The sequence below is a fragment of the Eublepharis macularius genome, chromosome 13 (genome assembly GCF_028583425.1).
Source record: "Eublepharis macularius isolate TG4126 chromosome 13, MPM_Emac_v1.0, whole genome shotgun sequence".
NCBI classification, from domain to species: domain Eukaryota; kingdom Metazoa; phylum Chordata; class Lepidosauria; order Squamata; family Eublepharidae; genus Eublepharis; species Eublepharis macularius.
The window spans coordinates 20,559,086-20,630,934 of NC_072802.1; the positions used below are offsets into that span (position 1 = coordinate 20,559,086).

The following is a 71,849-nucleotide window of genomic DNA, read 5'->3' on the forward strand; positions in this document are numbered from 1 at the left end:
GTCTTTTGTGAACGTCTAGAAGGCTGGAGTAGCAAGGAAGTAGTCAACTGAACCCCTTGCAGTGTGCCTTAAAATGTATAGTGTTTATCCAGCAAAATGTCTTTTCTTTGCCTCTCCAGGCGCAAACTGTACATGCCGTCAAAATGCTGTGCTATTTTTAAAAAACGTGCCTGCTTTTCAGAGGAACAGCCCCAGACATGTGCTTGTGTGTGTGTGCGGGCATGTGTGCGAAAGAGAGAGAGCGTGTGCATGTGTGTGTGTGTGGCACGGAACAGGTTTAGGTACAAAACAGTCTGGCGATTTTAAAATCGCCTACCTACGACTTCTGGTTGCCTCTGCGTCATCGTGCCGTTGAAAGACGCAAAGCCTTCTTCTGAAGATGGTCGCTATTCCAGTTGTCAGCGTTTATCCACTGTGAACTTAGTGCCACAGACCTGTGAACTACAAAATTCTGATATTGTCTTCTGCTGCCTCAAAACAGAACTGCATTTTAAAAGAAAACAGAACTGAAAACTGTTGCTTTCCATGACACACCAACACCATATTGGTTAGATACCTAATTTATTATTACTCAAAAAGTGTTTCATGGAATAGAAGAACCAAAGTATTCAGGGCAGTAGTGAATCAGGATGGGTAGTGGTTTTCCAGAGGTGGGGGGTTTGAGGCCTGCCGGAGCATTGTCGAGAGTATTGATGTGGCTTGCTAGCAGTAAGCAGAGATGGCCCAAGACTTTTGGTACCCAAGCTAAAAAACCTAAAAATCCCAACCTTCACCCCTGATAAAAAAATATAAACTAATTGACAGTTTGCTATCTTTTCTTCTCTGAGGTAGGCCACCTCACAGTTTAAAAATGCAAAGGGAAGAGGAATTTAAGCTCAGCAAAAGCAAGTCCCAAAAATACTGTTCTTTTAATACTATTCTTTTCATATCAAGTTTTGAAATGACTGCTGTATATTTCTTTAGGTAAAGAGACTGCTGATGCACATTTAGCAGTGCTCACACAGCAGTCCCACACGATTATACAGAACTGAGTGGAGTGTATAGCAGTAGTGCTTGATGGCCTGCGCCCATGTGATTTAACTTTGGCCTTATGCACACCAGTGGAAAACTGAGGAAACTCAGTGAGCAGTGGGATAACAGCATCATGCCTCATCCTTCTCCCATTGGTTTGCTGCAACAACATAATAGTGCATATGTGCACAGATTCTTACATGCATGTACCAAACAATGGCTCAGTCTGTCTCTTCACAATCAAATGACAAAGATTGCATGTATTAGACATGTGCATATAGTCTTCTACACGTAGATGTTACATGAAACAGACAGAGAAGAAGCCAGAGAGGCTGGGCAGGTGTGCACCACAGCAGGGCATATGGGTGTGATGGGCGAGCTGACTTTGTTGAATGTATGCACGGAGCATACGATTGGCTGCATCAGTGCACATGTCGTTTCGCATAAGCTTGCTGCCTAAGTGTAAGTGTTGATAGTAAACCTCTGTTCTCCATTAACTCCTTGAATACAGTTCCCATTCATAATAACATATGTAGTTTGGAGTTCATGACCCAGAGAAACTTTCCATACAGCAAGTGTGTTTCCAAGACTGCTGTTAGACAATACTCACACAAGGCATATGAATATTTTTAAAGCCTTCATTTGCAACTGGCCTCTTCACTCACATATGTAGATCACTTGACTTCTCAGCACTTGAATGTGTCAACTAATGTCGTTGGAAAATAGTCATAAAAGTTCTGTCTGTGGTCTGTGGCCCTGGAGGCTCATTCGCACATGCAGGTCATGAAGGAATGCATGGATGGGCCAGCTCTTAATTTCACTGGCTTCAGTCAAAACTAGTTTCTTATAAATATGTTTAGGATGAAAAAATTTAAGCAAATGGAGAGGCAATCAAATTTTAAATTAGCCGAACACAGGAAGACAGCAGCCCCCTAAAAAGAGAAAGCCATCGTCTGAGGGCACAGAATTTATGGGGATTAAGAGCTGATCAAGAATCGTCCCTGAAATACAGTCAGTGCTTCTCAAGCACTGTTGTTCTGTTGCCGCTGTAATAATGTTGCCGTTTATTGAAGCTCAGTGGACAAGATACTTTTTAAAAAGTAAGATGACCCTCAAACACCCGTCTGCTGCAATTGCCCTGCTAGCACTAGTACTGCTGGCTTTTTTCAATGGGGCCTTCCCTCCCCAAAGGTCTTTGTATTATGGAGCTGTTGCACTTTGGTGATATTTGTATTTGGGAGGAATATGAACCTAAAATGCATATAAACCTTCATTCATAACACTGCCCTTAAAGTCCTTCCTCAAGGCGCGTGTGCCGATCTTCTGCTAATAACCAGGGCACTGAAGATACAGCCTGAGGAACAACGGAGTGAAGGCTAAATATTTTTGGATTCATGTGGGGCTCCCTTACCTCTTCCCTTAAAATCAGTGGGGCACAAATGAGCTTTGCTTGGACCAGACTGTGTCCCTTGGTATAGTCCATTTCAGAAAAGCCAGAACTGTAACTTACAGGTAGCCCAATGAAAACTCACAGAGTTCATTGGAACTTATAGATAAGGGTAGATAGGATTGCAACCTGAGAACCAATAACAAATGATTTGTAGCTTCATGTGATACATGTGGTGTGGGACTGCACCATATCAAACTGGGGGGGGGGGCGTTGAATGTTTAAGTGTTTCCTCATATTAAAAGCTTCCTTGCACATATTTGTTTTTTAAAACCCTAGCATGCCAGAGAGAACGATTCTAACCTAGCTTTCTCCTTCACATGCTAGTTTTGTATTAGAGAAAGTAGAGGTCTTTTCTAATTGGAGTATTTATACATTTATAAGGTGGATGATGATATCGTCTGGCTCAGAAATGTTTTATTATAATAGATTTTTGGTTAAGGCCTTTTCACATGTTGTTTCTGTATATGGAAGGGACGAACAGGATTTATGTGTTGTCCTCCCTGTGAGCTTCCTCCACACATTGACTTGAAGATCTAGATAAAGTCTGGAAAATTAGGTTTCCCTCTCACATGAAGAGTTCATTATGCATGTCTGCACAAAATCTCTTATCTAAACCTTCCAAGTACTGTGTGGTAGACACAGAGAAGGCAGGACAGTATGTATGTTCCTGCTCTCTCCACCCCGTGCTTCCAAAGATTGAAGTAAAGTATGGAGAGGGCTTTAGTGTGTTACCATCAAAATGGTATATATGTATGATATTCAGAGAGAGTGGGAGAGAGAGAGAGAGAGGTTTCATTATTTTTAGCACTCTTCAGCCTATAGTGAAGGAGGAATCCTATGTACTGAAATAAGCAATGATGTAAGGTAAAGAAGAAGCTGCTTTGCAAACTGCGTAATGAGATGTGTGTATATTAAAAAGAAAAAAATGAAATTGGGGGGGGGGTCACAGAATCACAATGAATGCAGTTATAATTCTGCACAAGTGACTGAGCTTCCTTTACCAGTGGCAACTGCATGGAACTGCATGCAGGATTTGAGTCTAAATATGGAGAGGCGTCAAGGATTTTAACAATTCCCTGCTGGATTCTACTTGAAAGTTAACTCACAATTGGTAGGATTGTATAAGAAAGCTTTATAAGCCAAGTTTTGCATACCAAAACTGTCCTGCCGTTATCCCGCCCCTCCCCATATAAAATGCCACCCAACTGACCTTTTTTACTTAATGAGAATTTTCCTTGCTGTTTTTCCTCAAGGATTAATTAACTGAAAAATCTTCAGCATACATTTCTCTACATCAGTGGTACTCACTCCATGGCTTAAAGAGAGCCACATTCACAATTATCATCAACACAAAGAGCCACATGACTATTAAATGCCCTGCAATTCCCCCCTCCAAGCACTCACATCCAATAATATTAAATATAGCTATCAATAATATATATACTCAAATAAAATTTGTTGCATAAAATGCAACAAAACTAAATTCTACTTCCTTGTTGCATGCATTTACTTCTAGGCGTGCCCTCAGCAGAGTAAAGAAAAACCCCTTACCAAAAAACCTAAATTAGAAAAAGAGCCTGAAGTGGCATGTGAAAGAGCTGCATATGGCTTTTCAGCCATGGAGTGAATGCCACTGCTGTATGTGATAGTTCATAACCTGCCATTTCTAGAGAGTTTCTCAAAGATTCTTCAGTGCAAGGGCCATTAATGTTTTTGGAAGACAGCTGTCCCCCACTACTGTCCGCAGCCATGTTCCACCTAACCTTGTTATCAGTTCAGCCTAGGTCTCTGCTAAGCATGTGGTGGTGACCATGACCACTGCAGTGCCAAAACAGGGTGGGACAGAGAACTACTACTGAGGAAGGAACTCATAACAGTGACACCCTCATGACCAAGTTCCACAGCAGGGCTTGCCCAAGCAATGTGGAGTGGCTGGAAACAGGCAAACAGTCAGAGCTGGCAGAATGTGTTTGCCCTCTTACTAGGATGAGGGAGAGACCCAGTCTAGAGAGTGGAGAGGCAGATACAAGTTCTGGTTAGTGAGATGCTTTGGGTGTGTAGAACATCTGAAGAGCAGGTGAAATACCAAGTGGAGCTGATTTTGTTGAAGGCTTTCACGGCCGGAGAACGATGGTTGTTGTGGGTTTTCCGGGCTGTATTGCCGTGGTCTTGGCATAGTAGTTCCTGACGTTTCGCCAGCAGCTGTGGCTGGCATCTTCAGAGGTGTAGCACCAAAAGACAGAGATCTCTCAGTGTCTCAGTGTCTGAGAGATCTCTGTCTTTTGGTGCTACACCTCTGAAGATGCCAGCCACAGCTACTGGCGAAACGTCAGGAACTACAATGCCAAGACCACGGCAATACAGCCCGGAAAACCCACAACAACCATCGGAGCTGATTTTGTTCTTCTTTCATGTCTATGAACCAAAAAAATTCAATATTAAATCGTACAAAACTTCATCCTATAACCCTCCTAGTTTTCCGGCAGCAGCACTGATTGATCTATACGTTTCCATAATTGTCCATGCTTTAAAAGGAAAAAAGAAAGCAATTGCAGTTACTGCAGGAGAACCTGTGAAGAGATCTGCTGCCTGCTATAATTTGGCTGGTGGTTCAGATCTCCTTTCTGCAGCTCTGGACCAAAGGCAACTCTGCTTCTCCACAAATTTTCCTTTTCCTCAGGCCTTCTCCGCTCATTTTTTCGGAAGTGCTTCTTCAAACCATGTTTTCCCAGGCCCTCCTCTTTCCTTGCCTTTCTGGCTTCTTAAGGCTTCCTTTCCTAGGCTCCTGCTGCCTCCATCGCTCCTTCCTTGGCCCCTTCTGCCTGTGGCATTGAATCAGCCATTCAAGTCAGACCCTGCCTTGAAGTTCATCCCCAGCCGCCAAGAGCTCCCTTCCAAGGAGCGCAATGCAGATCATTTCAAACATTATCTTGTCTTCAGCATCTACAGGCCGTTTCTCCCGTGCCCCCACCAATGGACTTCATCGCACAAGTGAGTTATTTGAATCCACCCCAGTGAGGTCTTCAGGCTAGTTTTAGCCAGTGCTAGTTTTTTGAACCAAAAAAGCTTCACCACTTTGTTTGTACATAGAGCCTCCCTTCCAGGAATTCCGAATCTATTTAATGGAATCCTTTTCCTGGGAATTCAAGAAGTCATTGAAAGTCTCTTTTTCATGTCATTCCAATGCTTCCCACTTTTTTAAAAAAAATAAAAGCAGCCGTTCTTCACTTTCCTCTGTTTTCCTTCCTTTGATCATCCAGAGGGAAATCTCTAGTGCTCTTTTTGAAGCTCGGATAACTTGCAAACACACATCAGGATAGCATAATGCTTCAAAGACTGTTGTCTATTCTCCTGGGGCGCTATTCCCAGCAGTCTTGCAACCAGAGGACTTTAATGGAGTTTGTACTGCCTTGTAGCTGCCAGGAACCTACCAAATCTGGTTCCTCCTGATCAATAGAACGTGACCATAAAAGACTGGATTTCTCAGGTGGACGATTCAGGGTGCAATCTTCTATTCTGTGCAGAGGGCTTGAATGGAAGTTTACTCTGTGCTAGGGAAAGCAATTGAAGACATCTCCTTTTTCCTACTGTGAACACGCAGGTTCCCAGGCCTCAAACATAACCATGCCATGCTGGCCAGCAGCAGGAGCATCAAGAAAAAGAGCCACAAGCATGAAGTTAAGCAGGAGATAGGAACAGAGGGGGGGGGTATGTTGGGACAGTTTCACTTCCCCCTGCCTTCTCACACAGGAAGTGTGGGGAGCAGGTGGGAGAAGCAGGCCCTGCATACTCCCTCTTGTAACCTACCCATTCAGCCCTGTGCAAGGTCCCTGTCTACTGTCCTTTGCTGATAATAGAATTACGCATGTTCTGAGAGTCTCTCTACACGAGACATCTGACATGTGAAGAACATGTGTTTGGAGATACAATGGTAGACGGAAGTCTAGTTTTAAAAGACAGAGTCGGCGGCAGGATAAAGGCTTTGCTATACACTGGAGCTGTGTGAAGGGGCTGTGAAATGCAAGAAGGGAAACTTCAGCCCATTGTAACCTCTCCAGGTCCAAGCGTGGCTCTGGAAGGCGGCTCCAGCCCATTTCCATTCCTGGCTGCCACCTGGTTGTGATTCCACACAGTTTTAGTCTGGAGAGGTGAAATTGACAGAGCCTTTGGGGAGGCAAAGATGAAATTAACATGTTCTCTGAGGAGCAATCTCCACCTTCTCTGTTTTTTTTTAACTGCCTGCGCTTGATGAACTTTCCACAAGTCTTCCACTTTTCTTATGAACTGGGGCTGATCAAGTGGCTCTTAGAAGCAAATCCTTTTTGCAGGACACATTAACAGCCCTGGAGCAATCCAGACTGCATCTGAAACTGTATCACTACCCTAATTAGTAGCCCGCTCCCTGCTATCTCTCTGTAAAAGTTAGTGCTTTACTAAAGAAGCACTAATGTTCTTGTAATAATTATGAACAAAAGTCTTGTGACATCTTTTATCAGAAACATCCTGTTTTTCTGTCCTTAATTTTCAATGCTCATTTGTACAAAAACACTTCACTAATTTCTTATGCTAATTTCTTGAAGGGACATTGCTTCTAAAAATATACAGCCCTGTTTCCAATATTTCAGATAATGGGAATTCTTAAGCCCCCTCCTCATTTCTTGACAAAGTTACTGATGGGTAGATGAATGCATAAATAGGCCAAGGAGCACTGATGCAGGCTGTTGCTCTCTATTGAAAATCAGTATGTAAAGATCTATAAGACCCAGAACTGGGCAGGACCCAGATAACTGTGGGCTAGATGATAGCTGTGGCTCCCTGTAGCTCACTGGGAGAGTTGATTTCCCAAGGCTTCGGTTTCAAACTACAGAAGTTCTGGTGATGATAACCACACTGAGAAATATGATAGCTCTGCTGTTAAAGTACAGGCTTCATCAGTGATACTTTTATCTTCTCCATCTAGATGGCCAGTTGTATGTGTATTTTGTGCTTGAATACATGTTATTTTTCCAACTGTAATATCACTGACAAATACACAGCTGCAACACCAGTGTTACAGTTTTCCTCTTGGAATCTGCTGAAAACTCTTTCCCTGGTGACGTGCCAGCTTGCTTAGATATTCACATGTAATGCCAAACCAAGGCTGGGAGCTGTGAACAAGCCCTGACTTCATAGAACCCTTTCCTCGCCCTCCTTCCTTTGCATTCTCAGAGTCAATGCCTTCTCCCTTTACATCCAAACCAGCTAACTATGGTTTGGATTTTCAGTCCATTCAGTCACGGAGCCCCTGCTTTTCCACGCAGAAGGTCCCTGGTTCTGCCCCTGACACCTTCATTCATCTTCTGCTCTTGGGCTTCTTGGCAAAACATTTCTTTTCCTAAGACCGTGGAGAGCCACCATCAGTCAGAGCAGATAATACTGGCCTTGATAAAATGATGGCCTGACTCAGGAGAAGGCAGCATTATATGTTTGAGGTTTACAATCCTCCTCTGACAAACTTTATTTTGCCAGTATAGAAAGAACGGCATATAATAGTTCCTAAATACTAAATACATAATACGAAAGTGGAAGGTCATCCTTGACACTTACACTGAGGGTGGGGGTGGAAGATGTGCAACCACAGGGTTTGTTCACCACATAGCAGCAAACTGGGAGCAATCCTAGGCAGGTCTACTCATTAGTAAGTCATATGTTATTCAGTGGGGCCTACTACCAGGAAAGTGTCCTTAGGATTGCAGCCTAATATGATTAGGCTTATGTGATAACCAGCAATTAGCTACCTGATCAGGTTTGTCATAATCCAAGAGAGCATAGTAGAGGTGAAGCTAAGGCCCAGGGCAAGTTGCATTATATCTTGACCTCCCATAGTGGGAGGACACAAAGACATTCCATATGAAAACTGTTTGTAGAGTTGTCTAAAGAAGGTGGAGAGTTCCAATGAAAATCATGGGCGGGTTGCTGTGATGGATCGAGGCAAAGGAATTTCCCCTTCCTTTTCCTAACACTATTCAAGTTTGGATTTGTAGAATAGATGAGGCTGGAGGTGACCTTGAAACGAATACATCTAAATTGTGGCAGATCCAGATACTCACATTCCCTCCATCCCAAATGTCACCTCCACACTGCACATTCGATAATGCACACCTGCATGTGTCAGTGCATCTTGTTGTGTATTGGGAATGCTCTACTGAAAAACAGCCTTGTCTGTGTTTTCAGTGGCATATTATTGGTCAGCAGTATACATTGTCACATGTGCACACACCTGACACTGTGCATCAGGAGTTAGTGCATAACGGGAATCTGGGGTTTGGAAGCAGTCAGCTGTCTGCTCCTCTTTGCACTGGAACTGTTACTTCCAATTCCATTTGCGGCAAATTCTTTGTTAACAAACCCAAAACTTCATGTAACTTTTTCACAAGACTGTTTTTTTCTTCCTTTCCCCCCTTAGATCAATTTACAGTGTAGCATGAATTCTTCCAAAGATGTTGACTTGACGTTGTTTCATAGCTGACAGCCTGGAAGCAAAGGTTGGCAGATGCAAACAGTTAGCAAGCAGCTTGCTCACATGTAGAAGCCAAACTAGTGACTGAGGCGGTATAGAGTCAAATAGGATCCTATTGCGCTATTTGTGATTATATGACATCCACTGAATTAGAAGCTGCAGAACAGCCTCCGGCCATCTGCACTGGTGGTGCTAAAGTGCCACGCAAAAAGTGCATCTCCCATTTTTGGCCTACCAGGGTGGTGCAGGGCAGGGAATAAGCCAATTCAGTCTGGAACCTGGAGCCCTTCGTTTGAGAATCCAAATGCTTTATGCAGTGTATGGACTCTAGAAGTTCACATGACTGTGATTGCGTAGAGAAACTCAGAACCTGACAATGTAACAGATGACTTTCTCAATGGTCCTGGCTTACCGTTGTAGGTAAATTGTGGAGCTGGTATTTGTTAAAGGAGCAAATGAAGGTGGGCTCCACTGGAGCTTCCAGAGATCCAGGGATGGAATGATTTCACTCTATATATAAACTTCCCCAGACATTACCAAATGACTTAAAATTCTGCAAAAACCACTATTTCGCTTTTGCCAGTCAAAGCACATAGTCAGTACATCTATGCAGATCTACTTTTTATGCATAATCTGTCTAACTGGAGGATTTGAATTTTTCTGATTTCAAGTTTGCTTTAGTCTGCTTCTAGATATCCTGCCTTCATCTAACTTGGCATTTATAAAATAGTATTTCTTTTCATTGGAGCAGCCTCTGTTTAACAATGGAAAAGATAAACCCCATTTTTAAAGTACGTAGGATATTTTTCATTTCTTTAGGTATAGGGTCTACTGTATATGCACTTAATTTGAAATTTATATCTATGATATAAAAAAAGATTTATTTTTTTAAAGTACCCTGTTCCTATCATAAAAATGAGTTTAAGACTAGAAAGGAAAGGAAAATATCACCATTCTCAAAAGAACTCTTCAAAAGAAGAAGAGACCATGCTGTTTAATATTCATGGAACCCAAATGAGCAGGGCTTCTGCACAAGCCACTGTTTTTCTCTTGAGTAGCTCCATTAATTTCAAAGGGGCTTGCACAGGAGACCCTCCCGATAGATTGTGCCTATAAGCACTTAAGTTTCAGTCAAATGTAACTACTTTTTTTTTACATTCCAATATGCATTGACTTTGCATGAAGGTATGCCCTTTATTTAAAGCACTATGTTGCGTGCAATAACACCACTCTATATACAGTACACGGAGTACTGATAAGTGGTAGAGAACTAAAAAGTCAGTAGAGAGCTTTGTTGTTTCACTGGAAGCATCTATTAAACTCTGCCCCCTCGTAAATGGCATAGTTATGCATTCTCAGGCAAAGAAAGTACAAGCATTTCTGTTAGGGTGCCTCTAACCTTAAAGAGAAATCAATTTCAAATCATTTGAACTGTTATGGCTGTCTCCTAAGGCCCAGCTGAAATGTTATGGCTGCCGCCAAAGCACCCTGGGAACTGTGGCTTAGAAAGAGTACGGAGAGTTCCATTCTAGCTTTCTCCAACCTATAGCGCTCAGTGTTCTTTGCTGAGGAACCCTGATAGTTGAAGTGATTTGAAACTGGTTTGAATGCGTTACTCAGACATAGTTTTAAAGAATCTTGGAGGGGGGGTTGGGGGGAGCCCCATCTGCACTAGTATTAAGAATCCTTTTACATTTGACACTGAAGCTGTACTACAAAGTAACTATCTTTGTAACACCATTAATTGCTGGACCATTGGTGTCTCTTGTCTATAATTTACTAAGTAGATAATAAGACGTGTACAAATAGAGAGCCTGTTTTGTTTTGTTCTTTAAAAAGGATAACGCTTCAATGTATGAAAATGTATCAGTCCCTTGTTCTATGGCTTGCCCTTTACTTGCATATAAAAAGTGAAGCAGGCTATAGTAATGTTTCTTTGTATATTCAGGGGTTGAAATAGCAAAGTACTCGTATTCTGTTGTGGGTGTTCCACCTGTACTCTTAGAGAAATCTCAGGCTGGTAACAGACCAGAAGTTGGAGCTGGTACGATAGAGACACATTTCCTGTGTGGTATAAACTATCGATTGCTGTTGTGCTTTGTCAAACAGTTTTGGCTGGTTACTGAAGCCCTACATCACACCTTCATAACTCATACAAAGAAGCCACCAATGCTCCAAATAACAGATTTTTTTAAAAAATCCTAGCTCAAAAGTGTTTGTGTGTTGGGAGGGAGGGTGTTCAGTAATAGCATCAGTCAGTGCTTAGGATTTCCATCTCTAAAGGTAGCAGATGACATACACACACACACGCACTTGAGAATCCAGACAGCCTCTCCCAGCCCAAGCAGAAGATTCTGAGCTGTCTGGACCACTGGCTTGGTTCAATACAAGGCAGTGTCATCTATTCATTTTCAAATGTATTTCAGGTCAACTTCCCTGTTTGAAATTTTAAAAGACATGTATATTGAATTGGTGCACTGATCTTGCACCTTCCAAGGGTCTTATCAAATTATGTGCTCAGAAGCAAAATAATTGCTTGGTTGGCTCCTAGTTGTTGATTGGTGAAATTGACTTGACTTTCTGAAAGGGTATGTAAATTACAGAACAATACTCTGGCTTCCCACATACCAATAATCAAAGCATCAATGTATTTTCCATGTGAGATAGTGCAAGTCTATGCAGTTACTCCAATCTAAGCTCACTGATTTCACATAACTATGACCTTTTTAAAAACCAAAGCATAAGGAATAGGAGGAAAGAAGAAAAAAAAAAGAAATCCTATGAGTCCAACTGTTCGTATGGGGCAAGGAGGAAGGTCTTGTCTCATGAACAATTTCTAACTAACAGTATAAAAATATGCCCTCAAGAGAAGTCATACATGTGCTAGTTTAGAATTATTAATTTAAAATTCTCAGAGGAGAAAAAGATGCAGAGGAGTTAGCCGTGTTAGTCTGTAGTAGCAAAATCAAAAAGAGTCCAGTAGCACCTTTAAGCATGCAACTCCATGCATCTGACGAAGAGAACTGTGATTCTCGAAAGCTTATGCTACAATAAGAGGAGAAAAAGGATCCTTTTTATCCTAGCATTGAGAAGTGATGTTTGCGGTGGACAGACTGATTCGAAGTTCAAGACTGGGTGGTGAGTCCAGGCATATATTGTAATTTATCACAAGCTCAATGAAACCTGTTTGTGCTGCAAAAAGAAGGGGGAGCCTCGATACATGGCTGGTTGACTGCATTTGACCTGGTGGGGGTCCCAAGTGGTGCAACCCATGGGAACAAATAGATGTGAAAATGGCCTGAATACCTCAGACAACAATGGCTCTATCATACCACCTTCAACTCGCTGCAAAACTGATTATCAGTCTCCTGCCATAAAATGGTCAAATTAAGTGTATCAAGATAATTCTGCAAAGTCTGAATTAGTAGCTGATGATGCTACAAGTTCTCCATGGTCTTTCTTTTGTAAATATGAACATTCTTACTATTTCTGTAGCAATAGGAGGTTATAAACCAAATTTTCACTTGGACTGTTTTCAAATGACATCAACAACAAAAAACTATAGCGCCTTGTATTAAGAAAAAAAAATCATGGAGACCTTATGTCTTCTGAGCATTTTTGTTTACAGGATAATATGTATATAAATTATATATATTATATATTAGAGGCAGAACTGTTATTTATTACATTTTATGTTGTGCTTGATTATTTCTATGAGTCTCCTGTCATCGAGAACGATTTTCTTTAAGAGAGAGAGAGAGAGAGAGAGAGAAAATTCTGTAGCTGGAACCCTCCCCAAAAAGGAAGTTTGAAGAGGGGAAAGCTTTAAGCAATGGTTATCTGTATTGTATTTAGCACCAACCTACTGTATGTTTTCCTAACTAGCTGTGAAAGAAAAAAACCAAAATGTAATGTCACACTATGAACCAGGGAGGAGCCCGTTCCGTTGCGTACATTCTGCCTTCTCGTCCGCAAATTTCAGCCCTGTGTCCTTCATCTTTACCCGTGAAGGGGAACGTCGTCTTTTTTTGTGTGCAAGCCAGTATCAATCCCATTACTTAACAGATAACAGCCTTCACTTCACCACAGATGCACAGAAGTAGATGAATAGCTTTTGGGCTCAGACAAGTAAATCCAAATTTCAACCCCTGGATAATACAGGCTTCTTTTTTTATTTTCTGTTTCACCAAAGTATTTTTAATTTTATATTTGTACTCTGTTGAAAAGTGATTCACTAGTTTATATAGGCTATGAATGTTAGGGTTTTTTTCTGTTTCGCTGGGTTTCTTTTTTTAGAAAAATTTTCTCTGTGAATTACTGTACTTGGCTGCATTTTTTTTCTACCACAGATTAATTTGTTAACTTTTTTGCGTGTCTACAATGAGAATTTATGAATGGAAAATTTCACTGTGTGTTGCTCCCTGGGCATATACCTCATGGTACATTGCACAGACGTGTAAGTTGTAAGTTGCACTGCAACATTATAAAAGGAACATATTGCTCTTTTTTCAAAGATATTAACTTATTTAAAAAAAATATATAGACTGTACATTATTGAAAAAAGGACATTTATTCTTCCTAAATTCAAAAGTAGCTTTTGTTTTGGGAAAAAGTTGTAAACTTCAGTTGTAAATTTGGACTTCAATAAACTGAATTCTCTGCAGCTTCAGACCTTTTTCTTCTTTATTATCTTGTCTCCTAAAAAAGTAATGTAAATTTAAAGCATGAATTCAGCTTACAAATTCCTGAAGAACCGATTCACAAATCCTGCAGAAGGACCATCACTTTAATTGATTCAATCAGCACTTCTTTGTTGTCCTACTTGAAATGTTGTTGAGCATTCACCTGGGTGAGAAGAGAGAAGGCCCAGGAGCCAGGGGCAGCACTTGGATTTGATTTCTTTAGGAGGAGACAGCACTGGAAACTTACAGAAACTTTGAGATACCTGCTTCATTTACAAATATACAGGTCAATCACAGGTGGTTGCCAAGAGGCACACCTACAGGGCAGACCATCTGCTACCTCACTTCAGATTCCTCGAGAGAGCCTGGATCCCCAGATGTGTCACATCCAGCAATTCACAGCTGTCTGTCTTGCTGTTCTTTTTCTGTCCCAGGTTCAAAGCGGTTGTGCTTTCATGTGTGTGCACCTACCCCCCCCCTACACACACACTTGCCCTCCTCCCTTGAGTGAGAGGTCCCTTTCCTCAAACTCTCATTCAAGGACAGAGCTTTCAGGAGACCATCTGCAAACATTGTCCTGGTGTATGGATGGAAGGCACATGAGAGAGCATTACTAAGATTCAGGGCTGCTGCCCTTCTAAGTGTCAAAGCTGAGCAATAGGGGTATTTTTATTTCCCCCCCATGTTCTATTAGGGTTGTCAACTGGCCTGGAAAGAATGTCCCCAGCCAGTTTGGTGTTAGAGCTAGTTTGGTGTAGTGGTTAAGAGAATGGGACTCTAATCTGGAAAACCAGGTTTGATTCCCCACTCTTCTGTTTGAAGCCAGCTGGGTGACCTTGGGTCAGTCACACCTTCTAGGAGCTCTCTCAGCCCCACCTTCATCATGGGGTGTTTGTTGTGGGGATAACAACATACTTTGTAAACCAGTATGAGAGGGTGTGAAGTCATCCTGAAGGGCGGTATATAAATCGAATGTTGTTGTTGCTGTTATCATCATCATTATTATTAAGAGGCTTAATGGGATGTTATTTACTGGGTGATGTTATTCACCTCCATGCCATGAAAAGCTTTGATTGCCTACTGCCTACATGCACACATTAAACTGTATTTTATTTATTTATTTATTTTTATTTATGTTATTTTTAGTCTGCCTTTCTCACTGAGACTCAAGGCAAATTACACAGAATAAGTCAACACAAGGAACAGGATGGGATGTCCAATAAAAAAGTGCAATAGTGAGTGGACTGCAGAAATCCTAAAACAAGCAGACATCTGCAACAGCTGAAACCTGAAACAAAGCGCGAGCACAGGCAATGCTGAAATTACACAGTAGGAGCATACTCACAGCAATAGCAGTATGGTCCACAGTCCCTGTACTTTTCCGAAAGCAGCTGTATTGGATTTGGGAGGGAGTAACTGGGGCACCTCACAATTTCAAGAATATGTTATTAGGAGCTTTAGTGAACCAATTGAACAGATGCTTCCCTTACAGTTTTCCCTCCATCTTACTCTATTATGTGGCCATCTCTACACTTGCTATTGTAAAGCAAGGGTCGTTTTTTTTAACGGAGACTGCTAGGTACCTCTGGTTCAACACAATAAACCAAAGCTGTATGGGGCTAGACTCAAAGGAAAAAGCCTGTGCAGAAAGCCCGTTTATTGCATACCTGTGAAAGTGTGCGTTCGCTCATACAGTATTTTGGGTGGGTGGGTGATTTTTCTTATGTCCTGTCACAAGGGCCACCAATTACATAGTGCTGGATCTTGCAACAGTTATGGGGTACATCATATACCTCCCAGATAACGGTCTAATTTTTTTTTGTCTTCCACTGCCATATCTTCAAATCTATACAGCTAATATTTGAAATTGCAGGTATTTTCTATTGTTCTCATATTTTCTGCTTATCACACAGCTGCATAAGCTGGTAGGTTTGTACCTATTACCTGCATTAAAAAATTAAAAAGGATGAACCTTCCCAGAGGTGATATCAAATACCTTCATGTAGGTAGGAAATGCAGATTGTCCATGCAGTAACACAGTTGATCACATTCAAGTAAATGGCCTCATATAGAACTGGAGGAGCCAACCTCTCAGCAGTGCAAAAAGGATCCTCATATATCCTCCATCGATCCTCATATACATTGTTCCTATTGCATACTAAAGGCTTTCAGCATAGGTAAAAACATTTCAGTGGAAATGTCTTGGTTGAAATAAGAAAATCAAAGAACTGTGTTCATCCTGCCACCTTAAGGAATTCTATGGAATTTTACACTCTTTTTCATTTGTATCAGAAAAAACTATTATTTTTGCATGTTTCATTAATGACCAGTTTTTGTCAGAGATTGGAGAAGAAACTTTTTGGAAAAGCAAACAGCCTTCCCCTACACCAGTCTGTCTTTAAATGTACAATTAGCCCAGAGCAAACTCCGCAACTCAACCGTGTCCCTTCTCTCTAAAATACGGGCCTTGCGTCTGTTTGTGGCTCCACAGGGTTTCCAAACTGGAGTTATTAGCACAAAACACTAATGGGCACATTGTTCTGGGGACGGCAGAATTATTAGGAACTAGTAGAGCAGCAAGTCCCCACCCCCCACCTCTGAAGAAAATTAAACTCTCACTGAATATGAGAAGCAGCGGAAGGTGTCTTTGAGGCTTTGTAAAGATTTGTGCTTGTGGCACAAGCAACAGACAATCCACAAAGAGTCATGAAGGACCCCTTCCTGCCTCCTATGCACACCACAAGACCATGGAGATGACTCAGAGGCATTTTGTAATTCCTAATCAGATAAGGCTAATTGAGCTGTACTTTCGATAGGGGCCTCAGAATAGAGATACTGTGAGCAAAATCTCCAAGGAGCTGTCATTATTCTAGTTAAATCTATTCTGCCAAGGCCATTAACATCTCATTTCATTCCTGCACTGGTTAGATAGCATCTGTTACCTTGAGGCAGTAGAATAATTTCTTCCTGAACGGATTTTAAACTATGTTACTTCAAGTATCCATTATAAAAAAAAATCTGTATTTTGTATTTCTAAAATGTCCCAGATTATGTTCTGAACCCCTTATACATTTAAGAATGAGATACATAGTTCAGAACTGACGCATGATGACACTGTGGTTGGAACTATGTTTGATTTTTAGAATTCTGTCTGCACAGTGATTATGTTTGGCTTATTTACTCCTGCACAGTTTAAATGGTTGCTGATAAACAACATTATTTCACACCACCCATGCACCTGGCATCATGCACAGTAACAAGACCCGTCTTTATTTGTGGGAGCTTACAGTCATAAACTTCAATGCAAAGGGAAGAACAGAGGGAAGGTAAACAAGAGAATACGTGCTTGTAGTTAAATGCATTTTGGTAGGGGGTGAGGGCTATGTGGCATTTCCAAAACTTCTTGGGAACACAACCTGGGCAATGCAAGGAACAATCTTTTCAGGACTTTGACGTGAACTTTGGAATACCTAAAACTCCTGCAGGATATACTTATCAGTGGCTTTTGGCAATAGTGTCTAAAATGGAGACTATGCATTCAGAAGCACTGTACTTTCCATAACTGTTGTTTGTGCCAGATAACTGGGGACTGCTGCATGTATAATGTTGCCCTCGTAAGCTTTCAAAGGTACACGGTTGGTTGTTCACTGTTAGAAACATTACAAGATTAGAGCAGGCCAGCAATTCAGAACTGACATGAGCAAAAGTTAAAAAATCTGAGCCTGGGAAGGAGTTCCAAGCATAAGATCCCCAGTGGGAAAGAGGAAATAGCTAGTGCAGATAACGACTAAGGGAGCAGGAAAGACAGAGCAAATGTCACACAATAGCAGTTAATAGCAGGTAAGAACAGGCGAATGAGTTCTAGAAAAATAATGTGTTGACTGGCATATTAATAACTGCACTTATATACTGCTAGATAAATTAGTGCCCCGCTCAGAGTGGTGAACAAAAGTGTTATTATTATCCCAATACAGTTGGGGAGCTGGGGCTGAGAGAAGTGGCTCACCCAAGGCCACTGATTGAGCTCATTGTAGTAGTAGGATTCAAACAAAACAAAAAAACCAACCACTTAACCACTGTTAACAGTTTATATAGACTAATTCCTATGTGGGGGGAGGGAATATCTTTTCGGGAAATTTCTCCCTGACCCAAATCTTCTCCCTACCCCTTTTAATTCGCCTGTTCTTAATATTCTGTGCCTTCTAAAGCATGCTCAGTCCATCAGGTTGTTTTGCAAATGGCCATTATTTGTATTAGATAACTGGAAATACCTGCTTGTATGTTGCTCTCACTTCCATAGGTAAGTGGTTGTTTTTTTCTTCAGTTTTATTGAATTGACAAAGTAATATTTTCCAGTATATCTGAGAGAGGGTTCCCCTAAGCATGCAGAAACCCTACTTAGTCCAAGGGTGGTCCTGTTTCACTGCTCTGCCGATCAGCACTGAATCATTAAAGTTGCTATTAGGAATGATTATAATGCTGTAATTATGAGAATTATGTCAAAATATGACAGAGTAAAACATTCAGCCTCATATTCATTGCTAAATGTATCAGTATGAGACTTCTGGGAAAAGACGTAATTCAGTTTGATTCATAAAGTATAATCTACATGCAGGTTGCATGCTGTTATCTCCACAATACTGTGTAGTAAAATACAAACATAGGGTTTAGCATCATTCCATTGGTCAGAAATATCTTTTCCCTTCTTTAAAATTAATTCATGAACATCCAGCCTGCAAGAGATCAAAATCGAACAATTATTGATGAACTATAGTTAGTCCTAATAACAAAAAAGGCTTTTTTGCTGACCCATGTAACTTTTGTTCTAGTCTATCAACACAGCTACATATTTTCAGAGCTAGTTGAAGTCATTTTACCAACCCAAGCTGCTCTTCTACAGTGTGACTCAGGGAATCCACAGTTCAAATCCCTCCTCATTCAAAGTCTTTCAGCCCAACCAGAATCGTAATGAAGATGAAATGGTGTGCTTGGCCCTGAACTCCTTGAAGAAAGAGGACAATAATTCTTGAACAACCAGCAGACATACTGCATTGTGAATTCTGGCTGGGTCTTAATGGAAATGAATTATGAGAAATAAATACATGGTCTGGAAAACTGCGCCCCAGAATCCTAAGCAGAGGATGCTAAGATGCCCCAACATCTTCCTGGGCTATGCCTGCTGGACTGCACACTCCTATACTAACACACTTATAACTATTGATGTCCCAAACAACCATCTGTTTGCTTGTGAATGTCTGATTTCTTTGTATTTTGGGAAATGCCTCCAAAGGCAGCAAAATGCCCGTTATTTAGGAGAGCACACACACTTGTTTATGTGCAGTGCATAAGAGCACTATACAATCAGAAATATTACCAAACTGAATTTCGATCCTTTTGCTATTACTCTGCAGAATACAATGCCTAGATAAACTAGAGTTCTGTGACATCTTAAAGACCAACATTTCATTCCAGCATAAATGTTCATGGATTACACTCCACTTCTAGTTCACCCATTGCATCTGAAGAAGGGGGCTCTCTAGCGCACAAAAGTTTGTATTGGAATCACATCTTGCTAATCTGTAAAGTGGCATAAGATTCCTGTTCATAGCTGAAATTATTAAGCTCGGGGCTTTTTTTCAGCGGGAACGCGGTGGAATGGAGTTCCGGAACCTCTTGAAAATGGTCACATGGCTGGTGGCCCTGCCCCCTGATCTCCAGAGGGGAGATTAGATTGTCCTCTGCACCGCTGGGGCACGGAGGACAATCTAAACTCCCCTCTGTCTGGAGATCAGGGGGCAGGGCCACCAGCCATGTGACCATTTTCGCCAAGGCCGATTTAAACTTTAAAAAAAACCTTGTTCCAACTGACCCAAAGTGATGCCATTGTGTGGTCCTGTGCTGTGAAACCCACTGAGTTTCACCGCCTTTTCCCAGAAAAAAAGTCCTGAGTGTAAAGATTCTGGAGGAAAGCTGACAGTGGGCCAGTTGAAGCAGGAGTGGACAGCGTTCCCTCTTCCCCAACCATCCTTCCGATCGCACAGCCTATAAAGTCATCAATCAGGATTTGGTCAAATCCTTCCTCCAAGGGGCTTAGGCCAGCCTGATCCCATTCTAGCTGTATCTGAAGAAGTGAGCTGTGACTATAGTCCTGTTCATACCTGAAATCATTAAGCTTATCCATCTGTCGAGTGCATTTTTATCCTTCCTTTGGTCCAAGGAGCACAGTTCTCCCCCTCTCGATAAAATCCTCACAACAACCCTGTGAGGTAGGTTTCGCCTGAGAGAGAATGCCTCTGTCCCCAAGCCACCCAGCAACCTCCAACAAGACTGAGCAGGGATGAATGACTCTAAATTTTAAAAAGAAATAATAACAACAATAATAATAAACTGGCACGAAAATTAACGGCCCTCATTTAAAAACAGAACAAGCCTCATCAGAATCCTGTTTTATCCTCACACGAAATTCCCTCCAATGCCTCCCGCCAAGGCGAAGAAGCCGGAGAGGTGGGGACAAGGGTGGGCGGGGCGTTTACGTCACCACACCCTCAGCCAACCTCCGCCCGCTTCTGTTTAGCTCCGCCCCCTGCCTTTGACGCCTCGCGCAGACGCGGCGCGGCCGGAGCGGCGCTCGCGGGTTCGATTTCTTCCGAGGCGGCGGCGGCGGTGGCGGCGCCAAGATGGCGGCCAAGGTGAGTCGAGAGGCTTCTTCGCGGCCCCCGCGCCGCCTCTCTGCTCTCCCCTTCGGCCTTCCGAGGGAAGCTGGCGCTGAGGGTAACGCCACGGAATGCGCTTGATGTATACATAGCTGTTGAGTTGAACTCGACCGGAGTAGCTGTCAGTGCCCCCGAGCATGTGCAGAGCGCCCGCTTCCCGCAGCGCTGAGTTCACGGGCTCTTTTTGCTTCGCAAGCGCCCCCTCTTAAGTCGCTCCGTTAACCAGAGTTTGGTTTGCGGCAGCTAGCAGGGGAGGCTGGCGTTGAACGAGAATTTCTGCGACCCCTCTCCGATTGTGTTGTTCATTGGGCGGCCCAGCCGTTGAGCCTCTTGACTTAACGCTGTGTAATCCTCCTTGAGTCAAGGCGGACTATAAAGAATGTAATTTTAAAAAATAATATTTTTTTTTAAAAAAAAACTTGCCTGAAAAATAGTGTTGTTAATTTTTAAAATTTATTTTATTTATTTTGGATCCCTCTAAAAGTCTCAGGGGAAAACACATGGGTTCTCCCTATGGTTACCAACCTCCAGGTAGGGACTGGCAGTCTCCCTGAATTTCATCAGTGCTTAGTTCTTGTGTCCCCTTCTTGCAAGGTAAGGCCGATTGTCACCTTGGGGTCAGGTAGCAATTTCCCCCAGGCCAGTTTGGCTAGGGATCCTGACAGTGTTTTGCCATCTTCTGGGCAGGGAGTAAGGGTCACTGGGTGTGTGGGGGGAAGTACTTGTAAATTTCCTGCACTGATGGTGGATGTCTCTTCCAACCTTATGATTCTATCCCCACCCTTATTTTAGCCTTATAAAAACCCTGTGGCGGAGGTTCAGCAGAGAGATCAGTTGGCGACATTCATGGTTGTGAGAATTTGAATTTGAATCTGGGTCTTTCTGGTCCAAACTGGGTACATTAAAACAATGTTTATTAAAATCTACATGAAGACTTGGACCAACTTGGATGCAGACCAACTTGGAAGTAGAGGTAGACCTCAGTCTTAAAAGCACTGAGACTCATGCTGATATTTAAACGTGTTAATTTCATTGTGAGATGTACAGGGCTAGCCTAAGAATAGTAACACCCTTCTAACCCCAAAGACTTTGTGGACTAAGAAGGGTATAATTCTGCTGGTGCTGGAGCTGGTGATGAAGCAGTCTGACGAAGGGAGAAGCAGAGTTGTGTCAAAGGTCAAACTCCTGTTTGATCCTCATCAAGTGTAGTGAAGACTAAACAAAGCCAAAGTCCTTGGGCAGAATTTCACTCCTGTCTTCTGGTTGATGGCAATTTTTCAGTAAAACTTGAATCTCTGGGTCCAAATAATCACTGGGCACTGAAATGATGTACAGTAGCATTGTGTTAATCATTGTACAGTTGACTTCAGTAGACATCTGAAAGCAAAGCAATCAGTTCTGTTCAAGAATTGAACTAATTTCTGAAGGTTAAGCCCTGTAAATACTGTGGTTTGTGTGTTACAACAGATATGGCTCCATTTAACTAGCAGTGCAATTCACACATGGCCTACCTGCTCTTGAGTGTTCTATAAGTATCCATTTTTCCCATATAAGAAAACAGTAATGTGTAAGTGTCAGAATTGAGGGATTTGCCACAACTTGTATATGACAGGGTTGGGCAACCTCTTTGGCTCAAGTGCCAAAAAAATATTCACATCTCCCTGTGAAACAAAACAGGGTAGAAGGGCAAGAGTTGTATTTGGCCAAATCAGTTGGGATCCCGTGGTGCTACCAGCATTTCAGGTGTTCATCTTGACCCCTTGTGCAGAGAATTGGCATTGTGGGCCAAGAGAAATGGTCTGATGTACCACTGTTTGGTATGTATGCCAGGGGGGTTAGGATGTTCTAGTTTGTAGGGGGGAGAGTGTGTACACTTCCTGTCCCTCACCCCACAAGCTGTACCCAAGTCTCTCTTCCATGTTTTAACACACCCAAGGATCTGTGCATGATATGCTGTGGTTGTGATTGTCCACTTATCGGTTTCAGCAGATTTTTACTCTGTCCATGAAGGTCACTGGGGCATATAATCACTTCCATTACTTGCTCCGCATTAGACTGATTATTACAGAACTCCTTTCATCATGTGTGAGGAGACATGCAAATAAAAATTTTAACTTTGGTTTTGATTTGACCTGCATAACCAATCAAGTAAATTTTTAACATTTGGATTATTATGTGTATTTGTGGTTCTGTCACGCACACCTAGGTTACAAGCAAATAAAACATATATGTACTCCCTCACACAATTCCTTGGGATTATCACCTAAAACGTCTGTTTGTTTTTGTTTGTTTATAGTCTGCCTTTCTCACCGAGAATCAAAGCAGATTACTCAGCCTAAATTGTAAATCAGTGTAGTCCATAGGATGAAACAGCTAATAAGCAGTGTAATAGGGCTAGGACTGCAGAATTACACGTAATATGTTAAGCAATACAGAATATGGTATTATATAAATAGAAAACAATGCAGTGACAACAAGAAAATACAACAAACAGTTAATACATCCTGTACATAGTGATACAGTCCACAGTCCCATCCCCTTTATAAAAGTGCCTACCTGAATCATTCCGTTATAATATAGCCCTGTTACCTTTATAAAAATGTTGTCCTGAACAGTTCTATTTTACACAGCAGTATGATGGAAGTGTGGGAGCCTTCCTGACCTCCTCAGACAAGCCATTCTCAAGAGGTAGAGGCCACAGCAGACAGTGCGTGTATATGGGCAGTTGTTGATCTTGCCCGTTTTTAGGGTGGCAGCCCAAGAAGGCCTTGCTCAGATGAACAACGCTGTCATGGCAGAGTATAAGATTAATTGATGATTGACTGATTAGATTTTTAGCCTGCCCTCCCGCAAGTAGGCTCAGGGCAGATTACAATCATAAATTAGTTACAATGGATAAAAACAATAAAATAACATCTCAGTACAAACATGAATTTCAGTATTCCAGATGGGGCCCCCTTCCCCGTTTCCCTGCCCACCATACACCACCCACCATACACCAAGGAAGAAAAGGGTGGAGATGTGGGTTGGTGAAACTCTTAACTCCCCAAGCATAGCTTGGGGGGGGGGGTAGATGAACCATACACCCCCCCCCCCATTGGTAGGAGACTGGCAGGGAGGCTAATTAAATGGATCCAATGCTGTCCTCAACCATATGCCTGGTGGAACATCTCTGTCTTACAGGTCCGCCGAAAAGATAACAGATCTTGGTGGGCCCAAGTGTCTTCCGACAGAGAGTTCTACCAGGTTGGAGCCAGGACAGAGAACGCCCTGGCCCTGGCTGAGGCCCGCTGAGCCTCCCTGGTGCCAGGGACCACCAGTAGGTGTTTACCAGCAGACCAAAGAGCTCTCCGAGGTACATACGGGGAGAGAGAGTCCCTCAGGTACGCTGGTCCCAGACTGTTTAGAGTTTTATAGGTCAGAACAAAAAACCTTGAACCTGATCCGGAATTCCACAGGGAGCCAATGCAGCTGCCGCAGAGTTGGAGTCACATGTGCCCTGAATGGAATTCCTGACAGGACACGAACAGCAGCATTTTGGACCCACTACAGTTTCTGGGTCTGCCCCAAGGGAAGCCCTGCGTAGAGCAAGTTACAGTAACTGGAGGTGACCGTTGCATGGATCACTGTCGTTAAGTTATGGGTTGAGAGAGAGGGGCCAAGCTGCCTGGCTTGCCAAAGATGGAAAAAGGCAGTTCAGGCAGCTGCCTTGACCTGGGCCTCCATTGACGAATCCAGTGTCACACCAAGGCTCCTGACCAATGGAACGGGCACAAGTGGTGCCCCCTCAATGGCCGGGAGCTGGATCCCCATATCTACCCCACCCCCATGGCCCAAGTACAGGACCTCCATCTTCATGGGGTTCAACTTCAGTCTGCTCTGCTTCACCCATCCAGACATGCCCCCCAATGCTCTAATTAGTGCCACGGGAGCAGAGCCAGGCCATCCATCCATCAACAGGTACAACTGGGTGTCATCCGCATATTGATGGAAACCCAGTCCAAAACTCCGTGCCAGCTGGGCAAGAGGGCGCATGTAGAGATTAAACAACAATGGGGAGAATAACGCCCCCTGCGGGGCGCTGCCCACCAAGGACGTGGAGCTTATCTTGTAGGCCATGCAGAGCTTTGTATATGATAGCCAATACCTTGAATTGAACCCAGTAACTGATAGGCAACCAATGGAGTGACTGCAGAATGGATTCATGCTCTACCTAGATCCTGATAAAAACCAAGCTGCAGCTGGAGTCTCCAAGTTAACTTCAAGGGGAGACCCAGGTCCCAACTGTGAAACCACGAAGCTTGTCAAATAATGTATTGGCAAGTGTATGAATTTTCCATTTAAAAACCATTTTCTGTCAAAGAATATAGCACTGGAAAATGTTCTGCCCCTCATCTCTAGGGTGATCCAAAGCTTCCTAGACTGGGAAGTCTAGAATCACATCCACTGTGACATCTGTATTCAGGTGCATAGGCAAGTTGGCATGTGTTTCCTTCCCATAGACTGACGTCATAAGTGGAGGAGTAAGGTAAATCTTCAGTTTCAACCAGAAGTTGCACTCGCATGTACCACGGGCTAACCTCTGTCAGGATGACTGGATGTGGCCTATGAGCCTGATTCTACACATTTACCTGTTTATGACATGCTTTCTTGTGTAAATAGTTTCAAGTTTTGTATTCTTCTGTATTTCTCTTAATACTCTTCTTAAGCTTTTACTCATTAATGTAAAGTGGGTTTTGCATGTTTTTCTTATTTTAAAATGTTAATAACACTTGCTTTTGTAGGCTCCTGTATAACTTCATATCTCCTTGTCTTCCATGATTTTAAAACATCGGTAACCTTTTTCATCTTCACTGCTTTGTCTGTCTGCTCCTTAATTTATTCCTAAAAAACAGTGAGTCTGTTTTATCTCATTTTTTTATTGTTACTAATTTGATCCTTTGTGTGGTGGCTGGTTATTCTTAGGTGATAAAGATGGGCCAGAAATAAATTCTTTTGGAAGGAGATCTCGTTTCACAAACCAGGGTACTCATAATTAATGGTTATCACGGCTGCATACCTGGAATCTAGAATTGTGTATTGTATTTGAGGGATGCAGACCTTATTGAGGAGATTAGATGGCTATTTTGGTCAAGTAAACATATGGCTGCAGTGGTGGTCTGGACTCATATGTCATCCTAATGTTACTGTGGCATGCTATTAGACATTTAACATTTCCAGAAATTGTAAAGCTGTGGGGGGAAATACTTTTAAAATCCTAGACATTTTGGGAAAACTAAAACATATGCAGTATGCTCTTCATACTACATGCTCTGGATTACTAAAACCTTGTTAAAAACTTTGCAAAAGAAAAATATTTTCGTAAGATGCCCCCCCCCCCATGCTTCCCTAAAATTCCCATTGTGCTTTTTTTTAATTAGGATTTTTTTCCTGCAGTTGTTTTTTTCCCAGGCCTTCAACAACTCTGCATGCTACTTTATCGTGCATCTGTTGAAGTTATAATAAAGTGATGTTTTATCTGGTATTTTAACCCTGCCTTTCAAACATATGATTCCCAAGACACCTTGCTGTAATAATTTAAAGCAATATAATAAAAGTAACCGTTGTCAGTGAAATAGCGAACCAGACAATGCACTCGGGAAACAGCCATGTTCAGAAATGGCCCCTTGCGGTCCTGTGAGATTGGATGAAATGGGACATATAAGGCATTTCTCGCAGTAAAACTGCCGTGTAAATTTGTATGTGAATCTAATCCTGCTTTCAAAAATGGTGAGTACTCTATCTAAAACTGCAGTTGAGAGTATAAGATGTTTTCCTGGCAGGAACAAGGGCAGTGGAGGCAGAGAAACAATGGGGTATTTGGAACAAGAAGTGCCTGGGGAGATGGCATAATTGGAAAGCAGACGGCAAATTACAAAGTGAGACTTCTCTAGAAACTGCTCATGTGCTGTGTCACATTTTCTCCCTCACCCTGAGGTCTAGAAACTTGTGAAATCAGCTTTTCTGGAATTTTAGAGGTGATTACGTAAGAGAGTAGATGTATATATTTTGTGCTCAGTTAAGGCTATGCAAATTCCTAGAGTGTGTGCATGGATTTTACTTTAGTGATATAAGTTATATATTGGGGCGGACTGCAAATAATTTCATACATTATTCACGTCACTTTAATCTTGGGAGATCTTTTAATTGGCTCTTCCTATTATAAGGATTTCTACAGACACATGTTAACAGCGCATTATGATGATTTATTGCAGCTGTAGCATCATCACTGCACATGATGCTTTATGGAGCAACATAAATAAAAAAGGCAGGTTCCTACATCAAGTTGCTTACCACCACTTCACAAGTAATTTTCCCCAAAAAGTATTTTCAAATTACAGGTTCAGGAAATGGGGCCACAGGGGCGACAGTAAGTAACTTGTTTTGCCTCCAAACCTGCTTAGTATGAACCATTTATATAATTTGAATATCTTGAGAAGTTTTATATTTATGAGTGCTCTTGAATGCCTTTTTTCCCTCTGCATTTTCTCAGACCTGCTGTAAGAAGAAATAACTCGTCTTTAATGAAAAGATATATATGTTGCTGAAATCAATCTGAATTTTGATGAATAAAATACGATGTCCTTTTTAAGCAGTTGCATGTGTTTTCTCGATCTCTCTGCCACCAGATGGCAAAATGGGCAGCCGTCCCTGCCGCTTTGGCATGTGCGTCTATTAATGTGTATGCTGCAGCGGAAGAGGAACCAACATCCCAGCTGGTTAAAACACACCAGGTAGGTTTTGTAAGATTTTCCTGAGCTTCTGCAAAAGAAATAAACGGGTGCATTTGAATGCAACTAAGATTTTCCTCTGGATTTTATCTCACAAGAAGGAAAATAGGGTAGTAGAATGGAGAACGGTTTTATTTATTCTGTATAGCTTTTCCTGTCTTTGGAACTAAAGGGAGAGTGCCTTGGAGTTCTCAACTGGCCTACCACTACTGAGTTTCCCTGCTGTGCAATCACAATACAGTTTGGAACGTATTCTAGGACATACTCTTAGTTCATGTAAGGTGATAATGTTAAACAGACCTTAGTTAGTGTCCTTCATTAACTGAGGACGCACCATAGAACACATCACAGAATCCTCTGCTGCTTGCCAGAGTTCTCTGATGGATTATAGAGAATCCAGCAGACATTTTGAGATGGTAGGGGCTATTTTACGGTTTAAATACTCATGCACATCATATCCTTATCAAACTCACAAATGTATCCTCATATGTAGGTCAGCACCTGATTTCAGTGCTGGTTTAAACATGGGTAACTTGCAACATCTAGTACAAATCTGTATATACGGAACAGCTCTTGCATGCTGCAAGCCAGCTATCACATGTGCAAACTGCTTGATAGATTGGGGCAGTAGAGAAGATAATCCTGTTCCAAGGGGGAAAAAGGGAAATTTACATCCTTGGAAATACCTGCCCATTTTCATTATGTTTCTCAGACCTATGTACTGTGACCTTTTCTCTCTTCCCCTCCAGCTTTCTATTTATAATGCACCACCTCTGAAATCAAGGTACATTGATGAAAAGCCTGGCCGCTTGCAAACTGGCATTTCTTCAGTAAGAAAGAAAACTGGTTACTACATTGATGGAAGCAAGGTAAGAAAATGTGTTACCTAATTGGACAGGAATTCATGTATACGTTTAGCCATAAATGAGCTGTTGGATAAATGGGAGCAGCTACGGAATAGCAAATTTCTACAAATATAAACAGGGTTTATTTAGTCCAATAATTCCACTTAGTTTCAAATTGAAAGGAATTCATCTTTAGACAAGCTTTTGAGAATAGAAGAAACATGTCCAAAGGACACAAAAAGAAAAAAAAACCTTTTGCCTGATCAAGAACTTGTTGGAGTTAAAAATTTCTTTAATCATTTTTATACCCATTGTAGATAGCCGTGTCTACAATAATCCGAAAAGGACAGTTAGGTAAAACCTGAATTATAATCAACTAAGCATTATAAAGGAGTCAGCAAGTTCATGCAAACCCTTCTTCTGACAAAGATGTCCTCTGTTATTCCTGTTGGGAGGGGCAGGGAGAGGGGAGAAAAGAGCATGATATAGACCTGGAAACCAAGTCTTCTCTATGGTTTTCCTAAGATGTTGTCTTCATCTTGATGGAAAGTTGGGCAAGAATGAACAATTTCTCTGTCTTGGGTTTGAGCTGTATGTCTTCCTTCCGCATTTTGATACTCATCATTTAAAGAACTGCTCCCCCTCAGGTTTTGGGTGTGTTGTGTAGTGTAGTGTGTATCCAAGCTAGGAAAGGGAGTGACCTCTTGTGGCCTGAATTAAACATAACTTTTCAGTATAAACGTTTTCACAAAAAGTTTCTGCTGCATAAACTGTAAGTAATCATCTTGAAACACATCTCTTTGTTCTTAACACAGTTAAGGACGTGTTTTCCCCTCCAAATGTGTCCCGAATGCTGGAAGAATTCCAGCTAGATACCTCGATAATTGTGATTTGATACCTAAGGATTTTGACTCCAGTTCCATCCCTTCCTGGCGCTTGAAAATGTGATGCATTGCAAGGCTAAAACAAGAAACCTGAAACACCATATGACTTACTCTTTAGTTGAATTTTACAGCGAAGAAATATTCAGTCAAGTCAGTTTCCTCCTACATATCTAGGATAGCAGTGAAAGAATGAGAGACGTTACACACACACACACACACACACAAACCCTGCTCAGTAAGTTAAAAATTCCACTGAGTGTGCCTGAAATTACGGATTCAATCATGGTCAATATTCATTTTTTTAAAAAAAAAAAATTCTTGGAATGTGTGTGTAACTTTTATATTGCCTTAGTTTAACAGAACACAGCATACCACCATGTGACTTAATTTACTGTCTTTTCTCTCCTTGCTTGATAATGTTACTTTGTAAATTTTTACAATATTGGGAGGAGTTGTTAACACAGCACTTTCTTTGTCCTGAATAGTTACATATTAGACTTGAATCCCAGAAATAGAAAGCTTGAACAAGCCAGTCATGAAAATAATAAATAATAATAATAACTGCACTTATATACCACTCTTCTAGACAGATTAGTGCCCCACCCAGAGCGGTGAACAAGTTAGTGTTATTATTATCCCCACAATACAGCTGGGGAGCTGGGGATGAGAGGAGTGGCTTACCCAAGGCCACCTACTGAGCTCGTGGCAGGAGTGGGATTCAAACCACTAGAGTGCTGATTTGCAGCTGAAACACTTAACCTCTGTGCTACAGCAGTGGTTACAGCAGGAAAATACCTGCTCTGGCTCTGGCACTTGATTTCCCTTGATCCTACCTAAAAGCTGAATGATGGTATAAGAACTCACTATTGTTTGTTTTTAAAATGGTGCGGGAGTATTACATGCACATACTATTCCATACATATCTATCAGTGTAAACAACTTGGCCAATGGCAAAGACTACCAGTCAGCAAATTTTTGAAAAATTTCAGTGGGGAGTCCATCAGGACCCAGCGCTTTACCCATTTTTAGAGCCTCTATTAGATCAATAATTTCATCTGGTTCAACAGAAGGCCAAACAGGGATATCAGAAGGAATGGTATTTTCTGTATTGATATGAGAAACAGAAGGCGTGTTCAGTATCACAAATAATCAACCCATATTTGTGGAGAAATGATTGGCTCAATAAAAGATTTATGGTTTAAGCTACCTGAAATTATTCTCCAAAAGGATTTGCTATCATTAGATTTTATGGAATGATAGTTGTTCCCAGTTACGCTGGAAATATAATTTCTTTTTGTTTGCGACTACTTCCAAGAAGGATTTTTTACATTGGAAGTAATAATTTAATTTATTTGGGTCCCTGATCTGGGATTCTTTAAACAAAACTCAATTTCTTTTCCCATGCATAGCAATCCTGATCAAACCAGTTAGAAGAGTTAGAGTCACATGGGATCACAGGTTTGGAATCACAAGTTTGGTTATAAAATGGAACTTTTTCTAAGCTTTGTTTCTCCTACTCTTTGTCAAGGTAGTAAATTTGATATTTGTAGATGAAGAATTTGAATTTCTGACTGTGTTAAGATAGACTTAAGAAAGCTGTACTTTGTTTTATTTGTTCAGAATGCTTATTTCTTCATAAAAAATGGAATACTATCTTCTGTGCAGTTTGGAAAAGGTGGGTGAGTATATGCATATCATAAATCTAGTATTTCTCTATTCACTTAAGACCATATCAATTATAAACTTGATTCTAAAGAGTGGGAAGGAGACATGCCCCAATATTCCTTTGAAAAAATATTGCCTCACTGTATGTGCAATGCAGTTACACTGTTGGTATTTATATTAGTTTTGATCTCTATATATGTATATCCAGGGGTTTTTTTTCTGGGAAAAGAGGTGGTGGAACTCAGTGGGTTGCCAGCACAGGGGTCAACTCCTGGTGGGAAGTGGTGCCCCTGGTACCACATGCGCACACGCTTCTGGGACCATGCAATGATGTCACTTTGAGTCAGCTGGAACCGGGGGGGGGGGGGTTAAAGTTTAAATTGCCCTCAGTGAAAATGGTCACATGGCCAGTGACCCCACCCTCTGATCTCCAGACAGAGGGGAGTTTAGCGGAGGGCGATCTAAACTCCCCTCTGTCTGGAGATCAGGGGTTGGGGCCACCAGCCATGTGGCCATTTTCAAGAGGTGCCGGAACTCCCTTCCACCACGTTCCAGCTGAAAAAAAGCCCAGTGTATATCGCTATAAGTTCTTAATCAAAGTGCAAGAGGTTAAAAATCTTCAAATATTTTACTGTTCTTTATTTTTAAGATATATATGTTTACCTGAAGAACCCCCCTCCAGAATTCCTTCCAAAAGTTGGTGCAATTACAATTTCAGGACTAACTGGGCTAGTCCTAGCAAGGAAAGGTAAGAGGTTCATGTTCTTAGCTTTCTGTGAATGGAAAATACGATTTGAATAAGAAGCCACACTCCAGATTACAGACCAGATAACACACAGGGAACTGCCTCTGTCATGAGTGGCTGCTGTTTTCTGGGGAAGGGCTAACGATAACCAGGCAGTACAGCCAACAGTAACTTGCTTGACCAAGACAGCATTTTTTTCCTAACTGAAGGAACCATACAAACTGCTGCAAATGCATCCATGCGGCTTGCATTAACCACGTGTGCATGGCTGAGGAAGGGATTGCAGATGTTTTCATGCAGAGGAAAATTTGTTGTTTGGAAAAACCCTCTAAAGATCTATTTTTAAGACTCCAGATTGGTAAATACTTTCCAGAGATTGCAGTGGGCGGGGAGGGGGGGAGGCTGGGGAGGGGAGAGCCCACCAAGCTCCTTTATGAGATGCCTTTTACAAGGAGTACAGTTGACTTCTAACTCAAGTGAGTGGAATGCTCACCAGTTTTCTCTGTCTTTGCCCATCAGTGCTGTGGACTTTTTGTGGGAGGCCGATCTCATTTATTTCAATCGTTTCAGTTGCCCATGTGGATTCTCTCCTTTGTTTAAGTGAATAGGGACACCTACACACAAAGGTGTAGGTGTCTGATTCTAAAGAGGGGAAGGGAGAAATGTCCCAATCTTTTTTTTTTTTAAGTATTGCCTCACTGCACATACAATGCAGTTCTCTTGGTATATATTAGTTTTGATCCTTGCATAAGTGTGCCACTAAGACTTAAAGTCTTAGGCAAAGCGCAAGCGGGGGAGGGGAATCTTCAGATCTTTTAGTGTTCTACTGTTCTACTAGGAACATCAGATAGAATTAATGGAATTCTGATTAAGGATGACGAGGCATTCATGTCATGATTTTGTAGGAAGTTACATGGCTATTCAATAGGATTGTTTCTATGTGCTTTGTAGTGATTACAGGATTCTTTTTTGGCAGGGTCCAGATTTAGGAAAATTGCCTATCCTTTGGGACTCTGCACGCTGTGCATATCTCTTTGCTACCCAGCTCAGTCAGTAGTTATTGCAAAGGTAAACTCTCCATAAAGGTGTGTGAATTGTTGCCATGCTTCCAGATTGCTTTTTTCTTTTTTAAAAAAAAGAGGCTTAAGGTTAAGTCAGACTTTAAAATTTGAGTTTAAAAACCTCTAATAGATTGCCATCTATAGTTACAAGGTTTTTCTTCCATTATTGGATGAATCACACCATTTATTGAAGAAGTCAATTAGCCTTGCCTACGCTAGAATATTTTTGAAGCTGATCGTTCAATTCAATAACATGTCTAAATTTAAACTAGGTGACAGGTAAAAAGATTTATTCTGCAAGCCACAAAACCTATGAAGCAATAGGATCACTCTGGACAAAACGGTCCACCACAGAAGGCCCCCTCCAGGAGAAAGCGGCAGGGGTAAGCTCTTTTTGAACTTCTAGTGATACAATGTGCAAAGCTTTCTGTGATCTGCATTGTCCTTGAAGAATGTGTGTCAAAAAAAATTAATATTTTGAATGCCTAACGCACATCCTGAAGATACTTACAGCAGAGGTAGGCAACCCCTGGCACACCAAACCATTTTGCTTGGTACCCAGGGCCAGATCTCTGCCCAAGCAACAGAGGAGCTGGCAGCACTGCAGGAATCAAGTGGTGGGGGAGAAGACCACAGGTGTAGTTTCTGCCCTGAGCAGCCAAATCCAAGGCAGATCCCTGAGATGCTGGCAGCACTGCAGGGGCTTGGCTTGCTCCAGTTGTGTCTGGCCAAGTAACAACACTTTCCCCCTGCTCACCTGCCCCAGTTTGTTTGCTGGCACACCAGCATCTTCACAAATAGGTGCTGCACACTTGCCCTGGCTAATGGCATAATAGTGTGCAACTTCTGCGCTCCGGGTCCAGTTGAGTAGCTTCCTGATCATGTAGCCCTAAACCTCAGTAGTGTAGTGTGTGTGAATGTGTGTATGTGTTATGTGCTGTCAAGTTGCCTCTGACCTGCGGTGACCCTATGAATGAAAGACCTCCAAAACATCCTATCATTAACAGACTTGCTCAAATCCTGCAAACTAGAGGACGTGGCTTCTTTCATTGAGTCAAGCCTTCTCATTTTAGGTCTTCCTCTTTTCCTACTGCCTTCCACTTTTCCGAGCATTATTGACTTTTCCAGAGAATCTTGTCTTCTCATGATGTGACCAAAGTACAATACCTTTAGTTTTGTCATTTTAGCTTCCAGGGAGAATTCAGTCATGATTTGATCTAATACTCACTTATTTGTCTTTTTGGCTGTCCATGGCATCCGCAGAACTCTCCTCCAGCACCACTTTTCAAATGAATCAATTTTCTTCCTGTCAGCTTTGTTCCCTGTCCAACTTTCACATCCATACATGGCGATGGGGAATACCATAGTTTGGATTATCTTGATCTTGGTTCCCAGAGAGACATCTTTAGCTTTAGGGATCTTCTCTAGCTCCCTCACAGCTGCTCTTCCAAGTCTCAATCTTCTTCTGATTTCTTCATTGCGGTCTCCCTGTTGGTTGATGATTGATCCAAGGAACAGGAAATCTTGAAAGTGTCGTGATGTAACACAATTGCCTTGTCTTTAGAGATTCAGGGCTAGATGAACAGATGCTGGCCCTGCATACCTGGAGCCCAGCATCCCGTTCCTGGAAACTGTACAAGAGGCTCTGTGGAAGTATCATTCAAAAGCTGTGATTAATTCCTCCTATCCTAATTAATCTTCCTGTTAAGGCTCTGGGCTTCTCATTGGTTACAGCCCTTAAAAGCCTCTCATGTCCTGGAATGGCAAGTGAGAGGAGGCTAGGGTCGGGGATGCATGTTCATGGGTTGCTTCCTTGTCCCCAATTTCCCCCTCCAGAGTCACTATCAACTTTTAAGCTGGTGAGGCTTGAGTAGGTCAATTTTCACTGCCTCCGTCTTGTTTTCCTAGAACTGACAGTCAGCTGCCCTTAGCCTTCTGTGGCTGCTTTGGGGCAATGAGTGTGCTTAGTCCTTGACGGAACCACGTTTGGGGAGGGAGGGCATCCGACTCTTCTGGCTGGCACCATTTTCTCAACTTGAAACCGCCCAGCAGATCTGCCACTTTCCCCCCCTCAGTGCAAATGTAACAACGCTGTGAATGTTGCTTGCCTCTTTGCCCAGTAGGCAAAGCTCTTTCAGGCTGGGGAATTGGCACCAAGGAAAGGGTTAACACTCCCCTACTCCTCCATCTGGGCTTCCCATGTTACTGCTATTTTACAAAGGTTGGGGAAGGACACATTTGGGAACTCTCAGCACAGACGCCTCATTTAATCTGACCCTCTCTACTCACTTTTGGCCCAGAAGTGACGGACCCGTTTAGTAAAGCTTTTTCTGCTTGGTGGCCTGAAGTCAATTGCTGTATTCACTATGGATGACTGGGCAGGCAGCTGTTTTTCAAGGCTTAGCGTTCAGTATCTGTAAGATAGAGCTCATTCTAGCTTTTCCATGCCCTTGTTTGGAGGCCACTGGCAAGAGCTCCCATATTAGTGCAAAAACATTAGAAGTGTTTACCGTTGAACTCATTTCTAATGGCAAATAACCCTCTTGACATTATATAGAAATTCTGTATTTAGCACTCACTCGGTTTAGTACTTTGTCCCAAAACATACGTAAAACAATTACATATTTGTCTGACTCATTTTACAATCCTGTGTTAATAGTAAACCCCTTACTTATTTACTATAATTCTCTCCTACTGCAGGAAGCTCCTGCCTCAACAACAGGCAGTAGCATCTCAGAAGCTCATACGGCAGCTTCTGAATCAGAGGACAAACCCAAAGCTCAGGAGACACAAACTCATACAGGGAACACCGTTTCGGAGCCAAGTTCAGTGCCTTTGATAGCTGAAGTGAAGGTGCCAAGTGTCATATCAGGTATGGAAGGAAAATTACCACCACCATAATGTAATATATACTACAATCACCAGGAGGGGGCAGGGGCTTAGCTCTCTTGCTGGAAGTTTTCAAGCAGAAGCGAAACAGCTGTCTTCTGTGAGTACTGTCGCTTTTGATTTCCTGCGCTAAGCAGGGGTTGGTCTAGACGGCCTAGAAGACCTCTTCCACCTCTAGGACTCTGTTAATTTTTTCATAGAACATGTCCTCTCCCTAAGATTTTAACTGGTATGGAGGGCTCCAAATTAGGTGCTACTCTGCCCAGGCTTAACACCGAACATTTGATCATGACTTTTACAGGTTAGGCTGCTCTGTAAACAGGATGGTGGGGATGTGTATTTGGATCACCAGGATATATAATTGGCACCATAAAAAGCAGACATGGACTGCAGCAAGAGGAGGAGATGGATCTAGGGCCATGGCAGTGGAGGGCTGTGTTCCTTTTCCCCAATCAAAAATTCCACCTCCAGACTGCTTCTGTATCTTTTTTCCCCCTGTGAGAGTTTAAGCAGCCCCAAGAGGAGGGGGATTTAGATCCTCCTTTCCTAGTTTTCTAGCCATGATCCAGGTCTTCCAATGGCTACTTTTGGCACGATTTATGTGTCTGGGAAATCCAAACATTTGTGCACAGAGTTGCATGGAGTCTGGCTCTTGATGATTGAAATTAGTTCTTTTTTTTAAGGATTTTATTAACAATAATTTTGATCTGATGTTGGTCATAATACTGTTGATTTTATGATGCTGGTGCGTGATGCTGGATTGCAGTGGAAATTTCTGGGTTTTTAATATGTTGTTGTAACCTGTTCTGGGGATCCTTTCTGTGGGTGGAAGCAGAGGATCTAAATGATTTTATCAGTGAAGATGTACATGGTGCGACCTTTTTATCTGTTTTAACAGAACCACTGAAGGTGCCAAAGTTTAAACCTGATCCGAGCCTCATGGACCATGGCCAGTCCAGTCCAGAAGATGTGGATCTGTATAGTACTAGAAGCTAACATACCAGACTGTCCCCTCTTCGGGATACGATAACTATGGGACATTAAACCGGAAGTGTAAAGTGGTGGTACTGGATCAAGTATTTTCTTAACCATCCCTGTACAGCCATTGCCGCTTTATACATTTTCTACTACTTCTTGCTACCAAAAATATTTTCTGATTTCTATAATATAAGTAGTCTCCTGATACAGAGAGCAAGGCTGTTTTATAGTTATTGGAGTGCTTCAGAGGGGATTGTTGTCATGCAGGTAGCTAATGTAAATGCAAATCACTTGAAAAATAAATTACTATGCTGCTTCTGTTCGAATCCATGTAGTAAACGAGAAGCATTTAAAAACTCTTTTCTCCTTCCCTGTCTCCCTCTTTGGCTTATTTCTCATCCAGGGGTGTTGTACATGAATGATCACATTTTACAACCATGATTGCTTTTAACATTTGGCTAACAATAGGGGAGAAGCGGGGGAAATGCAGCTCTTATAAATTGTAGCTTTTGGATAATGGTTGCACTACAAGTATTATAAATGGCATTTCCGATATGATGCTAATTTTAGAGGGAGGAGTATGAGAGTGATTTTAAAATTTACAAGAAAAGCATTTGCTTTTTGCACTTATTGTATAATGGCCCAGGAGCTTGCACATTGCCTCTCTCAGGGTGCCTGAGCTGTCCCTGAAGCGGAAAAGGCATTGTGTCTGGATCCAGCTCAAGCCATGAGTGTAGACGACTGCTTTAAGTTGGTATCTGCTGGAGTTTGGGTCAAAGCCAACAAAAATACCGAGCGTTTACCTCTGCTAGCTTGGCCGCCACCAATAAGAGATGGCTTTGAGGCATGTGGTAGGGCTTTAATGCAGGATGTGGGGATGAATATAGAGGAAACTGGTCCCCAGTTTTCTTTGGGAAATCCAGTCTGCCTGATCTGCCCATTTGGGCAGGGCTGGCCCTACTCTTCTCCCAGCGGGAAACAAAAGATGGTAGGTATGGCTGGCCATGAATATGTACAGTCAGTTTGGAAGTACAAAGTCACTGTTGTGTTCTTGATGCTAGCTACAGCTTAAAGCCCCTCCTACTTTCTTAAGCTATCGGCTACCATCACTGAAGTATACAGAGGTGGGCAAGGAGCAGCCTTGGCCTTTCTGTTGTCCCTCAAGCTGGACTGTGCTGAGAACCTCCTTGCAAAGTACCCTTTTGACTTTCATATTGCATTTTAGATTCTTTTAGGTGCTGTCGGGAGTCAAATTTTTTGGTTGAAAAGCAGGATTCAAAAATTCAGTGAAAAAACTGTGTGGAGAGGTCACTCCTTAAAAGAGAGGCGTGTGAATCCCTCTCCATCGGTCATTACAGAGGAAGCACATGTCACTTGCATTTCTGCTTGGTTGACTTACTGAAATGTCCAATTCTGTAAGAGGGTGCAGTCTATACCAAGTAGCAGTTCTCAAATCAGGAACTAGCAGCTAATCAATCGGATCCAACACTGTGGCCCCCAGTGGTTCTGCCAGGATGTATCAGTAAAGAAACGAATTTGCACTGTTTCAGCGAAAAGGCCTGGATGTCTGTTTCGTGGGCAGTCTGACTCCTGAAAGAACCTTTTAGAACACCTTGGTTCCACCATTGGTGATCTCTTGCAATCTGAGGCCGCGTGTTCTTCATGGTTATGAAGCTCTTCCAGATACAAGATACCAACTTTACAATAAAGCATAATCATTCTTCAATTTCCTGGCTAGTGACTAGAAAATATGAGGAAAGTGCTTGGCCACCCCTATGTTGCACATAAAAGGAGGAGGAAGAGGACTGGTTAGACCTCGAGATGGAATGAAGGCTTTTGCATTATGGAAGGTTAACTGCAGAGTCATTTGATCCTTTATGCTGGTGCAGCAGCCCAGCTAAGGATCTGACATTGCTGCTGCAGCAGACTTTCCATGCGGCAGAGTTATATGATGTAAGCCGCAGGATTTGTCCGGTCTTAAATACTGTAAAACACTGAAGAGCAGGGCTTTTTTTCACCTGGAATGCAGCGGAACAGAGTTCCGGCACCTCTTGAAAATGGTCACATGGCTGGTGGCCCCCTGATCTCCAGACAGAGGGGAGTTTTGACTGGCGCGGAGGGCAATCTCAACTCCCCTCTGTCTGAAGATCAGGGGGCGGGGCCACCAGCCATGTGACCATTTTTTGCAAGGGCAACCCACTGAGTTCCACCACCTCTTTTCCAAGAAAAAAAGCCCTGCTGAAGAAACATGAAATGTAAGACAACACCAGGAAATCATGGGGTCGTTGGTATCCTCCGGCAAAACAATAGCAGCAACGTATCAAAATAATGCCAGTCACAAAGCAGACCAACTATTTTTAATTTCTGTTGCTCTTACTACCCTGCTTGAGAGGCACAGAAGGGACAGCAGCGGCAGGCGCTATATGTTTTTGCAGACCTGATGAACTTAACTGGCTTCAAAGCTTGGAATGACAGAAAAGAAAGTGGAGAAGTTCTTTTTATTGCCCATCAGCCATTCTGATAAGCTGTTCTTTGTCAAACCTGAAGAGATGCCAGCCCTCTTCAGTGGAAAGGTCTGAAGCGCCACGCCTCATGTAGTACTCTATAGATGGCTTATTCCAAACGACAACAAGAAAGTGCATGCAGCTACAGCCGTTTTCGAGAGCTATCTGTTGGGAAGGAAACACATGGAATTGCGTTTTGGGGGTGCATCATCTGTCTTAGGAATTGGGATGGTTGCTAATATTGCTCCAAGGATGAGAACAGTCTTTGGAGCCATTTAGAGATGTCCATGTGCTCTATAAACTAGTGCCAGAGCAGTTTATTTTTAACCCACTGGTTTTTCTGTTGCTTGAACGGTATGGTACCACGGGCAAGAGCAAAAACTTGGAATTGCAGAGTTCACAACTACATGGGTTTCTTTGCCACTGCAGGATTTGGTTTACTTAATAAATGTTTACCTTGAAAACTTTGGGCCTAAAAAAATCTCCTATCAAAGTTTCCAAATTGAAGATGCAAAGCAATAAAATATTCAATATCAAAACACCCAAAGATAGGCTTTAAAAAAAAACAGCAGTAACTAACAAGTATTGGCCTAAAAACTGTAAAGAAACATCAGAAAGATACCACCAGTCATAAAAAATATACTAAAACAGAGTCATTGAAGGCAACTGAAACAGAAAAAACAGCTAAAAGCCTAGAAGCAAGTATTTTATCTGGCACCAGGAGCTAGAATGAGTAGGTAGCGGAACTCTCGGGAAAGATGGCACGGTGCCACCACTAAAAAGGCACACTCTGGTGGCCATCAATCTTCTGGTCTTAATTTTTGGGCAGACATACATAATTTACTGGATGCTTGTTGGCATATCTAACAATACATCTTGAATTGTGAGTCAGTGTGGTGGTGTGTATTTTAGAGAGAGGAGCTAAAGCTGGGGAGGAATGAATTCAAATCCCTGCTTCCTGTGGAACTTATTGGATGACTTGAGCCAGTCAAATTTACCTCACAAAGCTGGCATGTAGATGAAATTGAGGAAGAAAGAATCGCGTGTGCTGCCCTGAGCTTTTTGAAGAAAGGGTGAGAGAAAAATACACTAAACGAATAAATCCTGGATGTGGATTGGTACATTCAAAAGCACAGATCTGTGTCTGGTTTTAGCAGCTTAGGAAGATTCATATTCAATGTACGGGGTGGAATAGAGTTTGTCACTACCATTGTGAGTGGGGACTTCCAAGTAATCTATCAGAAAGTTATATAATTTCTATAGATCCTCTTAACCAGCAATATGTTTCTTTGGTTCTTCTCTCAGGACATGCAGAATGAAGCTGGTGCAGTCCCTTCATGTGTTTTTTTTTTACCTCAGTTTTCATTTGATAACTTTTGTATGAAAACACCCCAGTTTGAAATCATACACCATACCATAACTTTTCCCCTTCAAAACACCTTGAAATCCAGCCTTTTCTCTGACATTGGTTTTGATGTGTGGTGTGATTTTTTTTCCACACGGAGATGTTTTCAACCAAGCATCTCCTTCGTGAAAACTGGTGCATATCTGTGAAAAGGTTATGACGACAATTCAAAGTGGCTATCTGCTCGTAGGTATTGGAAGCCCGTTTCACAGAAGGTAACTTGCCCCAGGCTGCTAATTCTAGCCCAGGTTTCGCGGTTCTAAAACCAAGGCCTAAGTTACATGCAGTGTTAAAACTGAACTGTACCACTGAAAGCTGCATGTGGTAGGAAATTTGTACTTGAACATTAGTCCATATTTAAAAGAAATACCTTGAAAAGGCAAGTGTAGTATGTTGGCAAGAAGGTTCAGCCAGACCTCAATGACATCTTGTTTGTATGCACAAGTCTTTTGTGTAGGAACATGCAAGCTCTCCCTGCAGCCTGAAGCAGTGCAGTCCATAAACTCACCTACTTCCTCAACTGCTTTTGAGGTGAACTAGGCCAAAGACTTTGCCCATTAGTTTCCTATAGATCTTTTCTTTCCTGCTTTTCGCATATTCTCACCAAGTTCGCAATGTAGTCTTTGGTGATCTTCAGTGTTTAGTCGGCCTGCAGTTCAGCAACTGCCATAGACTGAATCAGTGGGTCAAAATACAGCTTACAAAATTACAATGATAATACACTTTTTAGGTATGGAATTAAATAACTTGCCTGGCTTAATCTCTTTAAAAGCTCTGTTCCAATGCCCCAACCTGCCAAAACACAATATAAAAATCTCAGTTGTGAGTTCACATTGCTTCAAATAATTTACTCATTTGATAATAAAAGCTACATAAAGTGGGGGGCTTGCAGGGGTTGAAGGGGGAAGCAATTCAGACATCACCACCCCTCTTCTAAATCCCTTTAGGGATCTGTGAGCTCTCGGGATCAAGCAAGTTGATTTCCCTCTCCTCTTTTTTCCTTTAATTGACTCTGACATTCTTTAAATTTCAGTCCTTAGCAACACAGTTTTTGATTCCCCCACCCTTTCCTATTGGTTAATTTATAGTCCTGTATGCTTTGGCCTTCTCCCATCATGTAGAGACTCCTGACTGTTTGTATGTTGCCTGCTTTTGGGGCTTTCACAATCAGTACGGGGGCTAGCTATTTTACTATTATAGCTATGCTTTCATTTGCAATGAGCCATAAGTTAAAAAAGAATTTTATAGGTACTTACTTGTATATTACACACATTAAATTTCTTGGTGATTGAAAAGAAATCAGTATTTTTGTTGACTATTTTGATTTTTTTTTAAGTACATCTCATTTAATAATATTTGTATCGATGCAGGCATTGCTACAAACACCCAGGCAATACAAATCCCATCTGAAAGAAATTTGGAAAAATACATCCGTGGTGGACTGCACTTTTAAAAAGCCTTGTTAAGAGCAGGGCTTTTTTTCAGGGGGAACGCGGGGGAACGGAGTTCTGGCACCTCTTGAAAATTCTCGGCAATAGTGCTTGAAAATAATATGATTTCAAAGAATCCCATGTGTTTCTTCCTTGTTTCCCTCTTGAGAGTTCCGCCGCCTCTTTTCGAAAAAAAATCCTGGTTAAGAGTTAATCCCTCAGAGAGTTGAGTGACAGGGTGCTCCAAGGAACCTGATTGGGTAGCATGAGCTGGAAAAAGGAGGGGGGGTTCAGCCCTAACTGAGAGGAATGGAGTGAGAAGAGTTGGGAGAGGAAGTCCTAACAGAGCAGTTTAACACCAACAGAAGCATTGGGGGAAAGTTGGCAAGGAAGTTTGGGAAGTAGGTGCAGACTCCCAAATGGGCCAAAGAAAGGGAATAGATCTTCTAAGGAGAGGAGACTTTCCCTACTCAGTCAAACAAGGAGGCAGTTCTGGAGAGTAGAGAGATCCCTGGTCGGGTGTTGAAAACTGCCCGTGGAGACCTTCAGATTCAGTCAAAAACTGAAGAAGCGCTGGTGTTTGAAGAGAGGGGGTTTTGAGTACTAGAAATTGGGTACCAGCATTCTTAACCCCAAAAGAGAAGGAGAATTCTAAAAGAAAGTGTATTAGAGTGTTTGGGGAAAACATGAGAACAAAAGCCCTCTAAACCTAAGAATTTCAGTATCTCTGAAGAGCATAAGAACTGTAAAGTCTGTGCATGTACTGGTTTTACCTCAGAGATATCTATGTTGAATTACCTCAGAAATTACCTCAAGCCCTGATTTCACCTGACCTTTCCCCTCTAAAATAAATAAACCAGTTACTTTTGAATTTTAAAACGCCTCTGGTGCCATTTCTGCTATTTAAGGACACAGAAGAGGGAAAGAGGAGGAGGGAATGTCATTCCATCATACTATGCGGGAGCCAAACAACATAATAACTTAAGTCAGCATCTGCTTTGCATGCGGAAAGTCCCAGTTTTGGGATACTTTGGAAAGTGCTATTACAGTGGAATATATGAACAAGTGAAGCTGCCTTATTCAGCACAGTTGAATTTGCTGTTCATTTAAAGAAATCAAAATAATTAATGGGAAAAACTGGCGGCAGCTGTCCGGGGTCTTTTCCAAAGTCTGATCCTTTTAACTCGAATTGCCAGGGTTTCAAACCAGGGTGTATATATTTATATACACTTTTGTTAGAAACGGGGCTGAGTGACTAGTTTTATTTTACCTCTAAAATCATCCATGACATAAAAGTCTTCTAGGTACAGCAACTTGCCTATCCAAGGGTCATACGTGAAGTAGTACATTGCAAAGCCCACAATACCGGTATCTGGGAAGGGGGAAAAAAGGGCATCTGTATAAAAAAAACACAATCGAGGTAAATCTATAATTATGTGCCTTTTGAAACGGATAGATTAAATTTAATCAGAGTATTACCAAAGCTTTGATACAGCTTCCTTTGTGAGATATGGAAAGAAGTGTTCAAGAGTTTTCACTTGAGTAAGCAAAATAGATGTTTTTTATTTGTTGTTTGCGTTCTGCCTTACAGCCACGAGACTTCCACAGAGTGGTACCTGGATAAACTGTCGTTAGAAAATCAATCCAAAATCAATTTAAACAAATAAAACCAGTAGCAAAAACAAGCGCTACTGAAAGTCTTTAAAAAATACAATGGCACCCAAAACAAAAGGCACCAAGTGGATAGCAACAGACTATCCCCAAATGAGGTGCTGCTACTAAGGAGTTCCTATTGCTTATGGCCATCTGTGAATGGACCCTGGAGAATGGAAGCAGGTATACTAGGCTTAAGGCCTTGGCCAGGCTTGTATGGAAGAAGATGGCTCTTCTGATAATGCATTGCTTGTAGGAAAGATAATCTCCCATTCTTTTTTCATTCTCTAGTGCCAAAACTAGATCAATAGACTTCCCCACTCCTTACAAATTAAAGTTGTGCTCTTCATCACAAGTCCACTACATTAACATTGGCCTCCACTGTTTAATCAGTTTGAATTGGGGCGGAGGTAACTCTCCCTGGCACCAGAAAAGGCTTATGTTTGCCCCAGGGCTTTTTTTCAGCTGGAACGTGGTGGAATGGAGTTCCGGAACCTCTTGAAAATGGTCACATGGCTGGTGGCCCCACCCCCTGATCTCCAGACAGAGGGGAGTTGAGATTGCCCTCCGTGCCGCTCAGCAGCGCGGAGGGCAATCTCAACTCCCCTCTGTCTGGAGATCAGGGGGCGGGGCCACCAGCCATGTGACCATTTTCTCCAAGGGCAACTCACTGAGTTCCACCACCTCTTTTCTCAGAAAAAAAGCCCTGGTTTGCCCCATTGGAATAAAGAGATAAGGCAACATATAGTGTGTGTATTACGATCATTCCAATAGAGTTTGTATCAGCACTGTAGAGCTGTAAGAAAATGTTAACAGACAGAAAAAGTTAACCCTCCCTCCCTCCAATCAGCAATCCTGATTGGAATCATGCTGTTAAACGCCTGCTGTTTACAAAGGGAGGAGATGTTTGGGAACTCTGAACATGGAATTTCTGCATCTTGATTAGCTTGACTCTACTACCCGAGTGCAAAGAACAAGTTTAGGCCCAACCTAAGATGCATGTGCATATTCTCAATAGGAATTTTTAATTTTATTTCATTGATCGGCTGAACCACCACCACACTGTGATCATATCACACAATGAATTTGCATGTCTGCTCAACTTCAAAAGCCATTTGCCATGTGGTGGGGTTGCAGGGAGGCCTGTTGCGATCAGAGAAAAACCATTCCAAAGGCCTTTTGGGAGCTGAGAACTAGTTTTACAGTTTTTAAAGCTTTAATCAATGGATTTCTCCCCCCCCCCCCTGCATTTTTACCCAGCCTTTTCATCCCAAGGGCTTTTTTGGCTATTAAACTGATTAAACCTAAGAACCCTTGAACACCAAAATTCAACTTTCTGTTAAATCACAAGAGAATTTTTGTGAAAATATATGTGCCAAACTTAATAATGGTTGTAGGTTTTTTCAGGAGAAAATTGCTGTTGCTAGCTGTTTAAATATATGCACTAACCCTCTCCTACTTTCAGTATTTAGGAACAAGCTATGTGTTATATGCAAATGAATGTCATGAAATCCCAGGGGCCTTGTTTTTAATGGCAAGCAGCCCTTGGGAAGTTGCACTTTTGAATGGGGGAGCAACCCAAGACAGGTGAGGATGCTTAACCCTTTACAAATCGTACGGTTTCCTGCTTAGACTCCCCACAGCTGATTTTCACCACCACCACCACCACCCCCCACAGGACTCCTGCAGCACCAAAAATCAATTTGAGATTGTACCTCCTCCATTTATAAAGAGCTACTGATTTGAGGTGAAGACCTCCTATTTCTCAAGGGTTGAGGGAAATAACAGTAGCAGGTATGGTATTTATTTTCCATGTTGTTTCTATACAGCCTTTCTTTGACAATGAACTCAACATATGTAGAGTTCCAGGACGGCCATCCATCCAGCACAGACAAGACTCAGATTTGCTTAGCTGTACAAACAGTCTCCTGTACATGTGCAGACAGAGTCTTTGTACATTACAGGAAAATGATGCAGGGAGGAAGGGTTAAACCACTCTGCATCCCCCCCCCCCCCCCGCTCCATGCTGTGGCCCTGATCTCAGCTGGGCCACCCCGTGGCTACTTTTAGGCCTAAACAGAAACTCACAGATGTCCCATGGTATAGTCTAGAATGTGTTCAGCTTTGTTGCAGAGGAAGTCTCAGTACCAGGAGAAACAGTTAAAGCTTACCTCCCGTTTCATTGTCCTTTCTTGCCTCTGCTATTAAACAGTGGAAGAAAGGATGCGATCCAAAACCATCTCGAAGTAAATCTGAAAATGTTAAGGTTATTGAATAAATGGTGAAATAAAGTTATAAAAGGACCCAGTTTGCTGCCAACTTCCTGAAAAACTACAGTTTGGGGGTCCTACTCTGGTAGGTTGGGAGGGCAGAATATCAAAAGATTCTCCACAATCTGATTGTTGGATTCTACTGGAGTCCTCCATCAGCTGATAAGTGAATTATGCGTGCAGAAAAGTTTACGTCCATCGTAATTCCATGATGGCTAAAGGGAAACTCCATGTTCAGAGGCAGTGAGCCCCTGAATACCAGTTGCTAGGAAGGATCAACAGTAAGGGGTGGCTTTGGCCTCCGGGCCCCTTTCCACAGCTTCTGGTTGGTGACTTTAGAAAACATGAATTCTAGGCTATATAGACCTTTGATCTAAACTACCAGGGTGCTTTTTATTTATGATGATATAAGACGTAGGAAGTGAGATAACATGATAGCAAAGACTTCAGTGACAGCTAAATAATGTGTTTCCATAGCCTGTATGACATTTTTATCTTGCCCTTTCTCTAAGAAACCCAATTAAGGAATCCAATTCCAGGCCTAGAACTGAATGTAGTTTTGGAGATTAAAATCCTACACTACTATTACAGCACTGTGTGTGGGTATCGATTATATGTTACGTCCTCTCCAACAGTAATGTTCTTAGCGTTTGGACTTTGACTGGAGATTTCTGGGTTCAAATCCTCGATCAGCCATGAAACTCATTGCGTGGCCCTGGGGCGAAGTTGCATTTTTAGCATCCTAACCTGTTTCATAGATGTTGTAAGGATAAAACGGGTGGGGTGGGCATGCACACCATCCTGAGTGCCTTATTTATTTAAACATCCATTTTCTCCCCAGAGGGGTCCCAAAGTAGCTTACACCGTTGTTCTCCCTCCATTTTATTCTTACAAAAACAACTATGTGGAGTAGGTTCGGCTGAAAGTGGCTGACCCAAGGTCATCCTTCCATCAAGAAAGCCAGTGAACTTCATGGCAGAGTGGGAATTTGAACCTGACTCTCCCAGATCCTAGTCTGACTCTCTAGCCACTATGCTATCCTATCTTTCTTGGTGAAAGGACATTATTAAAATGTTAATACATTTTCAGCTTACTGAACTTGACATTCTAGCCATTTTTCTTTACCTGATTCTGTTATTTTTACGGCATCCGGCATATTTTCATAAGCAGCTAACTCCTGTCAAGAGAAGAAACAAGGATGTGCCATTTTATCAATTACTGTGGAGCTTCTCGACAGTGTTGTGATAAGAGCAACCTTCACTAGCCTGTCAAGGAAGAATTCATATTCATGCAAAGAAGCAGTCAAGCTGGGAGAAGGGTGGAGCAGACGGGTTCATGGGATTGCAGCGAGGCCAATTGGAAGGCGATGGTGGGAGCTGGCCTCATTTCAAAGGCAACGAGAACATCTGGAGGCCACAGGTACTAGCTGATCAGGAAAAGAGATCACATGTTCTCTCCAAACAGTCTTCACCTGGTACTTTCCCAGTTAAGTTTTAGGCACCAGGTAAAAAAAAATGTGTTCTTGGTTATATTGACTAATTTTATCTAGATGGTTTTTATTTGCTGCTTAAAAGTATGTTGTTTATTATTTTATCATCTTCTCTGCTGTTTTTTTATTTTTACTGTTACAGCTGTTAGTGTTTTTACTGTTGGTTTTATTAGCTTTTAATTATTTGGATTGATTTTGTATCCTGCGTACAATTATGGGAGCCTTGTGAAGATGAGACAGTACAGAATTATTTTCAATAAACAAGTGAGTGATCATTAGACTCTTGAGCATTTCAGTGCGATATTCATGTTTTGAAAAAAGTGTGTGCCAGTCACACAGACAGTCTACATGGACATCACCCATATGTGGACCTGCAAGTCCTAGGCACCCCAGTCTACTCTTCCTTTTTCATCTGTTTTGCAGTCTTGCCTCCACTTTGCACACCTAGGAATGGTTGATAATGCCAGCACAGTTTGTCAGTTGTTACTGCTGTGCCAGCACAAAATCCACACCCAAAGTTGGCCCTACACCATGTTATGAGTTTGCACCATAATGTAACAGCCATGTGAACCTATAAAGCTTCCTTATGCTGCATTAGACCACATATCCACCTAACTCAGTATTATCTGCTGTGACTGTCAATGGCTCTTCTGGGGGTCTCAGGCAAAGAAAGGTCTTGGCCAACACTTCCTACCTGAAATACATGGAACTGAAAGTGGCAGGGTTTAAACCTGGGACCTTCTACAAGCAAAACTAGGAACTGACTAGCAAGCTATGGTCGTGGCAGCAATCCCATTACTGTTATTTCCTAGTCCGCCATCAGATGGAACTGGATTGTTAGAAGGCCCTCGGTCTGTTTCACTTTTCAGTCTTACTTTGATGAGACGCAGGATGTCTGAGCAGTCTTGTGGCTCTGCCGGACGAACTCGGAAGTGGTTCAGGGTGCCCGGATTTGCCATAATGAGAGCACGAAGCAGCAGGGAGGTTGATCACTTCCCACAAGGGAGCTTGAGTGCTGCTGGGCCTCTGCTTGTGGATCTTCCTCTTGATTCACCATTTCAAAGGGCTATATGTTAGACAAGTGAAAAAAAAAAAAGAACCCGGTTCTTCCCCCTCCTTCCCCACCCTTCTTCCCTCCTCTTTTCTCTTCCTTCTTCGCAAAGATGAGAGTGTAGCTTTCACTCCTTGTTGCTCCCTACCATCTTCCCCACCTTGCTACTCTGCCTGGTGATTAAGCAAGCAACACTGATCATAGGAAGAGTCACAATGACACCGGCATCACAATCCCCCCACTCCCAACAAACTACTTAGCATGAAACAGAAAACCGACATGAAGAAATTAACTGTGTCTCAATTATACAGGGCTTTTTCTGGGAAAAGAGGTGGTGGAACTCAGTGGGTTGCCCTCGGAGAAAATGGTCACATGGCTGGTGGCCCCGCCCCCTGATCTCCAGACAGGGGGGAGTTTATCTCAGCGGCGTGGAGGGCCATCTAAACTCCCCTCTGTCTGGAGATCAGGGGGCGGGGCCACCAGCCATGTGACCATTTTCAAGAGGTTCCGGAACTCCGTTCCGCTGCGTTCCAGCTGAAAAAAAGCCCTGAAATTTATACCCTTCCAGCTTTCAAGAATCCAAAAAGGAGAGAGGTTCAGGCATCTCTTCCTGCTGGGGTATTTTCTGGCCCGCCCTGCTTGCTGGTTGATCTGGGCAACCTGCCGTGTGGCACCCCACAGTACTGGATGTTTGCATGTGTTATTCTGAGGAACTACGGATGCCGCATCTTTGGTGATTTGGATTTAAATGGTTGATTGTAACTGTTTGTATTTATATTTATTGTATGTTTTTAAGCTTTTATCAATTCATTGTAATATAGATTTGTGTTGTACATGCCGTGAGCCCGCTTGCAGGACGGGCGGGCTATGTCCACTAAACTAAACTCTCTTTTTTTTTTTGTCTTTTTTTTTATTAAAACAAAAAAAAGGGATACAGAAAAAAAGAGAGGGACAAAGGAAAGAGACAAGAAATACAAAGAAATACAAAGCTATATGCTACAAGGATTATTAAAGTACAAAGTATACAAATCACAACCTTTAAAAATATTAGAATAGTATGTGAGACTATATAAGTTATATATTTTCAAGTAAACAGCACATGCAGAAATGCAAACCTATTTCTACTTCTTTTAAAAGAAAAAGAAAAACTCATTATTACCTCTATCTTACTAAACAACTCTCTTGATCTTGAAGTCAGCCAAGACTTGGTGGTGCCATCTGGACACCAAATCCAAACTATGAGGTCCCATAGGAACTTTTCTTGTGGCTGATCCCCACTTCAGGAATTCTTTCCCCCCCAAAGGCTTCAAATGCCCCAGTCTATTTATTTTATTAACATTCTTATAGAAAAAGAGACAAGACAGGGCTGTCCCCTTTCGCCATTGCTATTTATTTTAACTTTGGAAGTATTGGCAAGTGTCATGTCTGTGCCCCATCCATGCCATTATTTGATGCTGACCTGTTATTCTGAACCAGTGTTTAATGCTGAAACTTGATGTCATATTGCCAATGCCATAACTGCTTTGCTTTCACAGGCTTACTGAAGCTGTGGGTGTCTTATCTAACTGCTTTGGGAGCTCTCAGTGCTTTTGACCTTGTATACTGCTCCCATGAATGACTGTGTTTCAGCTTTAATCTCATGCTTTCTCAGTGTCTAGACGTGATAGTTAAAATATGTGAGAAGTTGTCAGGATGGGTTCACGCCAAAAGTTATGTTTTACTGATGAAAGGGGGGGGGGAAGGAGTAATTGTGTTCTTTAAGAGGAATGGTTTTCCCACATGTTGCCATTCCTGTCAACCTGCTTTTACTGCTTAGTTGCTTACCTTGCTTCTGAGTAATCCTATGGACATATCTGTGGAAATGATTTGATTCCTGAATAAAACCTTTTAACCAGGAGCCTGGATTCTTGCTGTAATGGTTCAGGGGTCTATCTGCCATAACCTGACATCCATAGCCTGACAGCAAGAGCCATTAGAAAAGATCCCATAATCACAGGTGCCTCGATTAAGGGACATAAGTATATGTTGCAAGCATTTGCTGATGATGCACTATTTATTTTAGAAGATCCTGTAGACTCAATAGAGCAACTAATGTATCGCATTAAAGAATATGGATATACGGCTGGGATGAAAGTAAATTATCAGAAGACAAAAGTTATTACCAAGAATATGGCATCAACCCCCAAAAACAGAATTGATCAACTTAACAGGATTCCAACTGGAGAAGAGAGTAAAGTATTTGGGGGTATATTTAACCCCAAAATGTAGTTCTTTGATGAAAGATAACTATTTGAAATTGCTCCAAGAAATGAAGAAAGATCTAGAGAAATGGAGAGGCCTTCAGCTATTGTTGATGGGAAGGATTGCAGCTATTAAAATAAACATACTGCCACGGAATATTTTTCTATATCAGACTATTCCTATTTGCATTAATCAATCCTTTTTTATGAGCTAAATAAAGCAATATCTATATCTGACAAGGGAAAAAGCAAAAAATTAAGTTAAAAGCACTGCAAGACTTTAAAGAAAATGCTGGGTTCGTTTTGCCGGTCTGGAAAATGTACTATAGAGCGTGTTGTTTTGTTTGGATGAGGGAGTGGATCCTACTTGAAAACCAAAGACTTCTGTCCCTTGAAGGACGTGATTTAAAGTTAGGTTGACATGCCTTTGTATGGTACAGGAAAGCAACTGGACATAAATATTTTAAAAATCAATTGATAAGAAAGTCTCTCTTAACAGTATGGGAAAGAATTTTACCACTAATATATTCTAAAACGTGCCAATGGGTCTCACCGCTTGAAGCCTTTTCACAACCCAACCTATTCTCAGTAGATAAAATTTATAGATATAAAGACCTTCTAGATGATGAAGGATCTTTGAAAATGAAGGAGGAACTGTTGAGACAAGGTATCAGTCTAGACTGGTGGTCAAGAGAGCTCAAATTGAATCTAGATATCTTAAAGATAGAAAATCTGGTGGCTTTTATTTAGAACAAACTACCTTTGAAAAACTGTTAGGCACCTCTAATGAAAAATTGATTAAGAAAGTGTATGTATTTTTTAATGCAAATAAAAATGGAAACTGAAGTGGTAAAAGAATGTATGATTAAATGGTCACAAAACTTAGGTTACAACATCGATTTAGTACAATGGAGCAAATTGTGGAAAGTGACTATTAAAATAACTAAATCGGTTACGTTCAAAGAGAACCTGTACAAGATGTTTTACAGATGTTATTTAACACCAGATATATTAGCTAAAATGTATAAGAAAATGTCTAATAGTGGTTGGAAATGCAAAAAGCATACAGGGACATTTTATCACATGTGGTGGACCTGTCAAACTATACACAAATTTTGGATAATGGTACATACGTTGGTCCAGACTGTTCTACAGGTGCCAATACCTTTCAAACCAGAGTTGTTTTTGCTGAATTGTATTGCGGATGAACTTACCAAAGACCAGAAATATTTTATAATACACGTAGTAACAGCAGCTAGAATCCTATTAGCCTATTTTTAGAAGCGTCAAGCAATACTTACGCAAGAAGAACTAGAGGTGAAAATTATGGAGAGTGAAGAAATGGATACATTGATTTCAGTACTGAAAGGGCATATGGAAGAGGATTTTGCTGGGCCTTGGACTTTATTTTATGATTGGCTAAGAGATAAGCATAAAGACATATGTTAATGATGTAAAGGATTTGCTATAATTTTGCTAAATCATCACAGCTTACCTATATGTAATATCAAATGATATGTGGAGTAAGGTTGCAAGCAGATTAAGCAGCACTTCTGTTGAATTCTCTTTTTTACCTCCCCCCCTTCCTACCTCCCCTTTTTAAACCTATATATATATATATATATATATATATATATATATATATATATATATATATATATATATATATATATATAATTAACATATTTGTTCACCATCTTCCATATAGCATCATCTACAGTGGTTAAAAAGGTCAACAGGAACTAAAATACAAATTAAAATGATAGAGGAAAACCAATATGGGGATTCAAGTAGCAAACTAGAACTGTGGAGATCTGGGTTCAAATCTCCACTCAGCTAAGCAGCTTAGTTGGTGATCTTGGGCCTGTCATTGTGTCTCAGCATAGCCTACCTAATGGGGTGATTGTGAAGATAAAACCGGGAGGGGAGAATCATGTTTGTCATCTTGAACTCCTTGAAGGAAAGATAAGATTAAAATTAATATTGCTGAGCATTTGTATAATACTTCACTGTTCAAAGAACTTTACGCATTATTTTGTTGTAATAAGCCTCACAACAGCCTTGTAAGACTCGCCAGCATTATTATTCCCATGTTACCCACAAGAGGGTGGGGCTCGGGGACAGTGGCTTACTGAAGGCTTCACCATGAGGTTCTAGCAGAGGTGAGATTAGAACTGGAGGACTTCTAAGATCACAGCTCGTTTACTTAACCATTACACTATACCTGTTCCTTCTTCACCAGAAGCAAAAAGAGCAGCAATCCAAGCTAAGATACACCCAAAGCTCTTTTTAAAAGAGTTATCTTTGGATCCTAAACACTCACAATGAAGAAGCATGGCAAATTTTCCTTGGGACCCCAACTGGAACCCCAGGTCTCCATAAGTTTGGGTTTTATTTGGAAGCAGCTGAATTCCTTTTACCCAAACATGCATTTGTGGGCCATGGAGGGGACAAGATGTCTTGCAGTGCCGACAGTAAAGCTTTCCAAACTAAAAATGTGTTTTTACTTGTTTGGCCTTTCCCCACCCCCACCCCAATTCAAATTACTAACATATGAGCTTCTCCTTGTTTCAATTTTGTACGAGATTTCTCTTCTTTGATGCAGGTGAAATGTCAGAATACAGAAAACCAATAGCATACTATCCGAATGTAAAATGCTTTCTGTTTTACATGTGCACTGCTAAGATTCTAAACTTGGGCCTTGATTAAGGACCCGGGGTATTGTGGAAGTGTTGTTCCAGTGTTTGTGAGGGAGTCCATTCTCTGTATTTCCCAATAAATGACAAAGAGTAGCAAAACCTGCTCTTGGCAGTCGCTGGCTAATCTGGGGAAGCAGAAACTGGAACATTTTATGTGTAGCCAAGTGGTTGGACGCCACAGAACCCACATAGACATGGCATTTTTGTAGACTCAGAATAGCTTCTGAGTATCTGAATCTGAAGGTCGTGGAGATTCTCCAGGGCCCACATATCAGAGGCCAGAGGGGAAGGATACACATTCTGTCTCTCCAATGGCTGCTTTTCAATATTCATTTCTTTCCTGTTAAACCAGTTGCAATAATTTTAAGTGCTCGTATTTTAACAAATACATCAATAGATAAGAACACCCACTATTTTATTCATTAAACAATACTAGGAATATTTGCAACCATCATCAGAGACCCAGCCTGCTCCAGGTGCCCCCATTTCAGAGATATGACAGATGGTGGTAAACCTCTTCTTGATTGTGGAATTTCAGCTTTGAAATATTCTCTGTAAGAAGGTATCCACAGTGGTCCATATTCCATAATTTCCAGTGCCATGTCAAAAAAAATCTCTGATGTGCATTCCTTGATTGACTGTTATTCCTCTTCTGGTGCTCCTTTGATGACTTCTTTATTCTTTTTGATGTTTTGTTGTTAGTAGTTTTGCTGATTTTTGTCTTTAAAAATGTGAATAGACTGTTTTTCCAGTATTCAAAGCCATTAACTGTATATAAATACATTAAATCACAATTTAAAACACATAAGAACATAAGAAGAGCCCTGATGGATCAGACCAGCGGTCCTTCCAGCCCAGTGCCCCGTTTAAATAGAAGGCTAACTAGAACTAGACGTTACAAACGGCATGAGTTTGCCATGGAGAGTTGCAGCGAAACTGGTAGCTGCTAGTTTCCAGTGGCAATGCTAGAGTAAAAGCACAGCAAGACCTGATTCAGCATGGCACCACTGCAGAGGAGAAGAAGGAATTCCTCCCTTCTCCCCTGTGCTACTTTTGGTGGCTGAAACAGCCCCAGGGGCTGGGGGTGGCTGGTATTTTCTTTATGCACATGCTGGCTCCCAAAGGAGCAAGTAATGTTCCTTTGCAGCCCCCAGGCTGTTTCAGCTACTGAAAAAAGCACAGGAAAGAAAGCAAGAATTCCTTCTTTTCCCACGCAGCAGTCCCAATCCAAATCAGGCCATACTGCACATTTATTTGTGAGTTGCCATCAGGAACTTGTAGGTACAGTATAATTCCCGTGCAAACTCATACAGTTTGGGACATTTAGTTAAGTGGCCCATTTGGGCTATCCTCTTTTTTTTTAAAGTCATTCATTGCAGCTGTTATGTGGCTGCGGGGAACATAGACCCAACACATTAAAAACCTAACATGTATTTTGGCCCTTTAAGATTAAAACCAGTATCCTGAAGTGAACTTGAAAGCAAAGAAGCAGCTATTGAAATTAACATGAAACTGTCTGTGTATGTATGTACCCCCGGACAGCAGACAATAACAGACATTCTTTAAATTGTATAGCTCTTCCGGAATGGTTACTGTGATGATTTTTTCACTATAAGCTGTAGTGAGCCATTTATTTGGAAGGGGAAGACAACAAGGTTGATCAGACTTGTGAATGTTTCTTTAAATGCAAGAGCTAACATGAAGACATTTAATAACTGACTCCCCAACTGTGTTTACTTGAGCTTTGGTCCAAACTTTGGTATTACTATGTGAAAATAAAACAATTCAAGAAATATCTTGAGAAGCTGGGGGACATGACAGAACTGAATCAGAAGAAGGTAGATCAATAAAAACTTTACAAAGGGCAAAATGAAACGTATTAACAGGAAGTACCAAAGGTTTTTGTCTGCTGGGGCTTTTTCCTTAAATAAAATCATCATTCAGCGAAGACTTTGTGAGCACTTTGGCAGCTTATATAGTCAAGTACACACCAATACAAGGAAGTGTGCCAACACAGCTATTATTATTATTGCAGCACAAGTAAATTATACAATCAATATAAACACAACAGTTTCGATTCCATTCAATTCAATGTGGCTGCAAACTTGTTCCAATAGACTGAGAGAGTCAAGTCCCATATATTAACGGAACCTCTTTATCACAGGCTGCAAACGGTGCCAGTTGAAGTTAATCGGTGGCGTCCAAGATTTATGAGCTCCAAGGTGGCGACGAGCTATACCGGTCTATTCCTTTCGGCTCGTTTCAAACCCAGTTCTTCATCAGGCCACCAATGTCCTACAATTTATATCACAAACTATCAGTAATCAGCCCAATATTGGCTGCCCCTGTGTTACCGTCTGCCAGTTCATACTTACAGTTAATCAAAGTATTTCGTATCCAAACTCAAAAAGCATTCCGGTTTACATTCAGGTTTACATTTACAGATCCAGCTCCCGAGTTAGGTGCGGGGGGCGTAGATATCCACCATTAAATACAAGCCACTAGGTCAATTGTCAATTACCATACAATTAATTGATTTAAAGACATATCAGTACCAGATACATTTATTTCAAATGACTAATGTCTGCGTGCCCCTGAGGAAGTCCGCAAGATGAAAATCTGCATGAATGATAGCTGGCCCCAGTTTGGGCATAGCATTCAGACCTCCACCTTCTTGCCAAATCAGCTGCTGAAAAAAGGAAAGAAGTGTTTTACGGTCATATGTATAAGTTATGGGTTTTAGGTGAAGGGTTATATATAAGTTGTGTATGAATACATGACCATTGGCACTTTATTATTTATCAAGATTATTGACTGTGTGATTGATTATTAGTATTAATATTGTTATATTACCCAGGCAGGTTTTCCCACTTTTGTAGTTCCGTTTGTACTGGGTAATGCCTTGTTGGATATTTGCGTTAAAGTATCTTTGAGGCATCTTACAAATTCTTAAAATGGTATAAAGCAATATGTGTAAGAACCTTTATTAAGAAACAACAAATACACCCAGCAGTAACAAACATCATAAGAATGGAAAGCAGGTTGCAGATAGATTGCAAATGTTTTAATAAAAACGAAGACAAGCAACATTTCACTCATGGCCTCAGACAATTTTAATCGAAGGGAGGGATCCTATGATGGGTGTTTCTGCAGAAAATATTCAGTTTCTGGTAACCACCTGCCTGACTTCTGAAGGCACAGACATCCAGAGAAGGCTCTCCAATTCAGATTTTAATTGGTGGGCAGGTTCATGAAGAAGTCATTAAATATATAACCTGTGAGTGAAGACAGCTATTCATGGTGCACAATATTTATTCATTTTTTTTTTAAATTATATTTTATTCAATGTTTTCAATAATTTTTTTAAAACAACAAGAACCAATTAACAGCATAGTATATTATATACAACAATCAGAAAAGTACACCTCCTGTTACATGGTTCAATACTCAATATTCAGTTATTTGAGTGGCTGTTGTGTAACAAAAATATATAGGAAAAGCTCTGTTAAACAAAAATTTTCCAGGTTTGGTTACTGCTTAGTGGTGATCCTATTAATGTGCCAACTGGTATCATAAACATGCTAGGGAATAGTAGAGGTCATGTTTTCTGCTTGCATTTGTCATATTTTCATCTTTTGTTAAGTAATCTAGAATTGGGGACCATTGCTCCAGAAGGTCGGATTTATAGTTTTGGTTTTCCCTTTGGGCAAGTTGATCCGAAACAGTATTCATTTAGATCTTTCTACCCTGCTTTTCTATCCAATGATGACATAAAATAGTTTACAACACTGTTCTCCTCTCTTCTACTTCATTCTTGTAACAGCCCTGAGGTTGGTTAGTTGAGACATGAAATGTGGTATTTATAGATTTATCACCTTCTGCTCCCACACTCTGGCCAATGCCCTTGTTCAGTGGAGCAGTAGGGGCCACAACAAGGGGAGGGAAATAACATCATTTAGTGCCATGATGTCACTTCCTGGTGGGGGAATTCCTAAAGTGCTGTATGATACTGTTTTCCCTAGTCTTCACCTCCCAAATTTTCCCAGCTGCCAGCCAAAGTGCTTACCAGCAAGGAAAGCAAGTGATAATGGCATTGTCACGGGCTGGGCCAGCCCAAGCAGGGTGGTTCAAGTCCAAACCTCAACACCAAGTCCAGGGGGAGTTTCGGGAGCCAAAAGCCAAGTCAAAGCAGTGGTCAAAGCACGAGCTAATGCTAGAAGTGAGTCCAGAGTCCAAGAGCATGGTCAGGCACAGTCCAAGGTCAGTTACCGATAGTGTCAGGTCCAAAAGCAGGCAGGGGCAAGGTCCACGGAACACCGAGTGGTTGTAGGCAGTAGACACATTGCTTTCACACCTAGCTGTCGCTCCTGACTGGCTTTTATAGCCAGGCGTGGTTTTCAGCCAGCTGCTGGGGCTCCATCCTGAAGCTACTCATTGTCGCTCTCCAGCAGCTGGCGTCGGCTCAGGAGACGAGCACTGTGCCGTCTCTCCTGCAGCTCCAGCCTCAGCCTTTGTCTGCGGCGTTCTTTACGCATGGGAGAACCTGGGGGGGGGTGGAAGTCCCTGGCTGGGTTTCCCCTGTGGAAGTCCCTGGCTGAGCTTCCCCTGTGGTGCTGGGGCTGGAGAGTACTGATGGCTCTGCTTCAGCTGCTGGCTGTAGGCTCCGATTAGCCAGCAGCTGTGGCTCCTGATTACCAGCCTCTGCTGAATCAGGGCTGGCTACATGGAGCTCCTCTTCTCCTGAGGAGTCCTGGCTGGCTACACAAAGCCCCTCTCCTCCTGAGGAGGAGTCCTCGCTCTCACTGAGCCCAGGCTGGGCCATGACAGGCATAGTATAGGCACCATAATGTGTACTTATTCACCATCATCAATATATCTAATTATCCACATGGTCAAATCTGCAGATACTTAAATCCAGAGATTGGAGCCATGAACTGACAAGAATGCTGAAGTAGCTTTAGGGGGTTTCCAATGAAATACATAATCTGCACTATCTTGTTCAATTACAAGTGGATGCAAATGAACTGGAGGAATTGAAAGCGGCAGCAAACTGCGCACACCAGTTCTAGAACTAATTTTAGAAATTATTGAAGATAAACTGGAATTATGGAAGAGTGGACCTAGAGGCAGAGAAAATCCACAGAACAATCCAATGAACAGAGAAGATCTTTTCATTCTAAACACTTCACATGGACATTTAATATTTAAGATTTGGGGCTATGGCTCAGGGAAAGAGCATCTGCTTTATGCGTAGAAGATCCCAGGTTCAATTCCTGGAAGGATCAGATAATAGGTGGTGAGAATTACCTCTACCTGAGCTGCCAGAGTAGATTCTAGTGACCATGATAGACCAATGGTCTAACTTAGTAGAAGACAGATTTGTGTGTTCTGTTCTTTGTTAGAGATTTCTAGAACTGCAGCAGACCACGATTTCCAGTATCATAAGGATGGAAGCCATAGCAGTTTAAACAGGTATGGAACTGATTTAAATGTTCATAGGCATTCTCTTACCCTTGACCCTAAGTGTTAAGAACTTAATGCTGCATCTCACAGCATCCAGCTATTAATCTATTTCTTGAATTATTTAGCCATTTGTGTCTTGAATCGGCACTGTCTAGTCTTGGTTAATGCCCACGTGTCTTATTGACCTTTCTGTCCTCTTCCAACATCACTACCTTTAAAGCATCTGCACCAATCAATTTTGGGAAACAATGAGTTATGTTTTTATAGCATGTTATAAATGTTTATCAGATCCTGGAACTGATCCATCAAGTTTACCTGAAGGAAGTTAATTATTAGTAATTCCTGACAAGCAGAGTGATGTTCAGAAATCAATAACCTTTGGTCTGCTATAATGAGAAAACATAATCAAAACTGAAGAAAAGGGGCAGATGAGTACAAGACTCCAGAACACCTAGATGGTGGATTAAGTTTCACCTCATGAAGAATTCCAGAATGCTGACCTCCAATGTCCTCTTCGTTCTCATCATTCATCTGTCCGCCAGTGGATTGACTACGCAAGCTACAGAGCGTAAGACACATCTGGGGTCAATTTACAATACGATATCTAGTTAGAAGAAGCACAAAAATCAATACTCTAGAGGAAGATCCCTGGATCCTGACAGGTTTCAAACATGTCGATTGCAATAGCATCCCAGTTAAGGGAAGTATAGGTTACTGGTGCCAATCTTTGGCAAGAAAAAAATTGGTTTTTTAAATCACTGGCCTTCGACTGATATGTTGGGACCTTAAGTGAATTGTGCCCTGACTGTAGATAGCTTTGCACCCATAGCACCCCAACCATTTTTTGTTAACTTTAAAAACAACCAGACAGTAAGAAACAATAAAAAACGGAGGAGGGAACCGCTCTGACAATCCAAAAAGGCTATACTGGTGGATCGCGGGACCCGAAAGAACAAAATGTGTGTGGTAGGATAGGGGCTGTAGTAAAAAGGAGAATCAGACAAGAATAAGTGAAAATGTTGGCTGAATCCAATATACTTACCAGATGCACAGGAGGACATAGGCTTCTGTGAAGTTGAAGTTCTTGTGCATGACAGGCTATACCTACTGAAATGATCCTTTTGTGCAGCTGTTAAATAACGCAGGCGCGCCATTCTCCTCCGTTGCATCTTTGATAAGGCTGAAGAACACTGATTTATTTGGAGATGAACTGGGCTGATCATTACAATGCTTTGCCCTGCCACCGGCTCTGTCTTTTTAAACTTCCCTTCCTGGATAACATTGCACAGGGCTTTTTTTCTGGGAAAAGAGGTGGCGGAACTCAGTGGGTTGCCCTTGGAGAAAATGGTCACATGGCTGGTGGCCCCGCCCCCTGATCTCCAGACAGAGGGGAGTTTAGATTGCCCTCCACACCGCTTGGCGGTGTGGAGGGCAATCTAGACTCCCCTCTGTCTGGAGATCAGGGGGCGGGGCCACCAGCCATGTGACCATTTTCAAGAGGTTCCGGAACTCCATTCCCCTGCGTTCCTGCTGAAAAAAAGCCCTGACATTGCATCTCCCGACACGCGTTCTTTATGTGTCAGATGTCTCATGTAGAGAGTCACTCATGCAGTTTCTCTTCTCTGTTCTTAGTTTGCAATCCTGGTTTTCAGGGCAAGTGCAAACCATAATTCGCCGGTTTGGATTTATTTTATTTTTATTTTACTTTATTTATACCCTGCCTTCCTCCCCAATGGGGACCCAAAGAGGCTTACATCATTCTCCTCTACTCCACTTCTCACAACAGCCTTGTGAGGTAGGCTAGGCTGAGAGTAATCAGGATGTACCCGTGCAAGAGCTAATTAGTTGATGGGATGTGAAACAAGGAGTGATTGCCCGAAGGAACCAAAGTCTCATTCATTTGAACCAATGCAAAATGTTCTTATAACATCTCTGGCATTAGATTCTCAGGATAAAAAAAAATACCTGTGCTAACTTACCACCAACTATTTTTCCTGTGCTCTCTTAAATGATCATCATTATATAAAGCCACTCACTTTATCTGTTTACAGCCAGTTGCACCCACGTTGCTGACTTTGATAACTGTCTCGGTAATGCGCACGGTTTCTGCCCGAGAGGTATTGCCTGTGGTTGTAAAGATCAAAGGCCTTTTTGCAAGTAAGTTACTTCTTTGATAATTGAGTTTGGGAAGACCCTAAGGGCAGGAATGGCCTATGCCTTAAAACTGGAGCTTCATGAGCGGATAGCATTAAGTGCTTAAAGGCAGGAAGTTCATTCATGCGCTTCTCAAGAGAGAATTGTCTCAGAACTATGAGGACTGGGACAGGTCCTCTTTAAGATGTTGGAAGTGGAGTGGTGTAGAGGAGGCTGTTCACCCACAATTTTGCAATAGCTGATGGTTTCCCCAACATTCAACTAATACATACTCTCAGAAGAGCAAGATTTGGGTACAAAAGCACTTTAAAGACGATTTCCAGGGTATGCGCTTTTGAGATTCAGCGCTCTCTTCGTTAGGGGGTGAGCTCTGACTCTCAAAAGCTCATACCCTGGAAATCTAGTTGATCTTTAAGCTGCTACAGTGCCCAAACCTTGCTCTTCTACTACAGACCAACATGGTTACCCACCTGAAACATACTCCCAGAAAAACATGTGCAGTCAAGTTGCCAAATAGCCAAATCTCTTTCAAAAATATGCTAATAAGGAATTATTATTATTTGCTGTGCAAATAACAATAATGCCTACATAACAGTTTTGCTGTTTCAACCACTTCCCACACTTATCTCAGATCTTTACAATAACCATGTCATGTAGGGCAGCATTATTATCCCCATATTACTAATAAGAGAGAGTTTTGTGCCTGATTTGAACTAGAAAGTGCTATCTCTTGGTTTGGTCTTCGGTACAATTTATTCAGCTAAGCATTTTTTTTCAGTGCATGGAAGCATCCAACCTTCTTATCAGACTGACCTCCTGATGCTCCAGTGTTCTTATAATGTTATGTGCTCAGATACAATAAAGAAGAGAACACGGGAGTACTAGTGGTCGGTTTGGTTCTAGTAAGAAGCATGCATGGTTTCATGCACTGAAAAAAAAAACCTTTACTAAATAGAGCTTAGCATTCCTATGCAGATTTACAGTTAAAGATTGGGAGAGTTCAGCACATGATGTTGGCAGACACATGCCTTGAAACGATGGCCTGCCCTGATCACATCTAAGGAAGGGTTCGAACCAGCAGAATGCTGATTCACAGCCCAACCACTTAAGCACTATCTACTACAGCTCTCACTACGCTACAGCTATATACATGATTGGGAGATAAACCCAGATATAAAGTCACAGACCTGCCCCATCACATATAACTAGTTCGGTGATACTCATTCAGTGGCTTGGAGACCACCTGAGGTGCTTCAGAGCAGCTTTCTCGTGGTACCCACCTCATGTTCCGGAAAAGTGAGCGGTTAATTTAGAAACTGGGATAATTTCATCATTATTATAGTCCAAAAATAAAAGTAGTGGCTTTGTTTTTGAAACACAGCACAACTTGTTTCTGATTATTAGATCAAGGTTGTCGAGAGGTAGGGATTCTGGAGGTTGCAAAGAGATAAGGGTCACCCAAGGTTGCAGAGATTCTGGATCCACATACGCTTCTAAGTGAGGTGGCAGAATGGGGCATGCCCCTGTGGAATGCTACTGCAAACCCATAAAACAAAATCCCTTGCAAGCAGAAAACATAGCATGGAAAGTGGTTCTAACCCTAACCCTAACCACTACTTTCTCCTTCAGAAGTAGAATAAATTAAAGAAGGGATTTTTTTTTTTACAATAAATCAACATTTATTTTGTAACACCGTTCCTAATAAAGAGAACTTGAAAGCTTTCACACTCCTTTGGGTCATAAGTCTGACTTTACCTCACTCCAGATACACAAAGGATAGCTTACATTCAACAGAAGTGGGGAGAGAAAACTCCAAATGCTTGAAGGTCTTCTGGTAATTAAAGGGTTCTATTATAGTTATATATTATTGTTTGGGGTGATTTTCAGGGCATACAGGAATCATGAGGCTCTTTTGGATGATGGGAACTCTCCACAAAGTGAGTACCCCTAAGCATTAAGGTAAACTCAGGGCCAAGCTACAAGTGATGAATGACACTTGCCTGGCAAGTGAACAGACTCACATGTATTCCTCCCTGTTTCCTTGCAACCTGCCTCCTGAAGGTCAAAGGGCAAAGTGGAATGTTAACCATGTTTTCATTGCTAGGTTTCCAATTCAGATCTTTCACTTGCTATCTCAGTTCTTTTTATATTTTTCTTGATTTTTCTAAGGGCCAAGCTACAAGTGAGGAATGACACTTGCCCAGCAAGTGAACAGACTCACGTGCATTCCTCCCTGTTCACTTGCACTCCACTTGCACTCCACTTGATCACTTAGTGATCTACTACGTGATCAAGTGGAGCGCATGTGAATGGCAAGTGAACAGGGAGGAATACACGAGAGTCTGTTCACTTGCCAGGCAAGTGTCATTCGTCACTTGTAGCTTGGCCCTCAGAATCTCCTCCCCAACACACACACACCGATTGGTTGGCATGAACAATGGCCCTACACAGTTCAGTTCAGTTTATGCAGCTTAACAGCCCATAAGCCATACACTCTAACAAAGTTGAAGAATTAAAAATAACAGTTAAAGAAAAGGTTGCCACATCTACAATGCCCTTTTTACAAAGGCTACTCAGTAATAGTTTTAATTTTGAGGTGTCGGGAATGTTCAAATGCCTCAGTAGCCATTTTTTAAAGAATCTCTGTCTGGCTCATTTGTGCTTTGGACAGTGAAAGAAGGTATGGGATAGCAAGTCAAATTCAGCCAAAGGGCAGTCACAGAAGCGTTGATCCAATGGTATTCTGAGGAAGCAGGCCTTCATCTGGGCTGTCGGCAATGTGTTGCAACGTGCAACCATGTGTGACCGCCTCAGTTTTGGGACGACCAGCATATTGAGGTAATGAGGCTGGCCAAACGGGGTAGGATATTTAATTCCCATGTAGAGCGGGGAGCATTTTCATGCTGTATCCTTTAGAAGGGAGTCCCAGTCCTGCTTAAGCAGCTTCTCTATAAGAAGTTGTCATCTTTTCCCAGTTGAAGCTCTTGGGTCCCATGAACCTAATTTGTTCATTTCTGTGTCCACAGTTTTGTTCCAACTTAACCAGAAGTGCTGATTTAGTGAAGTACCCCTCTACATATGCTTCAGAGCCACATGTCATTTAAACACAGGAGGGGGTGTTTGAAAATACTATTTTGATTTTCACTTTCCTCCTTCTGCCTATAGGTGCCCGACATACCATAGCGGTTGGGAAAATTATTGGTATATGGGTCCCAAATGTGACCAACTTTGGAGTACATTGGACTTAATTTTAGTAGTGGCTGTGCCTGGAGTAGCACTGGCTTTAGCAGCAAGCGTCACCATGCAATGGATCAGTTACTGCAGAAGCAGGCCACAGGATGGTGCAGGAGAAAGGAGGTAAGTGAGCTTTAGACGGAGGGGAAATTCTATTCTTAACAAATGACACTCGATATATTAGAATCCTTTAAAAAATAGGGAATTGCCTAGTTCAGTTAAGGCTGCAGTATTTACTTGAGAGTAAGCCTAATTGAACTAGAGGGATTTACTTGGTATAAACACTGCAGTTACACCTTCCGCCTTGTTCAAGGACAAAACAAAAAAGTCAATGGCTCTTTAACAGATTATTTGATTTGTAGAACCCAGTTATCCTATTGGGTCATTTCCAGCAAGAAGCTGGGGGGGGGGTGATCCTCTCAAGTAGATTTGGGGAGGGGGGGTCCATAGTCCAGCTGAGAGGCATTGTGAACTAGACACAGTTTGTTTAAACCAGCTTGACCTCCCATACTTTGAGCTGTTTAGGCTATTCTGCCTGGATATTTCATCCACTTGCCCGCTTATCTTCCTCCTTGCTGGCTGCCTCCTGGTGTTTGGTAGCACACACAATTTCATGTTAGACATGGCAGGAACGAATATTGGAGAGAGGTAACAGGCTCTGTCACCACAACTTGGAAATGAATCTAGATTGTCGATTGCTGTTGTAAAGGATATGCGGTCAGACTCTGCATACAAATGTACATATTGTGTTTTATTGGCTTTTGGCTCCACATTTTTTTTCTCTGTTATACACCAGTTGAGATACACTCCCTGCATCTGGTGAACACGGGCTCTAGCCCACATAAGCTTATACCACAATATATCTGTGGGTCTCTAAAATGCCCCAAGAGATTATGGTTTTGATATATATTTCAGTACTCATGCAAGAGACGTCACAGACCTCAAATCCCCTATAATCCAGCAAATGTTACTAACCCAACTGATAACTCGAGGAGCATCTCTCAACAAACAGGCAAAAAGGTAAAACATTTATGTAACGTATTTGGTTAACTCTAGTTGTTACAATCTGGGATTAATTTTTTATAAAGGACAGGATAATTGGGTTCCACCAGTAGATGGGGCTATTTGATTCTAGAAATGCAGCTGAATTGTGTGCTAGAGTTGGTAGTTTTTCACCGAAAGGTATTTTTCCAGCCATCCTGCATTCCACACTGGATTGGTATGATGTGGAAAAGGTGATAAAACAACCTGCCACTGGTCCACCAGGAGGCAGCTGTGAATTGTGTCTGTGGTTGCCTACGGAACCTCATTGTTCTTCTGCTCCTTTATCTCTGGCCAGACCCCCATCTACCCCTGGCTATTCTAGATGCTGTTGTCAGGAGAGGTCTCTGAAGTGATGAGGTAGACGGGTGCTGAGACAGGAAGCTGTATGCAGCTAGACCCTGCAAGCAATACGCATATTGATTTATGTATAAGAAGAACCCTTCTGGATCAGACCAATGGCCCATCTGGTGCAGCACAGAAGCCAACTGGTTACCATGGAAGGTCAAAAACGGGACACAGAGGATGAGGAGGCCTTTCCCTGATGCTGCCTCCCGGCATTGGTATCCAGTGGGGTTACTGCCTCTGAAAGTGGAGGTTTCCTTTTGTCACCCCCAGGGCTTTTTTTCTGGGAAAAGAGGTGGTGGAACTCAAGACCGCACAATGACATCACTTTGGGCCAGCTGGAACAAGGGGAGTTTTTTAAAGTTTAAATTGCCCTCAGCGAAAATGGTCACATGGCTGGTGGCCCCACCCCCTGATCTCCAGACAGACGGGCAGCGGCGCGGAGGACAATCTGAACTCCTCTCTGTCTGGAGATCAGGAGGCGGGGCCACCGGCCATGTGACCATGTTTAAGAGGTGCCGGAACTCCGTTCCACCGCGTTCCCGCTGAAAAAAAGCCCTGGTCACCCCAGCTGGTTGTCCACCCTGAATCTGTCTACTCCCCTTTTAAAGACATCTATGTCTGTGGCCATTGCTACATCCTCTGGCAGCAAGTGGCACAATTTAATCACTCATTGAGTAAAGAAGTATTTTCAGCTTTATGCTATATGGTTATGCCAGGGAAGGGACAGTCTGAAGGGAGGGACTAAGTGGACAGAATATTCAAATAGAGCGTTGGTACTAACAGTTGAATGGTTTGTTTTAAGGATTAGGGGCTTAGATTATGTATAAAACCTTTTTTTTAACCTGAGGATTTCTGAATGTTGAGGAACATTCTCATCTTATTGGGAGTGGTTAGAGAGTTTTGTGTGAATGATACATTGACGTAATCTTTGAAGAACTGGACCGTTTCTGTTCAAGAAGAAAAGAGTTAAGGGGACAAATGAGGAGGGATTTGAATGTTACCTGCAAATCACTTGAATCCCAGAACAGTGTTAGCTGTTGCCACAGTATCCAACAAAGAGCACAACAATAAATATGTAAAATGTGATAGATGGATGATGACTGTAAAGATAAACTTGGAAATAGATAGGTGATCTTCAGGGTTGAGGCTGGGAGGGGGGCGGACGACAATCATTCTGGTAGCCTCCCTACTTAATTCAGAATCAATGCAGCTCTACCTAAAAGGAGGAAATAATAAACACTGGGAGATTTGTTTACATTTGTTTATTTATGTACTTCTCACTTTTTCTGGTATAGGATGATGGGGCTGCGCCCTACGTGAGGTTTCCCAAATTCCCAGTGCCAAGCTATGTTCATGAGCAGCCATCACTACCAGCAAAAGTTGGAGGTTTTAGGTATGATATCCTTTTGACTAACGTTATTGTTGCCCCATCATATTTTGTGCCTGTGTCAAGATGAACTGTGCACCTTGTTCAATGATGGTGGAATACACAGAAATTAATAATTTGGACATCTGCAACTATAAAAAAGGGGATAATAATATAGCAGAGATAAGGAGGAGGGGAGTGTCAAGTGTCAGGAATAGACATGAGCACAAACCGCATTACGAACCAAAAAAAACCACGAACCGCCTGATCATCTGTTTGCGATCTGTGAAGGTCCATGGCTAACAAACCAGCGTTTGTTGGAAGCTCGGTTCGTTGTGTTCGCCCACGGTTCATGAAGCCAGACAGGCACCATCAATCAATTCCCTTGGAAACGGAGCTGGGGGAATGCCTGAAATCTGTCTGCACTCCTGTCGCCCTGGAAACCCGAATCGAAGCCCAGCTTACCTTGATCGGCAGGTCTTCCTTCCAACCATGGAGCTGCAAATTGGTTACAATTGGTTACATGGGAGAAGACACCCAGGGGAGGGAGGGGGAAGGGGGGTGTTCTGTAGCCATGGGCACTACAATCTCATCCCTGCAAACTCTGATAGGCAGCTCTGACGGCCAACCCCTTGTACACTGGGCCAATGTCAACTGGTGGTTCTAATTGTATCGAGTGGGCATTTCCTGGGGGCCTTGGACTGGAGAGGGTATAACTCCAAGATCCCTATTGCAATCTTGACCAAACTTGGGTGCTGGCTGGAGGACAGCCTGCTAAACACTCCCTGTGAATATGGGCTCTCTAAGTGCAATGGGGGGTGTTCCGACACCCACGAACCACAAACCACGAACCGGTTCCCTAACAGGAAATGTTCGTTACGGTTCGTTTGTTTGGGTTCGTTGGCGGCACTGAACCATGAACCACAGGTTCATTAATTTTTTTTTGTTTGTGCCCATGTCTAGTCAGGAATCTCAAACTACAGATTCTGGCAGCCAGGCCTGAATGGCATACTGTGTTGGCCAATGTGACGCCAGAAAAGGGAGCCACTAGCCAGCTCTCTGTCCAGTGCACTTGGACCCCACTGGTCCAGCTAGTGAGAAGGTGGCACAACAACTCACTGATTCAATAGGTAGTGGGTGGCGCCTTGGGCAGTTTTTTGTTTGCATTGCTTTTCCAATTCTGTCATGTAGACTTAACACATTGCTTATTGGAAGGGCTCTGCTGTCTGGCTGAGCTGTTTTTCATATTTTGTAATCCACTTTGATTCTCAGTGAGAAAAGTGGGCTGTAAATGAAATTGTGTTATTTTTTGTTGTTGTTGTTGTTATAATAGCTGGCCCTCTAAAGCCTCTGTCTAGATCTGAGCAACCTCTCTTGAGTACAAAGCCAAAAGAATCCTATCAATACAATCCAACTGAGTAACTGTGCGTGGGATTGCACTGCATAGCATCTTGCTTGCTTAGGACTTGTCTTACTCTCACTTGCATGGTGAAGATCAGCCATCCCAACCTGGATATGACTGTGTCTCCAGATCAGCAATCTTGGAGCTATTTACGCAGGGCTGGTTCCAGGCTTTGGGAAGAGGCTGGGAAGAGAATGCTCAACGCCCCCCCCCCAGCCCACTACTAGGCTCCCCTTCTTACCCTCCCACCCAAGTGACCTGCCTGCCTGTGCACCCTTCCTTTACCTATTGCAAGCTCTCCTACCACCTGCATTCACAGCCTCCCACACAGCCTGCATACCCTTTCCCTGGCAGTGCTGGGTAGTGGGTGCAGCTAGGAGTGCTACCGCCATGGCCGCCCAAATGCTGATACTTTCTGCACCACTCGCATGCCCTTCTCCAGCAGTGCTAGGCGGCATAGGCAACTGGGAACAGAAGTGACAAAGCACTCACAAGCAGGCAGTGGAGGGGTGTGAGTGCAGGCATCAGAAGAGATGCGTAAGTCCTTTCTCACTGGAAGGGTGTGAGTCAGCAATACGGGCCACCTTGCCATGTGCTGATACCACCCTAGTATTTAGGGTGAGATAGGCAGTGGATGCTGTTATGTATTGGGTTAGCTTCGAGTAAAACAGGGCTCCTCAGGTATCCAATCCTATTGAGAATTAGAGTTAGCAGCAGCCAATCGTTCCTCTGGGTTATGAGCCAATTGCTGCCTTGTAAACATGTTACCTTTTGTTCAGTGTATGCAAATGAAGGATCCTCATGCCTGTGTTCTTATTGGGGGGTTACTGAAAGGGGATGGAGTTTGAGGTGTATCTATCTGGCTCCTCCGGGAGCCACAACAGAGTTCTCTTGCAATAAAGTTACTCTCATGAGCTGAAACCACTGCCTGGCTGAAATCACTTGAGCACAAGGCTCAATATCTAATAGATGCTATAAGCTGCCCTATCATTCTTGGATTTCTCTGGTCCACTTTGTAATCGACAACTTATTAACAGGGCTGGATCTAGGGTTGCTGGCGCCCAGAGCAACCCTAGTGCAACCTTTTGCGCGCGCACCGCACGCGCTCCCAGTGCTACATGATGCTACATCATGCAGCTCCCGGTGCTACATCATGCAGGGCGGAGTGGCAGCGCGCAAGGCTGGGAAGCCACCCGCGCCATTCGCCTCCCCGCAGGCGAATGGCGCGGGCGGCCTCGCAGCCCCCAGCACTGCCTTTTGCCTGTCCTGCAGGACAGGGGGTGCGCGGCAAGCCAGCCGCCACCCTGTCCCACGGGATGGGCGAAAGGCAGTGCGGGGGGCTGCAAGGCCGCCCATGCCATTCGCCTGCGGAGCGCCATTCGCACACTCTGGCAGCTGCTGCCGCCGGTGTCCCCTCCCTGGCGGCGCCGGGGGCAGACTACCCCCCTGCCCCCCCCCGATCTGGCCCTGCTTATTAAACAAATGAATTCAAATTGCTTAGTTAGGTGGTTATATTCTTTGGGAGGAGACTATTAACTAGAGGTAATTTCATTTTAAAGTTTCTTGGATATTTAAAAAAAATCTAAAGTGTGAGAAATAAAACCCAACATATATTTTAGTCTGCCAAACGTGGATCTGAATTCATGGTCTGAAGCTGAATTACTAGCTGCAGTTATCCTTAACTAAGGTTTCATGTGACATATGACTGCGGACGTCCTAGATTCTTCTACAGGCTGGCTGGGATACCAGCCAGGTCTCTAGAGAGAAAGTGGAAGAAAGAGCAAAGTTAACGAAACCAGCATTTTTAGAGGCATGCCAAGATTTGAATGATCATCCATGAGCTGAATCCTGGTTTCAAAACTAACTGTAATTAAAATAATCCATGGTTTTGTGTTTTACGGGGACCTCGTAAACATCACCCAGATTAATAGATATCATATTTACATGTCTTAACAATGCTTTCATTGGTTTTCTAAATTATGATAGCTACATTCCTCTTCAACGAGCTGTTCCAGTTGAACGTGGTCGTCTTGCAAACCAGCTTGACTCCCAGCAGAGTGAGATTCCTAATGTGGATTATGAAGATATAAACCCATTTTCCGCTATGCAAATGCAACAGTTTCCCGTATGTACAAATGCTTCAGCTATTTGAAAGAAGGAAAGGAGTATTTTAAAATAAATGGGTTGGATCCCAGAGAAGATTTCAATGTGCGCAACACTCATTGCTCAAGTGGAACAGTTAAAATTGCTCTTCACTCTCTACTGGTGCTAAGTGAAAGCAATTGTACCCTCACTCTCTTTTCCGCCTGCGCAAGACATAGCTCCAAAACAAAATTAAATGCAATCAAGTGAGTCATCCATTGTATATTCCAAATGTTCCATTTGCATGTTTGGATTTTGTTAAAAATTATTTTGAAGCTGTGTGTGTTGCTGCAGCCATTGTACTTTCTTAGCAAGCAGAACTGCATGCTAAGTGTATTTTCCTTTCTGCTCGCACATTGCTTGATCCAGCCCATTATGTATATATTAAATTCTCATTAGGAGACTGAAAACCAAGCACTCTTGCTTCCATACATCTCTTAATAGATTTAGTTCATAGTTTTTCCCAGCAAGCCGTGCAAAAAATTATAAGTAGTGGGATTTGAACCAGCAGAATGTTGATTTGTAGCCCAACCACTTAGCCAAGGGTGGCCAAACTGCAGCTCAGGAGCCATATGTGGCTCTTCTAGACATATTGTGCGGCTCCTGGAGGTCTCTGAGTATCGCCATACATGGCCATACATTTTAGTTTAATTTAGTTTATTTCCCTCCCTTCCCTTCTTTCTTTCTGTCTTTCCCTCCCTTTCCTTCTTTCTTTCCATGACTTTCCCTCCCTTTTCCTTTTTCCTTTCCATGTCTTTCATATTTTCGATAAAAACCTTGGGGTTGCCAAGTCTGACTCAGAAAATACCTGGGGACTTTGGAGGTGAAGCCTAGCGAGGATGTGACATCACTTTTGCGATGTCACTTCCAAGTCAAAGGTCAGGTGATGGGTCTTCCCTAGTTCCACTTCTTCTAATGATGTCACTACCAACATACTGCACCAAAACCCCACCTCTTCCTGTGATGTCACTTGCAGGACACTCCCCTAAACCTGCCTCTTCATCTGAAGTCACTTCAATGCATCATGTCTTGCAGCTCTGACACATCTGACGTTTATTCTATGTGGCTCTTACTTTAAGCAAGTTTGGCCACCCCTCCTATGCTATATTACTCCTTGATCCTTCTTGTCTCCTACTGCCTGTCCACTCCCACACCACTCCCTGTCTCCTGCCTTATGCCCATCAATACTTTCCCAAGGCCACTGGAAGACAGAGGGACTAGTGGAACAACACTCCAGCAGCCCAGGCCATCAGGATGTCTATGGAGTTGGGCAAGTTGTGTGATCTGTTTTTATATAATGTTTGAAATGTATTTGGGAGGGGTAAGGGGAATCCAAAGGGAATAGTCGTTTGTGGGAGGCTGCAGCACTCCTGCTTACTTACCATACTCTTGCTACTAGTGGGCCCCTCGCAAGAGTGCTCTACAGAAAGGAGTAGTGGGTAAGATGGAAAGCGGGTAGACAAAATAGAAGGAACCTACATAAAATAAATTGCCCCTGAGTAATTGCTATAGCCTTCCCCAGGTCTGACACTCTGTGCAGTGCAGAATGGCTTTCTGACCCTCACTCTTTTAATGGAGAATGACTATCTAACCGGAAAGAAGACCCTGCAGATCAGGGAGCTCCCACAAGAGTATCCCAATTATTCAGAAGGAAGGGCTTACAGTATAAAACCCCTCAAGGAAAAAGGCTGAGAGCCAAGAAGATTCCCTGAGCAATTTCCTTCTGAACTAATGATATAGAAAAGTTGTCCTACCTAATTCTGAGC

The 71,849-nt window shown here is 42.3% G+C and overlaps 2 protein-coding genes across 4 annotated transcripts; one reads left to right on the forward strand and one right to left on the reverse strand.

Annotated features, from left to right (window-relative positions):
- Positions 1–20,238: 20,238 nt before the first annotated feature.
- APOOL (apolipoprotein O like) lies at positions 20,239–36,551 on the forward strand. Of its 3 annotated transcripts, XM_054997087.1 has the most exons (10): positions 20,279–20,331; positions 25,140–25,249; positions 27,024–27,128; positions 27,875–27,994; positions 30,475–30,529; positions 31,169–31,267; positions 32,241–32,332; positions 32,598–32,708; positions 35,026–35,197; positions 36,113–36,551. In XM_054997087.1, exons 3-10 carry the CDS (start codon positions 27,024–27,026, stop codon positions 36,208–36,210), a joined length of 852 nt encoding a protein of 283 aa, XP_054853062.1. In that variant the 5' UTR covers positions 20,279–20,331; positions 25,140–25,249; the 3' UTR covers positions 36,211–36,551. The 3 variants fall into 3 exon arrangements, with proteins under 3 accessions (XP_054853061.1, XP_054853062.1, XP_054853063.1); XM_054997086.1 differs by lacking the exon at positions 25,140–25,249 and having other exon boundaries at positions 20,239–20,331; XM_054997088.1 differs by lacking the exons at positions 20,279–20,331; positions 25,140–25,249 and adding an exon at positions 20,342–20,413.
- A 2,109-nt stretch (positions 36,552–38,660) lies between these two features.
- Positions 38,661–47,902, reverse strand: SATL1 (spermidine/spermine N1-acetyl transferase like 1). Its single transcript, XM_054995814.1, has 6 exons — positions 47,819–47,902; positions 46,580–46,631; positions 45,356–45,436; positions 42,802–42,903; positions 40,853–40,893; positions 38,661–38,861 (listed from the first exon to the last, which is right to left on the reverse strand). Exons 1-6 carry the CDS (start codon positions 47,900–47,902, stop codon positions 38,691–38,693), a joined length of 531 nt encoding a protein of 176 aa, XP_054851789.1. The 3' UTR covers positions 38,661–38,690.
- Positions 47,903–71,849: the final 23,947 nt, after the last annotated feature.

What these genes read in the sequence shown, in the direction of transcription:
- SATL1 (XM_054995814.1), bottom strand. Translation starts at nt 47,902, where the DNA reads ATGGCAAATCCGGGCACCCTGAACCACTTCCGAGTTCGTCCGGCAGAG. An exon ending in ACATCCTGCGTCTCATCAAA is followed by an intron (nt 46,632 to 47,818) that starts GTAAGACTGAAA and finishes TTCTCTTGACAG; the next exon opens with GAGTTAGCTGCTTATGAAAA. An exon ending in CGTAAAAATAACAGAATCAG is followed by an intron (nt 45,437 to 46,579) that starts GTAAAGAAAAAT and finishes TAACATTTTCAG; the next exon opens with ATTTACTTCGAGATGGTTTT.
- APOOL (XM_054997086.1), top strand. An exon ending in TCCAGGAGAAAGCGGCAGGG is followed by an intron (nt 32,709 to 35,025) that starts GTAAGCTCTTTT and finishes CTCCTACTGCAG; the next exon opens with GAAGCTCCTGCCTCAACAAC. An exon ending in GGTGCCAAGTGTCATATCAG is followed by an intron (nt 35,198 to 36,112) that starts GTATGGAAGGAA and finishes CTGTTTTAACAG; the next exon opens with AACCACTGAAGGTGCCAAAG.